This window comes from Lissotriton helveticus, chromosome 3_1, assembly GCF_964261635.1.
Source record: "Lissotriton helveticus chromosome 3_1, aLisHel1.1, whole genome shotgun sequence".
Lineage (NCBI taxonomy): Eukaryota > Metazoa > Chordata > Amphibia > Caudata > Salamandridae > Lissotriton > Lissotriton helveticus.
Window position 1 is genome coordinate 1,443,896,779 of NC_136061.1, and position 72,089 is coordinate 1,443,968,867.

Consider the following 72,089-nt stretch of genomic DNA (forward strand, 5'->3'; position numbering starts at 1 on the left):
TGGTTTGCGTTATGCATCCAGGTACTTTTGTGAGAACTGGGAATCATTTGTGCTCACCAGGGCAGCCGGGATTGCCGTTCCTTGGCCGGGGATTCCTCCTGTGGGGACTGTCACCTCCTGCCTGCAGCAGCGGCGCCCTCCATTGCCGAGTGCCGATGCAGAGCAGAGTGCGGGAGCCAGCGGGAACCAGGGGTCACCAAACTACAGCCCCCAGCATTCCCTGCGGCCGGAAGCCGCGCACCGCGATTTGGCGCCAGGCGGCGCTTGAAAACCAGCACAACCCCCGGCAGAGCGGGGGAATCATTTGTGCTCACCAGGGCAGCCAGGATTGCCGTTCCTTGGCCGGGGATTCCTCCTGTGGGGACTGTCACCGCCTGCCTGCAGCAGCGGCGCCCTCCATTGCCGAGTGCCGACGCAGAGCAGAGTGCGGGAGCCAGCGGGAACCAGGGGTCACCAAACTACAGCCCCCAGCATTCCCTGCGGCCGGAAGCTGCGCACCGCGATTTGGCGCCAGGCGGCGCTTGAAAACCAGCACAACCCCCCGCGACGCGGGAGCGCGCGGGGCAGCGCCGGGCTAAGCCCGGGCAAAGGGCGGGCCCTCTGTGGCCCTCAGAGGCCTGAGGAGGCCGGGACAGGCCACCCCACTGTGTTCCATCACATAGGGAGGTATCGTGCTTCAATATCATTTGACTTTTTTTGGCATTTCTTTAAACTATTATAAACACGATGTCTATATGGGAAGAACTCAACGCCCTGTGTGGTACAAAGTACGTCCCTGATCCTATAACCTCCCCAACTGTGGATTCTTTTTGTCTCAAAGCAAATAGCCCTGCTGATATAGCGTACAACCAAGTGAATGCTGCGCCCCTGGGTTCCTACAATAGATGGAAGCATGACATCGAAACTAACTTTGGGAACAATACAAGTAAACAAATACTGTGCACCAATGTTATACCATCACCTGCTAATCCAATAGCATTTATCGAGGACCCGGCCGCGGACAAACTAGAGGATCCTCTTTTGTCTCTAAATACGACTTTATTGGCCAAAATTGAGCAACTGCTGGTTGCTACCATCTCTCCCTTGGTCACAAAAATGAATGATTTAGGGGAAAGGCTGACCAATATTGAGTCAGTAATAAGAAAGCACCCGCTTCCAGCTACTATTATGGCCACATGCGTCTGCCCTAAACCTACCATCGCCCCCGAAATGTATAAATCTGGCAATGGTGCCACCCAAATACAGCCATCATGCACACCTATTCTAATAGGCCCCAAAGTATTTGTCAAACCTGCTCCAAAAACCCATACAGTGGCTAGATCCGCCTTGGCAAGAATGCCACATATCAACCTGCCCCGAGGCCGCCCCGTATGTGTCTGTCCTCTCTGGGGTCCCTGCCCTCACCCAGGGAACACGCGAATCCCAGCAGGATCTGCTAAATAAAACAATCTATTGGCTAAAAAAGAATAGACCCTTGCCGCCGGGGTTCGACGGGGGTATTTTGAGTGTCAGGAGGGTGGGATGGTTAGGGACGCTGCCCAAATGCACTGCTGGGGATCTGGTACTAATTAAATTTAAAAACACCAATGTTGCCCCCTTTTTACGAGTTTGTACCCCCAAAGAAAGACAAGGCACAATTCGCATTTGGGATCTGTATGATTTTTACCCGAGCTCCCCTCACATTACATAGGACTAACTTCTAAGCTTTTAATGGTAACTGAATCTTGCACAATAATTGTTGAATGATGGTTTTTTACTGTGTCTATGAAATGAAATGTCTAAGTTTTTTTTATTTTTTTTTATTCCTGTATTGTTTATGCTTTTATGATTTTTAATCTAAAAATCGAATAAAGCTTATTTGAAATTGAAAAAGTGAGAACTGTGTCGCATTGACCATCAACTTGAACTAAGTGATTCTACCATCTTTAGGTCTATTTTAAGTAAAGTATTGTGAATTTTTGTTGTTTGTGGTCTTGTGTTAAGTAAATATAAATAATACTTATATTTTATAAAACCTGTGTTGTGTCCATCTGTAGTGTTTTCACTGTATTACTGTATGTGTTCACAAAGGCTTAACACACTGCCTCTGAGAAAAGCCTGTCTGCTTGTGCCAAGCTACCAAGGGGGTGAGCAGGGGGTTATCTAGTAGTGTAATCCCCTTTCCCTGACTTAGAAGCAAGGGTCCCTATTTGGTCAAAGGTGTATACCATTGCCAACTAGAGACCCACAGTTCTAACATTGGTGGCAGCAGTGGGATTTGGACTTGCATTTGTGACTCATATACAGTAACTGGTGTACAGTACTAGTGAGTACAGACCAAACGCGACCACACACTTTTTTTTGGTAGAACTTTTTCCTTGGACTGTTATTTTTCCTGAGAACGGTCAATTCTTACTGCCATGAGCAGACCAGCATCTGTTGCATCTATGTATCTAAATTTTGAGGAAGAGAGGTTGGAAACCTACAATTTGAAACAGCTCAAGCACCTCTGCAGAAAATTGAAAGTTGCTACACAGGCATTTCCAAAAAGGATGACTAGCAAAAAGGGCTGAGGGCCTGGGTAGTAGCAGGGAAATGCCCCTGAGCTGGTGGTGGAGCCAGCTAGGGATGCAGATGGGCAGCTGGATAGGCCAGTGTTTCAAGCTAGGGAAGGGGTACCATCCCCACCTGGCAGTAGCGTCTCTTCCAAAGACCTGTCCCCAGAGAGCTGAAAGACAGGGAGAGGAATAGGATGCAGAAGCCGGAGATGGCTAATCTTAAGATGGAGGGGTCAAAGGGAACTAGAGAATAACAGGTTGTCCTTGGAGAGAGAGAGAGAGAGAATGAGATTGGAGCATGAGTTGAGAATGAGAGAGCTTGATTTGGAGCTCGAGAGGCTTGAGGCTATGAGTGTCTCAGCCCAGCAACAAGAATTTTGTATAGCCCAGGAGACGAGCTTTGCTAAGTTGGAGGTGGAATCCAGGTCAGATGGTGGCAGCAAAATTTAATTTTCTAGTGCTGAGAGAGTAGTACACACGCCCAGAGATGTGGCGCCTGACTTGAAGGAAGGGGTTAACATACACCAGGAGGTTCAAGGACATGAGGTAGCTCCAGTGGTACACAGTATCTCTGAGGTAAATAGGGAAACTGACTCAGGGGTTCATGGTCCTAGTGGTGGGAGGGACACTCTACTGACTCTAGATGAGAGGTACAGGGAGAGGGGTTCCACCAAGGTTGAAGTCCTGGTATGTGAGTGTAAAGACCACCCAGAAGAGTGTGGGTTGAGTGACAGAGACAGTCAGATACTGTCTTGCCAATCTCAGGAAAGTGGGGTGGAGTATGTGTGCGAGGCACTGAATGTTGAGGTAAAGGAGAGTTTGGTTAACCCTCGTTGGGGGCTGTGTGATCGAATTGTGGGAGAGCATATTGTAAGTACCTGTTTTCCAGAGCTATGTCAACACATGTTGGAGAGTGAGTTCTCTAACCCCAGGGAACTCACATTGGAGGCAGTCCTTTTGGTGGAATCCAGAGGGTCTGGAGAGGCATTGGAGAGTGATCCTAAGAGGCGTGGTTCAGGTATCTTCCAACCCAGAGTGGTGGGAGAGGTTCAGAGTAGCCCAGCTAGGTCCTCTGGTAGTGGGAGCGGTGTAGGGCCTCACGTCCTATCTTTAAGGGGAAGGAGTGAGACTGGGATATGTCCCAATAGTGCCCAACCTCAGTCTAAGAGCCTGGAAGATTCCTTAAGGGAACACCAGGTAAGGAACCTAGTATGTCCTGATGGACTGCCCATTGAGGGGATCCCCTAGTGTCTGGTAAACTGGGAGTGTCTGTAATCAGACCTCCATCAGTTCTGGTGTGTGGCAGTGCCACTCATAAATGGAGGGTGCAGAAGTCCAGATTTAGGAGTGAGAGGGGGAAATAGTCCGCAGTGGAAGATCCAGTGGGTCAGGGGCCAGCAGAAGGGCTGAGTCACCAAGGAGTGACCATGGTGACACCACTTCTGTCCTGGGGGATCTTCTCTCACTGTCAGATGGACAGGCGTCGGGAGATCTGCACCAGGCAGTCTGTCACACAACACATGAGTTATGTGTCACCTTCGGGGAGGGTATATGTATTCCCCAGGAAGTCCTGGTTTGCCAGGCAAGTGTTCAGACACAGGCGTTGGTCCCTGGGTGGGGAAGCCAGGTTCAGGTGTTGTCTGACCTGGAGGGAAGGATAACTGTAATCAGTATCCCAACCGGCTTGCCTTCTTGGAGCACCACTCCCGGTGGGAGGGTGCAGGGCCCCAGAAAGGAGGGCAGGGAGAGGACAGCCTCACCACTGACCTCTGCCCAGTCTAAGGGTACAGATGCAAGGCTGGGTTCCCAGGTGCAGGATATAACCCCTGAACTGGTGAGCAAATCGTGCAGGACACCTGCAACAGGTGCCCTGACAATTCTGGAAGGGGGTACCACTCCAGGGGGGAGGGTCCAGAGACCCGAGGAGGAGGAGGACCGGGTATGGGAAAGACCACCCCAGTCCCCTGTACAACCACCGGGTACAGGCCCAGAGTTGGTGGGTCAGTGTCAGGATGTCATACCTGACCTGACAGGACGGAGAGTGGACAAAGGGTTCCAAGCACCTGGGTCTACTGCCCCCCACTCTCTGGCACCAAAGAGGGTTGAGAGCCCTGAGAGGCATAAGGCCTGGGTCTCATCAGTGACCACTGTCAGGGGCCACTGTGGCTTGCTGTATGTCTGTTGGGACCACCATTGACAAACAGTAACATTGAGCCACCAGCCACATGAGGGACTGACTGTTACAGCCAAACAGAATTACTGAACCGGCAGCCGTATGTGAAAGTTGGCACATGCCTAGCCATCGGGTCACATAAATCGGCCGAAGTCTGCGTGCAGGTGCAGCAGAATCCACCATTGGATAGCCCCCTATCAACGCATTTTAGGGTCATGCTGCTTTTATTCGTCAATTGTGACTCGTGCCCTTCAAGAAGATTCATATTTGTTCTTTAATTACTTGCACTGCGTCAATTGGTCAATCGCATCAGTCAGTTCTCGATCCAAGGATTCGAATCAGACATGGCTTCCTGATGAAGGCTTAAAGCCGAAACGCGCATAGGACACTACCTACTTTAGCCATGATGATATTGAATAAAACAGACACCATATGTCCACTGGTGAAAACCTATCCTTAGCACTTTATTAAAAAAGTCCGACATTAAGCGATGATGCAAATCATGTACAAATCTAGTCATCATTGACATCTATGTACTAAATGGATAACTAGACCTTTATTCTAAATTGAGCATGTTATTCAAAATTAGGTATATGTAGACATTTATTGATCTATAGTGCTTGAATGTGGAGGAAAGTGTGAATAGGATTAGGTCATTAAAGAATGGTACCTATGGAATGAAATGTGATTTACTGTATTTTAAGTTGTATATAAATAATGAAATAAAAATGTTTATTTTCCAGCACTAAATAATGGCAGAAAATTGAGAAAAAATATTTACATTGCTAAATAAATAATAAAAATATTTGTACACGGTAATTGCATCTGTTATATATATTGATGCAGATATTTTAATGGTCCACTTAATATTCTGTTTCCTAAATATTTTTCCCTCAAATGTCTGTTGGGACACACCTGTTAGGTGCTGCACAGATGGTGTCCACAGGTGAGGAGAAGGGTTCCCCATGGGTTAGCTTGGTCGGCCCTGAGAGTATGAACAGCTGGATCCAAATGGGTTCAGATTGGCGTAGAACTGGAATATGCCCCTGCTGTTGCGTGCCAGGGTCCCTGTTCTATTGCCCAAAGCAGGGAATCCCATCAAGGTAGTGATTGGTCTACCCTGCATTTTGGCTAGAAGGGGGTTGTGTTGGACTTGGGCCTTTTTGCAGGATCATCCCTAAACTTATTGCCTTCCTCCTGTATTTCTTCTGACCTGTTTTTGTTGGTTTTGTGACTCTGGGTACTTTACCGCTGCGGATCAGTGCTAAAGGGCATATGCTCTCTATTGTAAATTGTTGTATTGATTAGTGACTACATGATTGACTTATTTGATTTACTTGTCAGACCCTAGTACAGTGCACCATGTGTGCCCAGGGCCTAAAAATCAAATACTGCTGGTGGGCTTACAGCACTGGTTGTGCCACCAAAAGAAGCAGCTTGTACAATGTGACTCAGACCTGCCATTGCAGAGCCTGTGTGCAGCCTGGGGCTGCCATGTCGACTTGTTAAGAGCACCCACTTGCCAGTCTCTAATCCTTCCATTATTTTCATATCAGACACCCCTAAGGTAGGCCCAAGGGCAGGGTGCATTGTAAGTATAAGGTAGGACATGCCCTGGTGTGTGTGGCATGTCCTAATAGTGAATTACAACCATTTTCGTTTTTTACTATTGCAAAGCTACCAGTCCCCATAGGCCAGAATGGGCAATTTGATTAAACACCTTATAATCCTAACTGACCCAAGGAACATGGTAGAAATTCGAGTTTAGTATGCCTGAACTCAGAATGATAAAATACATTTTTTAGGGAAGTTGGTTTTAATATTCTGTGTTTGAAAAAAACACTTCTAGAAAGTAGGTATTTCCTTACCTAACCATCCAGTCTGCCTCTGCTAGCTTGTGTTTTGTATGTCTGGTTTGTGAGTGACAGGGGCTGAATTGGATCCGGGAGAACGGGTGAGTCAGCACAAGGCTGAATAGACCAATCTGCATGTAGATGGGTGGGAGGAGCAGCACATGAGTCTGAATAGGGTTGTGCCTGTCTTCCACAATGCTGGAATCACCTCCTGTGGTGTGTCTGATGACCCTGGCCCACCCTGCCAAAGGAAAGAAGGAGTCCTGTAAACAAAGCATACTAGGACTGCACAGAGCTGGTTTGGACTAGGTACAGGCCCCTCTGCCTTCAGAGGACAAAGGATTTTGCAGTATAAATATGGGGACCCAGACCCCAAGACTTTAGATCACTTCTGGAACAACAAGACAAACCTCTGCAACGGAGAAGAATCAAGGAAGCTGTAGGAGTTGCACTGCCCCCTACCAGTGTGCTGTGTTGTTGGGTTGGCATACAGCGGTGTCTTCAGTGCCAAGTAGAGGAGAAGGAACTTTTGAAGAACTTTCATCATCTTGCAGAATATTACTCCAAGGGCTTGAACTGATGCTTGCCTCCTGCTGAGGTCTCAGGGACAAAAGACTTCACCACCAGCTCCCCTTTGAATTTCCTTTCTGGGAATTCTGTCTGTGAAGCCTGCGTATCGCTGGGAGCTGGAAGCGTGGCGCATCAAGAAGAAGCATGTCGTAGTCGCAGCAGTTGCCCTCGCATCACCGGAGAAGCGTGTTGCCGTCACAGAGGTCACCTCCGTATCACCAGAGAAGCGTACCTTCGTCAAAGCTGTTACCCAACGCATCACGGGAGAAGCTTGTCGCTGCCGCAGAGGATGCGGTTGCATCACCGTGGAAGTGTGTCGCAGGGCCAGTTGCGGCTCCAAAGTTACAGAGCTCTCCGCACGGCCGCCGGGCGTGCATGCATCGTCTTCACGTCATCTCATCGAGGGCGCCATTTTATCGCTTTGCAACGGATTGTCGCATTGAGGCGCCATCTTGCCGCATCGTAACCGGGCCGCAGTACGAGGATCTACGCATCACCTCCTCTCCGGTAAGGACCAAGACGCATCCCCTACCCTGCGCAACTGTGCCGCATTTACCATCAACTTGAATTAAGTGACTTCTACCATCTTTAAGTCTATTTTAAGTACAGTATTGTGGATTTTTGTTGTTTGTGGTCTTGTGTTAAGTCTATATAAAGAATACTTATTTTTTATAAAACCTGTGTTGTGTCCATCTGTAGTGTTTTTACTGTATTACTGTATGTGTTCACAAATGCTTAACACACTGCCTCTGAGATATACCTGTCTGCTCATGCCAAGGTGCCAAGGGGGTGAGCAGGGGTTATCCAGTAGTGTAATCCCCTTTCCCTGACTTAGAAGCAAGGGTCCCTATTTGGTCAAAGGTGTATACCATTGCCAACTAGAGACCTCCAGTTCTAACACAGACCCCAAGGGGCCAGGCATATTACAATTACAAACATGCATTGTTAGAAAAGAGGGTCTCTAGATGGCATTAGTATGCACCCTGTCAAAGTAGGGACTCTTCCTTCAAGTTAGGGTAAGGGAGTTACACATCTAAGTTAACCCCTGCTCACCCCCTTGGTAGCTTGGCATGAGCAGCCAAGCCTATCTCAGAGGCAATGTGTACATAGCACACACAGTAACACAGTAACACAGTGAAAATACTACAAATGGACACCGTACTAGTTTTGAAAAATAAAAACACTTTATCTAAATGAAACAAGACCAAAACAACAAAAATCCAACACACATATATCAAAATATCCCTTTTAAAAGGTTTAAGCAATTCTGTCTATAGAACTCTATGGATGTGTTGATTTTAGCACAAAGTACCTTTGATGCACCAGAATCCAAAATGAAAAAAAGCAGCAAGGAGGTAAGCATCAGAAAACACAGCGATGCATCCGTTCCTGAGTCCCAGGGAAAGAGAGGCGTCAGCTGTGCTGCACACAGGAGGAGTGTTGGGTCAATTCCTTATTGAGAAGAGAAGCGAAACATCAATTTCTGGAGGTGGCTTCTTTCAGTGGGGTGATGCGATGGAAGATTTGGCGCACAGGTGAGATGTGTAGGAAAATCAAGGTGCTGCGGATCAATGTGACATCAAAACAGGCACTGCCTTAATTTCCACAGCTGCAGACAGAAGCTTCTTTGATTCCTTCAGCTGCACAGTAGAGCCTGCGTCAAAATCTCAAAGGGTGTCTCGGGCATCGGAGACTCGTTGCTCTGGACTAGGGCTGTGGAGGATCATCAGGCCACAAACTGGCTCTTTGTCAATTTTTGAGCCGCACCTCAATCAATCAATCAATCAGAAAATTTATAGAGTGCACTACATACCTGCGAGGGTCACAAGGTGCTAGGGGAGGGGGTCGCAGCAGCTAGTGGTCGAAAAGCCAGGTCTTGAGTAGTCTCCTGAAGGACAGGGGGTCTTCAGTCTGTCGTAGTAGGAGAGGGAGGAAGTTCCAGGTCTTAGCAGCGAGGTGGGAGAAGGACCTACCCCCGTAGGTGGTTCTGCGGATGCGTGGGACGGCGGCCAGTTACAGGTCGGCGGAACGGAGTTTTCTGTTGGGTGTGTAACGTGAGAGTCTGTCAATGAGGTAGGCCGGGCTGGTGTTGTGGAGTTCCTTGTGTGCGTGGGTCAGGAGTTTGAATCTGATTCTCCTGTCGATGGGGAGCCAGTGCAGGTTTCTGAGGTGGGGGTGATGTGGTCTCGGCGTAGTACGTCGAGGATCAGGCGTGCGGAGGCGTTCTGGATTCTTTGAAGTCTGTTGATCAGTTTGGATGGGGTTCCGGCGTAGAGGACGTTGCCGTAGTCGAGTCTGCTGCTGACGAGGGCGTGGGTGACGGTTTTTCGCGCGTCTGTTGGGATCCATCTGTATATCTTGCGGAGCATGCGGAGGGTGTGGAAGCAGGTGGAGGATACTGCGTTGATTTGGTTGGTCATGCTGAGTTTTGATTCGAGGATGTCTCCAAGGTTGCATGCGTGGTTTGTAGGTGCAGGGGGGGAGCACAGTGATGCGGGCCACCAGGAGTCGTCCCAGGCTGAGGGGTTGGGCCCAAGGATGAGGATCTCCCTCTTGTCCATTTTCAGTTTGAGACGGCTTTCTTTCATCCAGTCGGCGACGGCCTTCATGCCCCGGTGGAGGTTTGCTTTGGCGGTGAGGGGATCCTTGGTGAGGGAGAGGATCAGCTGGTTGTCGTCGGTGTAGGAGAATATGTTGAGGTCGTGTAGTCTGCTGATGCGTGCAAGAGGTGCCATGTAGACGTTGAATAGCGTCGGGCTGAGGGAAGAGTCTTGCGGGACGCCGCTGATGGTCTTGGTGATTGCAGAGTAGAACGGGGGGAGGAGGACTCTTTGCGTTCAGTCGGAGAAGAAGGACGTAACCCAGTCCAGAGCCTTGTTGCGTATTCCTGTGTCGTGGAGGAGTGTGTGTAGTGTGTGATGGCAGACGGTGTCGAAGGCGGCGGAGAGGTCCAGGAGGATGAGGGCTGCAGTCTCGCCGTTGTCGAGCAGGATTAAGATGTCGTCTGTGGCGGCGATGAGGGCGGTCTTGGTGCTGTGGTTCTTGCGGAAGCCTGACTGGGAGGGGTCGAGGATGCGGTTGCCTTCTAGGTAGCAGGTGAGTTGGGTGTTGACGATCTTCTCGATGACCTTAGCTGGGAACGGAAGCAGGGAGATGGGTCGGAAGTTCTTGAGGTCGCTTGGGTCCGCCTTGGGTTTTTTCAGTAGGGCGTTGATCTCGGCGTGCTTCCAGCTCTCAGGGAAGGTCGCCGTCTTGAAGGAATGGTTGATAATGTTACACAGGTGGGGTGCGATGGAGCTGTCAGCTTTGTTGACGATGTGGTGGGGGAGAGGGTCGGATGGGGCGCCTGAGTGGATGGTGCTCATGGTCTTGATAGTGTCCTCTGTGTTTACGTTGGTCCAAGTAGTGAGGAGGTCGTGGTTGGTGGGGTTCGGTGGGTCTGGTGTGGTGGGGTTAGCCGGGTTTGTTCAAGGTTTGAAGCTGTCGTGGATGTCGGTGATCTTGCGGAGGAAGAAGGCAGCAAGGGTGTCGCACAGGGCTTGTGACGGAGGGATGTCGTTGGTGCAGGAGCTGGGGTTTGAGAGTTCCTTAACGATGTTGAAGAGCTCCTTGCTGTTGTGTGCGTTGTTTCCAAGGCGGTCTTTAAAGGAGGCCTTTTTGGTGGTCCTGATGAGGTGGTGGTGGTTGCGGATGGCGTCTTTGTGGGCTGCGCGGCTGTCGGGCGTCTTCTCTTTGTGGCAGATGTTTTCTAGTTTCCGACAGGTACGTTTGGAGGCTAGTTGTTCCGGGAGGAACCAGCTGGCTCTCTGGCTGGTGTCGCCGTTGGCGTGCTGTCTCAGTGGGGCTAGCGTGTTGGCAAAGTCTTCCAACCAGAGTCTGAGGGTGCAGGCCCCCTCCTCTGGGTTGGTGGGGTTGGTCGGTGGGTTGAGTGTGAGGTGTGTTTGTAGGGGTTTCTTGGTGACCTTGCCCCAGCGACGTCCGGGGATCTGCTAGTCGCGGTGACGTATGACGAGTTTCCGGAAGGTGAAGTGTACGCAGTGGTGATCGCTCCAGGTGAGTTCGGCGGCGTGGCTGAAGGCAAGATGGGGGCTGGAGGAGAAGATGGCGTCGAGCTTGTGACAGGCGATGTGGGTCGGTGTCGTGACGATCTGTTTCAATCAGAGGGTAGCGAGGTTGTCAATCAGGGTGGAGGAGTTGCTGTTGTTGTTGTTTTCCAGGTAGTAGTTCAGGTCGCCGAGGAGGATGTAGTCGGTGGAGGTTAGTGCGTGTGTACTGATGAAGTCGGCGATGGAGTTGCAGAATTGGGGGCGGGGTCCGGGTGGTCTGTAGACGAGGGTGCCTCTTAGGGTGGTCTTGGGGTCCGTGTGTATCTGGAAGTGCATGTGTTTGGCGGTGTTGAGGGTGTCGGCGGTGTGGAGATCCTGATGGTGTTCTTGTGGATGATGGCGATTCCTCCGCCGACTCCGTTGGTCCAGTCTCTGCGGGTGATCTTGTAACCGTCAGGGATGGCCACTGCGATGTCTGGGGCTGAGGCTCCATTCATCCAGGTCTCGGTCAGGAAGGCGATGTCTGGTGATGTGGAGTCGAGTAGGTCCCAGAGCTCGACGGCGTGTTTGTGTGCGGAGCTGGTGTTGAACAGGATGCATCAGAGCTGGTTCGGCTCTGTTGTTGTGGGAGCCTCGGCGTCTTTGATGCAGGAGAAGCTGCAGTTCCGGCAGGTGAAGGGGCAGTGGGTGCGCTTAGGGGCGGCCTTGTGGCAGCTGAATAGTCGTCCGTGGTTGAGTACGAGGAGGGTGTTGGCATCGTACCGGATGCGGCCTTCGTGGATGGTGCGTGGTCCAGGGGTTCTGGCGCTGGGCACAGTTCAGGCGCGGACGGGCGCAGACGGGCTTGCCTTAGGCGTGCCTTTGGCACGCCAGTGGAGCGCCCGCTGCGCGGCCTCGCAGCAGCTGGCATTTAAGGGAAGGAATCGAGGGAGGCTCAGCTGGGAGGCGGGAGGAGGGGTGGAACGGCCAATGGGTGCTAGGGGGCAGGGTCGCAGGGGGGGCAGCGGCAGGAAAGCAGGAGAAGCGTGGGGCTCCCGGGCAAGGGGGAGAGGGGCTAAGGGATGAGCGTCAAGCAGCGGGGACAGGGGGGAACACGGCAGAGGGGCTACACAGGAAGGGCAGTGGAACGACGGGCCCAGGGCAGCAGGAGTGGGAGACAGTGACCAGGTGCAGTCGCGGCGGTACAGAGCAGGAGGCGCGGGCACGGGAGCGGAAGAAGTAGGCAGTCTTCAGGAGCTGCAAGGCAGCAGAACCAGCACAGGAGCTGCGGCGGAAGGGGGAGCGACCTACCAGGAGGTCAAGGGTCGCTCTCCTCTCCTCGCGGCGGCTGGCTTTTAGGGAAGGAGGGGAGGGAGGCTCAGCTGGGAAGCGGGAGGAGGGGCAGCACGGCCAATGAGTGCTGGGGGGGCGGGGCCTCAAGGGGGCAGGGCCTCAGGGGGGCAGTGGCGGGAAAGCAGGGGAAGCGCGGGGCTCGGGGGTTGGGAGGGCAGGGCTAAGGGATGAGCATCGAGGCAGCGGGGACAGGGTGGAACAGGACAGAGGGGCTACACAGGAAGGGCAGCGGAACGACAGGCCCAGGAAACGGCAGCAGGAGCGGGAGACAGCGACCAGGGGCAATCGTGGCAGTAAAGGGCAGGATGCACGGGCACTGGAACGGAAGAAGCAGGCAGTCTTCAGGAGCGGCAAGGCAGCAGCACCGCCACAGGAGCTGCGGCGGGAGGGGGAGCGACCTACCAGGAGGTCAAGTGTCGCCGATGTGTTGGTTTTTCAACCACATGGCATGCTTGCAGATGGAAAAATGGCACTGGAAGGGTAACGCATGGATGTTTGAGTCTTGAAACAGCACCTCAAAGGGACCAGACCTGGAGTTGACATCCCTTGGTAGGTCGGAAATCCCAGCAGAAGAGTTCAGAGATGCTGCAGATGCCGTTTTTGAAGACCCTGAGACTTCTAACACGTGGCAAGCACACACAAGACATTGGAGAACTTTGGAAAAGCAGAATACAAGAAAGCAAATTCCAGTTCTTTCACTGCCCACAGACAGAAGCATCAACTGCAGGCCAACCCAGCAAAGCAACACATAGCAATGGGGCAGTACTCATCCTGCCTGCTCTTTAGCCGTTCATCTTGGCAGAGTCCTCAGTCCAGAAGAGTTCTCAAAATATGGGGTTACAGGTCCAATACTTTTACCCCTGTTTGCCTTTGAAGTAGGCATATTTCAAGGGAAAGTCTTTGTAGTTCACAAGATCTTTCCTTGCACTGTCTTGGCTCCAGACACACTACAGGGGGTTGTAGACAGCACTGCGAGAGGACAGGCATTGCCCTATTCAGGTGTCAGTGACAACTCATCTCACCTCACTACCTCAAGAAGACCCATTATCCAGGTGATAGGCCATCAGGATATGCATGGCACACCTCAGCTCCCTTTATGTGACTGTCTAGAATGAATGCATAAACTGCCCAACTATTAGTCTAAACATAAGGTTGATTCCACAGGCAGGAAGACACAGAATGGCCAAGCAAGAAAATGCCTAATTTCTACAGGGGGCATTTTCAAACAAACAATTTATACACCAACTTCACTAAATTATATGTTTTAAATCCTGAGTTTATGGACCTCAAACTCCAAATGCCTAGCTCTTCCCAATTGAAATTTACACTTGTAAGATGTTACAAGGCAGATCCAATGATAGCCCATGGATGAGATAGAACTTACAATAGTGAAAAACTAAATTGGCATTATTTCACATTCAGGACATGCAAAACACACCTGCACATGTCCTACCTTTCAAATACATAGCACCCTGCCCATGGAGCTACATGGGACCTACCTTATGGGTACATTACATGTAGAAAAATATACGGTTTGGCTCTGGCAAGTGGGTATACTTGCCTGGTCAACATGGCAGTTTAAAACTACCCTCACAGACGCTGCATTGGCAGGCCTGAGACATGTTTACAGGGCTACTCATGTGGGTGGCACAATCAGTGCTGCATGGCCAGTAGTAGCATTTGATTTACAGGCCCTGGGCACACACAGTGCACTTTACTAGGGACTTTCCAGTAAATCTAATATTCCACTCATGGATAATCAATCATAATCACAATTTACACAGGTTGTGTTTGCACTTTAGCACTGATCAGCAGTAGGAAAGTGCCCCGAGTACACAAACCAGAAAAAACTAAAGTCTATACAGTCAAAAATACAGGATGTAGAGGCAAAAAGACAGGGGAAACAACGCCAAGGATGCCAGGTCTAAAATGTATATTAGATCAGTCCCCTATAACATCAAATCTCCCACTGTGTATTATCTCATAGATTGGTTGTGAAGCTTTTCGAAGAGTGCCCTAAAATCATTGCTGCGATTGTTACACAAGACTCACTACTGAGCAGAAGAAGCTGGGATAGTTTCCCTATTTTCTTGAATCACCAACTAGATCTGGAGTTCCTGAGCAGGTTGTAACAAAACCAACTGCTGTGGCAGTAGAGCTGGAGGACATGGTTCTGGAGTATAGCTTAAGAATAGTTAATGGTAATACCAGGTCTGACTCCCCTCTTGTCCAACCCTTCAAAGAGGGCTCTACACTAGTACCATTGATTATATACTCCTGGATCAGGCATTATGCCCATTCTTAGTTGATAAGAAAATTGTATCAGGACCTGCTAGTGATCGCAAAAGCCTGAAAGTAAAATTTGTGATTGATGTTTTGCATTCTCAAGTTTTCCAAGGTTCATTATGGAAGGTACCATTGAGACAGTGAATAAGTTGAGAAATGTCAAACGGATAGAAATATTGACTAACCCTGCAAACCAGATGTAAATATATGAGATTTTTCCAGAAAAACTGTCTTCGATAGACATAACACACATGCCAATGGTGGATTTTGTCATTTTACACTGCCAGTTAATGAAGCAATTGAGGCTGTTTTTTATGAAAGGAGTAAAAAGGAGGGGGAAACATTAAAAAACACACCTGGGTGACTTACTAAAGAGTACAGGCTTGGGGAAAAACATTTGATAGAAGCCATAAACAAGAGGGATTTGATATATAATAGTATCAGCTAGGAAGAATTATAACAACACACTAACTAATGCAAAAAGGGAACTGGAACAGTGGCAAGAGTTAGCCAACACACTGGAGAATGGGAATACAAAGGCTTTCTGGGAATTAGATGCAGATGGCTCTTAAATTATTGATAACCACATAGAGGCAGTAGTGCAGTCAGACAAAGGAGCTAACCATTTTGGAGCCCTCAATTGTGAGTGGGACCCAGATGAGTCCCAAGCTGAGAATATGAGGATGGACTCCGCTAGGGGGACTGCCAAATCCAATTACTAATGCCAGGGAGAGGCTAAGGAGGACAGGGGGTCTGCAACTTTTTCCCTTATGAAAACGGCACAGGCCTTTAAGTTAATGGAGAAATAAAAGGGTCCTGGATTGGATGGCATCCCTCGCGATCTATTTTCATCACACCCCAAGGTGTGGGTACCTTATCTAAATTCCCTGAGGAGTCTCAATGGAAAGGTCAAAGATTTTGATTACCTTGGATTACCCTGGAGTAAAAATGTACAGAAACTCAGACCTGGGGTGGGGGATGGGTGGGGGGGGGGTGCAATTGGAAAAGAGTAAAACTCTTCTTAATCAGAGAATGTTGCTAATCATGAGAAATTATAAGGCCCTCAACATATATAGAGATATAGAGCTATGGTGGTGGACGCAGCCACAGAGTACGGTGATGTACCTGCTCTTAGCCTAAATGAGAAAAAATGTAATACAGGACATTTTAATCTACCTGTGAATACTCCCCTTATGCCCCTGAGGTTGGAGTTTGCACCAAACTGTAAACACGTTTGCAGGCATAAAACCATTGACGTACTGGGTGCGACTTTGGTCAACACCGGAGTTGACCGTCTAAATGGTAGCTGAATTGATTTCATGTGACCAGCAAGTTGGCACCCCATAGGTAAAATATGTTAAAAAAAAGTCATGCAGAATGACTGAATGTACAGTTCAGATGTGGTGCCCTACTTTTAAGCTCATTCTCTTCCAGATGCTCATCTGACTCAATGTTCATAGTGCCCACAGCTAAAAGAAACAGAAGTTTATTTTATCTTCTTTTGCCCTATATAGTTGACTCCACTTAAGAACTGGATCATTGCCCTGTGGAAGCTGCTGGGCGTAAGCCACTACTGGGAGGCTTTGAAACTTTTGAAAAGGTATACAAGGGGTACGATAGTCTTTGCAGGGGCCAGATTCTTACAGCGGGCATGGCTAATCAGATCAACAGGGCTCCCTGTTGGTAATCCCTAATCCCAAATGGTATTGGGAGATATAACTGCCATGACTTTGTAGCATTGAATGATTGTTAATAGAATGAAAATGCTACCAGGCATACCGTTCTGTAATGTTTTTAAACTTTGGTGCTAGGGGTATATATCAATTGTGATGTTATCTAAACTTATTTTATTACTCATGTATAATAGCTGAGTATTTGATATGTTTTAGGTCATATTGATACACTCATGTATGGCTGGTTTGATTGCTTGATGTATTTATGTGAAGGTTGCATTTGGTTTTAAGGCTCCTAAGCCAAAATAAAGTAAAGCAAACTTAGATCACACATAATTCCGGGTGTTAGAATCACAGAGGGACATTATGTTACCACTGCTGAGGATATGGCAGAAGCGTTTGCTGCCTATTACCAAGCTCTGTATGCCCACCACTCTCTACCCGAGCGGGAGTGTGTCTCGCCACTTTTCAAGGTCATAACCTTGATTAAATTTACAGTGTCCCAAAGAGCAGACCTCGAGGCTGCCATTACCACAGAAGAAATAGAGACGGCAATGCAAGACTTGAACACTGGTAAGACCCCAGGGACTGACGGATTCTCAATGAAGCATTATCCGTGTTTTTTTCTGTGTTTACACCTCACCTGACAAACCTATACTGGAACGACAGTGCTCCTTTCCCTCAGAGCGGGAGGTTGCCACCCTAGTGGTCTTACCCAAAAAGGGACAAATGGTCGACACCTGCACCTTATACCGGCCCATCTTGCTGATCAATGCATAACTCAAGATTGTTGACAAAGCTCTGGCAAACAGGTCTATGCGGGTGCTATCCTATGTCATTCTGACCTATCCATTTGGCTTAATGCCCAATCGAGGAATTCGTCACTATTTTACACGAGTCAACATTGTGCTCACTTATCTGTACAAGATAACTGATCACAGCGCACTCCTATCAGTCAATTTCAAGAAGGCATTGGACACCATTGGACTGGTCCTATTTAGACCAGGTCCTACACTACATGGGCTTTGGTCCAAGGAACCATAGGCACGTCAAACATCATTTTAGGAAGCCCTCCACTCAGATCCTTATCAAAGGACCATTCTCTACCTCAAATCATATGGGCAGAGTCCCAAGGCAGGGATATTCACCCTCACCCCTCCTCTTTGACCTAGCAATAGAACCCCTGTCTACAGCTATCCTGTGCAATGCTTAGGTGTGAGGGTGGAGATTGAAGGAGGGTACAGACGATAAAATTGCCCTATATGCTGATGATGTGCTCCTTTCCCGACCCAACCACAGCTCTCAGGCCTTCGGGTCCTCAACACTATGGAGGTCTTTGAAGAGGACCCTGGCCTCCATAAAAACTGTCAGAAGTCTGTTCTGGTTTCACTAAAGGGTGACATTGCAATAGTGAGCTGACCGACCACAATCCCTGTTCAGTGCTTGCATTTTAAATACTTGGGGTCCACATTTTGCTCTTACTGGACTTGGCACATAAACTTAACTTACTGATTCTGCGTGGGGTTTTGAGTAAGGCAGAAAGAATGGCGCTCAAGCTAATTCACGATAAGTATGGGAAACAAGAAAATTACTACGGTGCGGCCAGGTCAGATGAAAACCAAAATAACCCCTGTCAATATGTTGATATGGATCCACATTGAAACATGAAACAAAGTCCCGGGCACACATTTAAAGTATAAATGCACAATTAGCTTTTTCTTATTTGTTTTACAGTAAGCTGTGGTCGACACCAGTAGGTTCTTTATGTTGAATTTTATAATCCTTGGAAAAATAAAGGAAAACACAACCAGCCAACACGTGTTTCGTCACCTGGGAATTATCCCATGACTCTTCACTGCTGTACGGGAAGATTCCGAAAGTACGATATCGCTGGACCAGTGATAATTCCACCCGGTCAGAATCGGTGTAAAGAGCACAGAATCGATAATAGTAACGGTGATAATGCAAAAGTAACAGAAACGGGGAGGACGGGTAGGTCACAAGTCCCTTTTGGCGGCTCAAAAAAGAGTGAATGGGCAGGTACCTCCGTCTAGTGAGTAGTCCTATGTCCGTGGTGGTTCGTGTTAAAACAGATCCATCAGGAGTAAGCAGACGGGTGCATCCGTCTTATGGGTGATCCTAAGTACGTGGTGGCAGGGAAGTACGTGAAGGATCTGTCTCGCTTTCCGTTTGCAGCTTTAAAACACTTGGAAAAATAAAGGAAAACACAACCACCCAACACGTGTTTTGTCACCTGGGAATTATCCCATGACTCTTCAGGGCTGGGAAAAACATAAGAGGTGTGGTATAATAAAGGGAAAATGCACATAGTCTGTAGGTCATTTGAGCTAGGCATGTGTGCAAAACAAATAGAAGGCACCCATATAGTGTGGAAACCCAACAGGAATTGTGGCAAGGCAAAATTAGTGACTTCACAGTAACAGGGAGAAAAGGTATGTCGGGAAATGAAGTGATCATTATGAATGAGAAACAAAGGATGCTCATAAGCGTATTTACAGCATACCTAAACTAAAAGGGGCATTTGAAGAGTGACATGTGGGTGAGTCCGACAAACAGTGAATAGGAAAGCTAATCGCTCGATTGTATTTAGGTACAGTACACAAAGTACAAAATGAATGAGTAAGTAACCTGTAAAATCGTAATCGCCCTATTTCATAAAAGAGAGTAGGACAGAGGAGTCTATAGTTACAGGAGATTAAAGGGAGCACAATCACAAGAGGAAATGGATACATCTAAAGGAATTCGCCAAAGTTGAGGCTAAGTTGTCATCCTCTAAGCAATTGCCCTAACGGGAGAAAAGAGTGACGCACAAACGCAATGCGAGGGTGCGAAGGTAATAGTATGGTAAGCTACCTGTACTGGAAGATACCAAAAGTACGATATATGGGGAGAGAAAGGAGAGAGTGTCGGGGTAAGGAAAATGCAAGGTAATGGACATTAACAAGGGGCAAACGACAGATGTTGAAAAAAATATAATACCAAACACCAGGATAAAAATCTTCCGAAGCAAACACACCGCTAGACTGGTGATAATACCAACCCGGTCAGAAAGGGTGTAAAGAGCACAGTATCGACTATAGAAACGGTGAGAGTGCAAAAGTAACAGAAACAGGGAGGACGGGTAGGTCACAAGCCCCGTTTGTCAGATCCAAAAAGAGTGAACGGGCGGGTACGTCTGTCAAGTGGGTAGTCCTGAATGAAAGAAAGAGTGTCCAAGTCATAAAATATTGCTGCACTCCTAAGTCGATGGATGGAGTGAAAGAAGGAACGCTGGGTCAGCGCTTACCTATGTCCGTGGAGGTTCGTGTTAAAACAGATCCATAAGGAGTAAGCGGGCAGGTGCGTCCGTCTTAGGTGTGATACTGGATGGAAAAGGATATTCAGGTCATACAACAAGGCTCACTCCCAAGTTGATGGATGGAGTGAAAAAGGAACACCGTGGCAGAGCTTACCTAAGTCCGTGGTGGCAGCGGAGTACGTAAAGGATCCGTCTCGCTTTCCTGTTGCGGAATGAGTAGACACAAACAGGAAGTGCTAAATGTAGCAACAGTGGAAAGAAAGGCTAGAACGCTCACCAACACGTGACCGTTGGTCACAAGATGCAGTGATTACTCAGGCGGAAGTGAGCTTAAGAAAGCGCCAACCTCGTATCGAAAAAAGCTAGAGGGCAAACCGACAAGTGACTGTAGGTCACAGGATGCCGGGATTACTGGGCTGGATGCAAGCGTAAAAATAGTCAGCCTAGTAACAATGTATTTAATTACAAGGCTGAAGACAAAACAAGAGAGAAGCGAGTGAAGGGGAGGAAAAGATGGAAAGGAACAAAAGGGGGCCAGTATGAAAATAGACTGACACAATCATCTGCTGTGTGTGTAGCAAAGGAATGTGAAGAAATGTTTTTGCAAACAGATAAACAACAGTTTGTGGAATGATGAAAGGTTCAGTAAATTGCATCAAAGGTTCAGTAAATTGCATCATGGTACAGACAAAAGACAGTTACTAGAATGATGAAGGGTGCAGAACATGGCACCTGGAAATTGAAACATATTAAACTGTACGATCATTGTTGTAAGAGATTCACAGTTTCTAGAGCATTGGACTGCACAGTGTGTGGCATCAGTTGTCCAAAAGTTATTGTAGTTCCTGGCATCAGGTGCCCAAGAAATATTGTTGTTCGTGTTCAATGTTTAGCCCGTGCCTCATGGTGTAGAGACGCATGATCCAAGTTGCATCCAGCCTTCTGAGTCTCAGTTCACTGTTTCCTCCTCTGATGTTTGACTGAGTCACATCAATACCAAAGAATGTGAATCATTTGTGATGACCCTGTTATGGACATGAAACTGCATGTAGAGCCATAGAGTATGTAGCATCTTGATGGTGGATTGCTCTAGCATGTTCACTGATTCGTTCCTTCAGGGGCCTGATTGTGTTTCCAACATATTGTCTCTTGCAAGTGCATTCAAGAATGTACACAACATACTTGGTATTGCAATTGATGCTGCAATTGATTTGGTAGTTCTTTTTGTTAAAGCCAGTGAAATTCTTGACTCCATTCAGAGCCCATCTACAGACTCCGCAGCAAACACATTTAAACAAACCTTTCATGTGGGGTGTGAGCTAAGAGTTAGAGGTTGTGGCGGGGGCTGAGTCTGTTTCTCAGTTTTCGGCCACGTCTGTTAGTGATTTTGGGTCTAGTGGTGATGACCTCCCTTAGTGATCTGTCAGCAAGTAGAATCCCCCACTGGCTATTGAGAGTTTTTCTAATCACTAAGCTCATGTCATTGTAGTCTGTGATGATTCTGACTGGTTGTATTTTTTGACTGTATGTTTTTTTTTCACGAAGTGTAGTGTCCCTCCTGATCTTACCAATTTTCAGTGCAGCTTTGTTTATGGTGTGTGGTCTGTAACTTCTTTTTGTGAACCTGTTACTCATGTCTGCAATGCAATTCTGGAATTCAGTTTCCTCGCTGCAGTTTCTTCTGGCTCTGACAAATTCGCCGTATGGAATGGCCTGTATTTGATGGACTGGATGAGAACTTTCTGCATGTAGATAGCATTACATGATGTTTCTTTGCGATATAGTCAACTGTGTAGTATGTTCTCTTTTACATATAATTCCACATCCAAAAATGTAACCTTGAATGTCAAGCTTAACTTGACTCCTCTAATCAGAAACTCCAAAAGAGCTCTACAGTGATTGTCTGGTCTCCCGTTGGGGTAGAGTGGCCCTATGCAAAATGTTGTTACTTCCCAAATATCACAACACCCTGCAAATCTTCCTGCTTCCAATCAACACATTTTGGTTTACACAGCTTAATGAAATTGTTCGATCTTTTTTATGGGGAGAGAGACTCCCCTCGCATCGCACTCACTCAGTGTTCAATGGGGGAATTGGGCTGTCTGATGTCAAGCTTTACTACTGAAGGTTAAGGTGAGAGATAATCTCAGCTAGTTGCGCACAGTACACTTGGTGTGATCCTACACCTTATATATTTAAACAACCTCAAACAAAATATAACAGTCAATCAGTTATTTTATTTTCATATACTGATTTATTTTTTGTTTTTTAGTTAATCATTCCATAAACCATTCCATAAACTATTTTGTAGTTGTAATACAATCATATGTACACAATTTTTCGCATTATATGTCACAATACAATGTGTCCTATACGAGTTTAACACCACTCATCATACATGACTTATCACTCATATTTTTTGTACATGCCCTCACATCCCCAGGGCCATTAATGACTGGATGATTGGGGGTTGGAGCTATCCAGCCTATAGTGTGGAAATGAGCCAGTTGGGTGTGGACAGGGTCCTGAGATACCTGTACGAATATCTCATTCCTGTCCACACGTTGGAACCCACACAGGTGGTGCTAATGTTCTGGCAAGTGGCACTTTGCTTCATGAATTGGGATCACAAACTCATGCAACAGACCCCTCTGTGAGTGGACATTGGCTCTGCCACACTGCCCAGCTGGAGGGTTTTGGTCAATGGGCCTAGCTCGGTATCACGTTTTTTGGTGATGTTTGAAGCAGAGCTCATATTGTAGGTACATTTTGAGCTTTGACACACACATTTTCACAAATACCTTCAGGTCCAACTCATTATGGCCGCTCACTGCTCAGAACTTACAGATTACCCTGAATTAAACCTGCTAGAGGCAGTCTCACTGATGGCCATGTACCAATCCCTCATACACAGTGCCCCAGATTTACTTGAGCCCCTGAAGCAAAAATGGTAAAGCTGGGTCAGAGAACTGACCATGTGGTCTGGCAATGCCCTGATCTTGTGCCATTTTGGGAGGTCATAGCTAGAACACTTACAACAGTGCTAGGAAGGCACTTTGGCCTCACACCCAGAAAGGGTCTCCTGGAGATCGTGGCAGATATAGGAGTGAACAGGGGTGAACTGACATTGGTGGATGTTGCATCAGCCCTGGTCAAGTGCGACAAGCTGCAGAAATGGAGGTCCCCAACTCCACCTAGGAACTGCTGTGCTACTGAGAGATGAAGAGCGGTGAAAGGGGAGAGGGAGTAGGGTGTGCACTGCTGTCTTGTTTAAAAATGCATAAATAAATAAAAGTCCAACACCACACATGACCAGACACTGGTACTGCAAAACAAACCTATTGAAAACAAGAGTTAGGAATATTATAATTATTAAAAACTATTTTTATCTTAAATATGAAAGTAAAATATTTGTATATCTTTATTTTAAAAGTTGATTTGAACAGAAAATGCTACAGCCATATTACCTTTATGTTCAATTATTTATTTAATTGATTTACATATATGAAATTAAATTATAATAATTTTTCCGGTTTAAATTAAGTCATAAATTCCCCATAAAGAAAAAGATATAATATGCGTTGATAACTATAACGTGATGTATGGAATAATCATAACAAATTTTTTATATTACAAAAATGATTGTTTACTTTCGAAAATGTTTGTTCAAATATTTAAAAAATAAATATTAGATAGATGAAAATGTTATATATTTTTAAACTTATATTACATTTATCACAATTTTAACTATTTAAAATAATTTACTATAACTTGGCATTATTTTTATGGGGTTTTTATCGTAATTCCTTACCTTCATTATTTTCTATGGGAGGTTGTTGTACTACCAATGGTTAGCAATGTGTGGTCCTGAACTTGCTATGTTTATGCTTGTTTGCAGTAAGAAGTGCAGTTTGTGAATAACAAAGGACCAGGGGTCATATTTATTATACATTCATGCAATGAAATGCAGCAAGCCACCTTTTTGTGCTTTGTGAAAGGGAAAGGGCAGGAATGCACCATATTTATCATTATATCCTTCATTCCTGTCCTTTCCTAGCGCTGGAGCACTTTTTTCTGCCAAGCACCAACGCAGGCAGATACTCGTATGTCATGTTACAAGGGTGGCTACATTGCAGGCAGAATTGGTTTAATGCAGACAGGAACCCCTTCCTTGCACCAAAGCAATCCTTAGAGGAAGTTTCCTCTTTGTAATTGTGCTGCATAATGCAGCACAGTTAGAAAGAGGAAACAATGAAGGGAAATAAAGATATTTTTCCTTGTTGCACCTCTGATTGGGAGACGTACAATTCTGAGGTATTCCTAAGCCTGCCAAAGATTAAAAATCTGGGAGTATGTCAAAATCCATGGGTTGATTAAATCAAAAAGAGACTAGCTCAAGTTACTTTAGGGGAGGGGGAAGACTCTGGTATGTTTTGTCACGGAGTGTGAACACCCAACAGGTGTGTTCAAAAAGCCCTCACCCACCAACCTAGTTGGTGGCATGCTTCATCATCGGGCCCACCCAGTGGCACCTAGCGTGCCCCGGGTGTGCTTCAACGCCTGACTACAGCGGAGCTGGTATTTTACTGAGTGTGCGGTGAAGATAGTTAAGGAAGTGATGTTAAAACGGCTGAACGGTGGTCCCAGTACCCGAAGGTAAAATTAGACTTTAATACCTGGGCCTCCGTCAGCGGTTAAAAATAAGGCAAGGGGATGTAAGGGGCGAGTTACGACCTCTCACATCCAATGGGTCAACATGTTTCAGCCAGTGCCTTATGACTAGACTGGCTTTCTTCAGGACCTAAAATAAGTGAGTGCAAATTACCTAGTGGGGGTGTAGGGGAGACTATGTGTCTACACACCCTAAAGTGTATCTACGTGTGAGAGGGGGATTCCCTTCTCAAGACCACCTGTACACATAACATGGAAGGACAAAACAAAACACACAGGGAGAAGGTAGAGTCATTAGGATGTACAGTTTTACGCACATCTGATGCCGTCACTATAGCGAGTGCTGGTGGGCTATAGGCGGCTATGGTGTGATGGTATTGGTGGTACCATCACAGTGGGAATCGCACTGATAACTCGAGAGTGAGGTGATTTAAGAGACGGAGTAAAACAGGGTGCATTAGTGAAAATGCGGCGCAAGGAGGGATTCTTACGCAAGTTATTTGCTCAGTCTGACCTCAAGGTTGGGAGGTGGCAAAGGCTTGACCCTGGGGGGACAAACATTTACCATGCTGATTAGGGAGACCTGTTAGGAAAGAAAATAGCGCTTACCAGGAGTCGTGATGGTAGTTTCTCATACTCACAGTACTTCTGGGTTGAGCCTGCTCTGGACCTGTAGTGCCTCCTTCGCATACCGGTGGGGAATGAGAGTTTTCCCAGGTCTTAAGTAGTCTTGTTAATTGGTCTAATTAAGTGCACCTGTGGTGTGGAGGGCAATGGTGAAAAGACTCACAAGCCTGAGTCATGCTGCCTGGAGTAAGTATGGGCGCCTTAGGTGCGCGCGCGCTCTAGCGCTCTGTCGCGCTGGGAGGCATCGTTATGGGCCACTGGGGAACCACCCAGGCGCTCGTGTCTATAGTTAGCGCATGCGCGATAGGTCCAAGTGCATGCTTCTCAGGGGAACAGCCTGGAGGGTAGTGTTAGTTGTTCGCGCATGCGCATTGTGACCGGGCTGGTCTGCGCATGTGCGGCGTATGACGGGTGATCGCCCGCGCATGCGCGGTGTGTTGTTCACCGGGCACATTTGATTTCGTCCATTGAGTGGACCTGAGGCATGTAGATAATTTCGTTTCGTCCATTTAGTGGACGTCGGGCATATAAAAAACATTTAGACAAGTGCATTGTGAATAAATGGGGGACAATCTTTAGCAATTACAGGAGAAAGACTGCTTAGAGGACGTAGTCGTTCCAGTGAAACTGCGCCCAAACATATGTAGTTTGATGATGGGGGTAGTGTAATCACTGGCGGGTCAGGGAATTCCACGGGATGGCATCATTCAATCCCTGGGTGGATGTGGAAAGGCGGTAGATCCACCGTTGTTCTGCCTGCAGTAGTTTTTGGTCATTGTCCATAGCGCCTGAGGTGATCTGCTCTATCACCGTCCATGATAGGTCATTTGGTGTGTGGCCTTCGGTGATGAAATGGTTGGTCATCTTGCTTATGTTCTTTTTGCATCTGATGGTACTGCGGTGTTCGGTTATGCGGGTTTTTATTTTCCGTGTGGTCATCCCAATGTACCGGAGTCCACATCTACATGTAATTAAGTAGATGACATTGCGGGAGTTGCAGTTAGTGTGGCTACGCTGGGTCCACATCTTGTTTGGTTCCAAATCCAAGGTTTTGGTGTGAGAGGTGAGGTGGCACACGCTGCAGTCATTGCACGGATAGTGCCCGCTGACATTGGGGAGGCCCCATATGTTGCGGAGGGTGTTGGTGGCAGGTGGGGGTGGTGGTCTGGGACGGGTATTGACAAGGCGGTCTTTTAGATTGGAGTTTCGCTTGTATGCGAATCTTGGAAGGTCCCATTTCCTCTGTCCTGAAGTGATGATTTTCCAATGTTTTTTTATAATTTTCGACACCTCATTCGATGCTGTGTTATAGGTCGTAACGCAGGTGATGGGTGGGTTATCTTGGACTTTGGTGACAGTCTCGAGGAGGGCCTCCCGATTTTGGTTTCTTGCTCTTTTCTGTGTTTTGTTGATGATTGGTCTTGGATAGCCCCGTTGTGACAGCTTGTTGGTCAAGTCCATAGCCTGTTTTTTATAGTCAGAGATGTTCGTGCAGTTCCTGCGTATACGCAAGAACTGTCCATAGGGCAGGTTCTCTCTGAGGGGGCGTGGGTGGAAACTGGTAAAGTCAAGCAATGAGTTCCTTGCTGTCGGTTTGTAGTACGTGGTAGTGGTCAGAGTGCCATCTTTGGCTCTGATATCCAGGTCTAGGAAGGGGAGATGGCTGTTGCTGGCCGTGCTGGTGAACTTGAGGTAGGGGTCCCTGTTGTTAAGCCATGTCATGAATTCGTCCAGGTCGGAGTGGGAACCTTGCCAGACCACCAGGATATCATCTATATACCTGCGCCAACTCAGGATGTGGTTGATGTAGGGGTTGGTGTCTGTAGTTATATGGCACTCTTCAAAGTGGTGGACGTATAGTCCCGCCACGCTTGGAGCGAAGACACTGCCCATCGATGTCCCGTTGGTCTGTAAGTAGAGAGTGCCGTCGTACTCAAAGAAGTTTTCTTTGAGTGCCAAGGTTGCGCATGACAGTATAAAGGCTCTTGGCGTGTGGTGTTCCCAGTTAGTAGCCATCAGGATGTCATGGAGTACTTGGAGAGTGGCATCTTGTGGGAGGCTGGTGTAGAGGCTCTCCACGTCTAGACCCACCAGCAGTTGTGTGGTAGGGTTGAATTCCTTGTTGTTGAGGACTTGTAAGAGATGCTTGGTGTCCTTGATGTATGTCGGGGTCGACTGTACCAGGGGGTTTAAGAAAAAGTCGCAGTAGCGTGACAGTGGTTCCAATAGGGAGTTGATCCCTGATACTATGGGTCTTCCAGGAGGGGGAGTGACCCCCTTGTGAACTTTAGGCACAGTATAGAAATATGGGGTACTGTGCCTAAAGTTCACAAGGGGGTCACTCCCCCTCCTGGAAGACCCATAGTATCAGGGATCAACTCCCTATTGGAACCACTGTCACGCTACTGCGACTTTTTCTTAAACCCCCTGGTACAGTCGACCCCGACATACATCAAGGACACCAAGCATCTCTTACAAGTCCTCAACAACAAGGAATTCAACCCTACCACACAACTGCTGGTGGGTCTAGACGTGGAGAGCCTCTACACCAGCCTCCCACAAGATGCCACTCTCCAAGTACTCCATGACATCCTGATGGCTACTAACTGGGAACACCACACGCCAAGAGCCTTTATACTGTCATGCGCAACCTTGGCACTCAAAGAAAACTTCTTTGAGTACGACGGCACTCTCTACTTACAGACCAACGGGACATCGATGGGCAGTGTCTTCGCTCCAAGCGTGGCGGGACTATACGTCCACCACTTTGAAGAGTGCCATATAACTACAGACACCAACCCCTACATCAACCACATCCTGAGTTGGCGCAGGTATATAGATGATATCCTGGTGGTCTGGCAAGGTTCCCACTCCGACCTGGACGAATTCATGACATGGCTTAACAACAGGGACCCCTACCTCAAGTTCACCAGCACGGCCAGCAACAGCCATCTCCCCTTCCTAGACCTGGATATCAGAGCCAAAGATGGCACTCTGACCACTACCACGTACTACAAACCGACAGCAAGGAACTCATTGCTTGACTTTACCAGTTTCCACCCACGCCCCCTCAGAGAGAACCTGCCCTATGGACAGTTCTTGCGTATACGCAGGAACTGCACGAACATCTCTGACTATAAAAAACAGGCTATGGACTTGACCAACAAGCTGTCACAACGGGGCTATCCAAGACCAATCATCAACAAAACACAGAAAAGAGCAAGAAACCAAAATCGGGAGGCCCTCCTCGAGACTGTCACCAAAGTCCAAGATAACCCACCCATCACCTGCGTTACGACCTATAACACAGCATCGAATGAGGTGTCGAAAATTATAAAAAAACATTGGAAAATCATCACTTCAGGACAGAGGAAATGGGACCTTCCAAGATTCGCATACAAGCGAAACTCCAATCTAAAAGACCGCCTTGTCAATACCCGTCCCAGACCACCACCCCCACCTGCCACCAACACCCTCCGCAACATATGGGGCCTCCCCAATGTCAGCGGGCACTATCCGTGCAATGACTGCAGCGTGTGCCACCTCACCTCTCACACCAAAACCTTGGATTTGGAACCAAACAAGATGTGGACCCAGCGTAGCCACACTAACTGCAACTCCCGCAATGTCATCTACTTAATTACATGTAGATGTGGACTCCGGTACATTGGGATGACCACACGGAAAATAAAAACCCGCATAACCGAACACCGCAGTACCATCAGATGCAAAAAGAACATAAGCAAGATGACCAACCATTTCATCACCGAAGGCCACACACCAAATGACCTATCATGGACGGTGATAGAGCAGATCACCTCAGGCGCTATGGACAATGACCAAAAACTACTGCAGGCAGAACAACGGTGGATCTACCGCCTTTCCACATCCACCCAGGGATTGAATGATGCCATCCCGTGGAATTCCCTGACCCGCCAGTGATTACACTACCCCCATCATCAAACTACATATGTTTGGGCGCAGTTTCACTGGAACGACTACGTCCTCTAAGCAGTCTTTCTCCTGTAATTGCTAAAGATTGTCCCCCATTTATTCACAATGCACTTGTCTAAATGTTTTTTATATGCCCGACGTCCACTAAATGGACGAAACGAAATTATCTACATGCCTCAGGTCCACTCAATGGACGAAATCAAATGTGCCCGGTGAACAACACACCGCGCATGCGCGGGCGATCACCCGTCATACGCCGCACATGCGCAGACCAGCCCGGTCACAATGCGCATGCGCGAACAACTAACACTACCCTCCAGGCTGTTCCCCTGAGAAGCATGCACTTGGACCTATCGCGCATGCGCTAACTATAGACGCGAGCGCCTGGGTGGTTCCCCAGTGGCCCATAACGATGCCTCCCAGCGCGACAGGGCGCTAGAGCGCGCGCGCACCTAAGGCGCCCATACTTACTCCAGGCAGCATGACTCAGGCTTGTGAGTCTTTTCACCATTGCCCTCCACACCACAGGTGCACTTAATTAGACCAATTAACAAGACTACTTAAGACCTGGGAAAACTCTCATTCCCCACCGGTATGCGAAGGAGGCACTACAGGTCCAGAGCAGGCTCAACCCAGAAGTACTGTGAGTATGAGAAACTACCATCACGACTCCTGGTAAGCGCTATTTTCTTTCCTAACAGGTCTCCCTAATCAGCATGGTAAATGTTTGTCCCCCCAGGGTCAAGCCTTTGCCACCTCCCAACCTTGAGGTCAGACTGAGCAAATAACTTGCGTAAGAATCCCTCCTTGCGCCGCATTTTCACTAATGCACCCTGTTTTACTCCGTCTCTTAAATCACCTCACTCTCGAGTTATCAGTGCGATTCCCACTGTGATGGTACCACCAATACCATCACACCATAGCCGCCTATAGCCCACCAGCACTCGCTATAGTGACGGCATCAGATGTGCGTAAAACTGTACATCCTAATGACTCTACCTTCTCCCTGTGTGTTTTGTTTTGTCCTTCCATGTTATGTGTACAGGTGGTCTTGAGAAGGGAATCCCCCTCTCACACGTAGATACACTTTAGGGTGTGTAGACACATAGTCTCCCCTACACCCCCACTAGGTAATTTGCACTCACTTATTTTAGGTCCTGAAGAAAGCCAGTCTAGTCATAAGGCACTGGCTGAAACATGTTGACCCATTGGATGTGAGAGGTCGTAACTCGCCCCTTACATCCCCTTGCCTTATTTTTAACCGCTGACGGAGGCCCAGGTATTAAAGTCTAATTTTACCTTCGGGTACTGGGACCACCGTTCAGCCGTTTTAACATCACTTCCTTAACTATCTTCACCGCACACTCAGTAAAATACCAGCTCCGCTGTAGTCAGGCGTTGAAGCACACCCGGGGCACGCTAGGTGCCACTGGGTGGGCCCGATGATGAAGCATGCCACCAACTAGGTTGGTGGGTGAGGGCTTTTTGAACACACCTGTTGGGTGTTCACACTCCGTGACAAAACATACCAGAGTCTTCCCCCTCCCCTAAAGTAACTTGAGCTAGTCTCTTTTTGATTTAATCATATATTAACCGGGGACATGGACTAGCTTTCTGGTCCTACCTCTCTCTCTTGATTACGCAGCAAAATCCATGGGTTAACACGTGGGAAAACCCATGTTCCACCAATGGCACACTTCCTTGCTGCAGAGTAACGCAAGACAGCAATTTGCACGCCTTGCGTTACTCGAGATTTATCAAGCCACTCAGGGCCATGTATGCTGGCCTTGCATGGCTTGATCAATCTGATTTCGGGTTTTGCGTTGGCCTTGTGCCCCCTTGCGTGGCACAAGGGCGATGCAACATCTTCCTAAATAAACCCCTCTCTTTTGTGTTATTGGGTGACATCCGGCCATAAACCCCTCCTTAAGCCTTTCCCCATGAAACCCTCCAGTTAACAATTTTCCTTCTACCAATGGGAGACTCAAGAGTCGGGCTAGAGATCTCCACAGGTAAAAAGATGTATTTACCTCAAAAGTAAATATTACAGATTAAAAAATCATTTGACTCAAAAAAATATTACAACTATTTATATAATTCACTGAAAAAACCATAGGTTATAGACCATATATAGTTAGGAATTAGCATTTACAAAACCTTGAAAATTCACTGAAAAAACCATAGGTTATAGACCATATATAGTTAGGAATTAGCATTTAAAAAACCTTATTTTACTCACACAAAACCATTGAAATTCCATATATAGTTAGTTGTACTAACTATATATCGCGCACCCGCAATCCACTGCTGATCATGTCACATATTACATCATTCATGACATGGTCAGTGATATCACTGATGACATCACTGATGACATCTCAAATGACATCACTGATGACATCACATCACAACTAAATGAGTGGATGTATAAGTGTCTGAATGAAGGTTTTAGTAGGTGCGTGACTGACTGTATGAGTGAGTGATTAAATGTGTCTCACTGAATGCATAGGTTAGTGACTAAACTGTCTTAATTTGTGCATTATTATGTCTGGTATTCTGTAAACTGCTGCATGTGTTGATCAGTAGCTATATGAGTAACTATATGGGTTATTGATTGATTGTCCAAGTATTTGTAATGGGAGACTGAGTGTGTGTGTGGCTGGCTGGGAGATGTGTGACTCTGTGCAGATCAATGTATTCTTGTATCAATGATTTATAAGAGAGTAAGTATGTGTTAGAATATGTTTGAAAATGTAAGGTACTCTATATTTAACTGTATAGATTAGAAAATGGAAGTGTGATTGATTCTTTATAGGACTGACTAGGTGTGTGAGTAACTCCAAGGATGAGTGGCAGAGTGTGAGTGTCTGTATAGGGTGTATGAGTGCATATGATAGTGTTGTAAAGATGAGTGATTGTATGTATGAATGATTGTATGGGTGAATGAGTGAATGTGTGTGTAGACGTAGGAATCAGTGAGTGCGTATGTAGTAACTAGTATTGGTGTGTCAATTGTTTAAAAAAATATGTTCTGTATTTAACACTGGGTGTAACAGAGGTTATATTAAAGTGTGAGGAGATGCATTGTATTGTCACATGAATGATATCATCAGTGATGTGACCATTGATTTCAAATGAGATGTCATCAGTGATGTCATTTGAGATGTTATCAGTGATGTCATTTGAGATGTTATCAGTGATGTCATCAGTGATGTCATTTGAGATGTCATCAGTGATGTCATCAGTGATGTCATTTGAGATGTCATCAGTGATGTCATCAGTGATGTCATTTGAGATGTCATCAGTGATGTCATCAGTGATGTCACTGACCATGTCATGAATGATGTAATATGTGACATGATCAGCAGTGGATTGCGGGTGCGCGATATATAGTTAGTACAACTAACTATATATGGAATTTCAATGGTTTTGTGTGAGTAAAATAAGGTTTTTTAAATGCTAATTCCTAACTATATATGGTCTATAACCTATGGTTTTTTCAGTGAATTTTCAAGGTTTTGTAAATGCTAATTCCTAACTATATATGGTCTATAACCTATGGTTTTTCAGTGAATTTCATTGGTTTTTTAAAAGCTAATATCTATAGCTGTAAAATGTATTCTTCTTTAAATCCCAAAATATATTTTATATGTTTATTAATAATTTTTTTTAAATATTTTTTTTGTTTCGCTCCCGGTCCGCGAACTGGGAAGCTTCCCGTTAGCTCACTTTGATTCCGCGACCCGGTCCGTGAACCGGTAAGAAATCAACATAGTGCCGGTATCGCGTTGCCACGTAATGCGTCTTATGACGTACTGCGTTAGCGCACCCGGAAGTGCCCCGGGGCGCGGACCGAGGCACGAAACGCAGCTCCCCGGAAGCGATCCGCGGCGCGAAAGCGCGACGTATCGCATTGCCGCGAAATGCGTCTTGTGACGTATCGCGTTAGCGCACCCGGAAGTGTCCCGGGGCGCGTACCGAGGCGCGAAGCGGAGCGAACCGGAAGCTAACCGGGGAGCGTTCCGCAGCGCGTAACATGAGCGTGAGAGGTCATGTGACTTGTTAATAAAACTTTTCATTGGTTCATTTCACTTTTGGTTTCATAATGATGGAAGGCTAGGTCAGGTGACTTAAAAATAACACTTTTCATTGGTTGAGAAGTATTGTTTTTTCCCAAATGATGAAAACCCTTCCTTCTTTCCTCACTCTGACTTTCATCATTGTGAGAGGAAGACCTATTTTGCTTCTTGGAAAATGGCTTCATTGGTAGCTTCAGCTGGTGGACCCCCACCACCACCACCACCTCCTCATGGGAAGAAAGGACCACCTCCCCAGGTCCTTACCAACACTGAGGAGGAAGAGGAAGAAATGGATGAGGAGGGAGAAGAACCACAATTTTTAGAAGAGTTGCCCCGGGTTTCCAGAAAGAAAGCCAGTTTCATCTGGCAGTTTTTTTCAATACCTCGTGGGCAAAAAAAAGTCAACGCGAGGTATGTCACCTGCCTGATATGCAAGGAACAATTGTCCAGAGGGACGGACAAAAAATATAGCTTTGGCAATCACACTATGCACAGGCACATGACGAGGAAACATCCCCTAAATTACAGCCGGGCGGAATTAAGGGATATGCACGACAATCCCAGACCAACTCCTGTGGCCAGACCAACAATACCGGTTTCTCTATCACCAGAAGAGGCACGGGAAACTGTGCCAAATATTCAACAACATTTTGGGCACATGATCCACTTATGTATGCACTGTCGTGCATTATTAGCTTGTGGCAACATGAGCATCAATGCACTGAACCTGGCGTATGAACACCATGATTGCCCTAACCGCCCCCAGTAATTTTTTTTTGCTCCTGTTGAGCCCTTTTCAACGTCTGTTTTTTGTTGTTTCCCCCCCCCAAAAAACCCCCAAAAAAATATAAAATCGTTCAAAAAATACAAAAAAAACAAAAAATGTTCAAAAAATAAAAAAAAAATATAAAACAACAAAAATATTAAAAAAAAAGTTCTTTTCAGAACTACCTTCCCTTTCCAAAAAAATTGCTAGAATGTTTAGCACTCTGGCAAGCTCTATTTCTTTTGGTTCGCTTTCGGGTTAGCTTCCCGGTACGCGGACCGGGAGCTAACCAAAAAAAAAAAAAAAAAAAAAAAAGTGTAAGTATAAGGAAAGGAAACAGAGAGTGACGTTAAAAGAAAGACAGCTATAGGGAGTAAAGAAGAGATACTGTTTAATAGATCTATTTACCGAAGAAAAGACAGAAGAGGGTATAATTGTGAAAAACAAAATAGATAACGAAGTGAAAGAAAAAAAAAAAGAGAGTATAACATTAACAAAGAAGAGTTTCTTGGAGAATGTGAGTGAATGTTCAAAATAAGATTAAAAAATGAGGAATAACAGGGAGAAAAAATAGAAAACAGAAAACAAAAAATAATAGAAAAAGATTAATTGAAACAGCAAAGAAATTTAATTAACATAGAGCCATATCATCAACATAGGCAATAAAAGTTTTGCAGCTTTTATTGACAGAAATGTGTCGCTAAAGCTGCTTTTGTGGCAGAAAACTGCCACTAAAACCACTTTTGCACCAGTTTTCTGCCAATAAAAAGAGCAATAATTTTATTGGCTGTGTTCATAATATTACCCTTAGTGTGCTTCAACTACACAGAGAAAGCATTATGAACAAGTAGTGATAGAGTGATCAGTCAAAGACACTAAGAGTAATAGAGACGCAGTGAGTGAACAAGAGTGAGGAACTATGAGAAGAGAGGGACTGAGAAAAAGAGTGGAAGGAGTTGAGTAAGTAGGTAATAGAGAAAGGAATGAGGGAAGTAGCAAAGGCAGGAAACTGAGGGTTAAAGAAATGAAGCAGTGGAACTAATAGTAGTTAAATGTGATAGAAATGTAACGAAAACAGTACAAAATATTTACCTTATAATTGTCGTTAAATTACTCACTTTTTGTTTTTATACTTTCAATCTGTGAAAGAGAGAACAAACATTTGAAAAATATTAAAAAATGTATTTAAAAATTAGAAAAGACAAGGGAAAAGATTGAAGGTCAAACAGTTTTTCAACAACTTTGACACTTACAGAAGCTTCTGCTTCTCCAGGCCCCCTACACAGTCCTAAAGATATACATTTTAAACTAACAGTATCTTGATGCAGATGAAGTGAGGCCTATCTTAAAACATGGTGCATCTTTTGCATTGCTGTTGTTTCAGAAAAGTGTCGCAAGACACTAAAATTTTAAATAATTGCTTCAGGATGCCAATAAGATGTCTACTATCCAGAGGTTTGTTTCAGGTGAGGCCTACTCAGGGTTGCAGATGAGATTTACACTTGTTGAAGAGTACAGAGGAGATAATACATGTGAAGGTCTACCAATGAAGTGAGTCATGTCCACTGCACTCTTCAACAAAGTCCAAATCTCCTATGTTTCCCTGGACAGACCTAAACTTGATCTGCACAATGTGATTCATAATGATAGGAAACACAGGTGATGTAATTGAAATACGTGCAATTTATTTTGCTCATTTCACAATCACATCACTTGTGTTTCCTTTGCTTAGGTATCTCATTGTGCAGATGTAGTCTAGCATATGAAAGAATACGCAGAAGTGCAGCACTGCATGCAACAACTTTGACACTTACAGAAGCCTCACCTTCTCCATGCCTCCTACACAGTTCTACATATACATCATAAATGCAAACAGTACAGAATTAATTATACATGTTAAATGGTTTATTTTTGCTGTTCTCAGAATGTATCAAATTTCACTAAAAACAGTGACTTGAAGGTATTCATCATGTAACAGCGGGGAAAAAAAAACACAATCAAAATGATTGTGTTTAAAAAACCCATACAACATCAGAAATCAAAATTCAGAACTCGTTAAAGTTAACTTACTTTTCATGACGTCCAAGGATGTCCTATGAACAGCTTACATTCTTTTGTGCTGTTATTACTTTCAGCCCGCCACTTTCTGAAAGAAAATCTCCATCGTTTTTAAAAACACATTACATGCAATAAATGACTTCTTGCTCTCTACCACAATTTTCCACAAGGCCAAATCTGGTCAGAGCCATTTATAACTCTTGGATTTCTTGTAAGCCAATCCCGTCATTTGGCATTTCCGCAACTTTCAGAATTAAAATGTTGAAGATCATTTTCACAATCCTGGAATAGTAATATCTTCCCCTTCTTGCTCAGTCATGTTCTACATTTCCTATGACACTGATACTGCTTACTATGAAGCAGACTTACACTACCTCTATGACTACTACAATTATTTAATTCTCTACATCACTTTTAATCACAAAGCAATGTAAAACAGTAGACAGCATTGCAGACTTACATTCCCTCTACTCCATGTTTTGATTGGCTGCTTCAATTAGCTTATAAAAAGAAACAGTTTTTCTGAACTCATTGAAAGTGCATGTATTTCTCCATGACGTCCAGTCCTATGGTTAGAAGTTATGTCTCTGAACTACACTTATCCTCAAGGCCAAATTGTGTAGGAGCCATTAGAACTTCTTGAAATTCCACAGAGCACATCCCAAGCTTATTTCCCTAAAATTTTGGTTTTAAAAACACCAGGTAAGAGTTTTTAAGGTCATACGGCAATTTTTTTTTGAAAATTAAAACAGAATCATTGCAGAATGACCAGCCATTTCTAGACTTTAAATAAGCTGTGTAATGTCCTGATGTTATTGAAGGGCCGTCATGATATATAATTGCTGCAGTTACAAAAGTCCTTCCTGATATTGACAACTGCGAAGCTACAAAATTTTTAATTAAAGTTGTCAATTTTGTTCCATCAGGCCTACATCGTTGGAACATTAAAATGACATACTGGCCATATGTTCGTATAAATAATGTGGACATCATTTCAGATTTACATTGGCTACACTCCATGTTGTGATCAGCTGCTTTTACTAGCTTATTAAAGGAGACTGATTTACTGTCTGGCAAAGTTAAATATATAAATCTTTCTGAGTCTACACTAGTAGTACTTGATACCATACAGTTCTCGCAGTCATGCTGCCATTGATAAGAAAGCCCAAACAGCTGATCTACATCTACACCTTCAGCATGCAATACATCAAGCATATACATTAAAAACTCCTGACAATCTTGCTGAATATTTTGAGAGAATTGTGTTTGGCCTGAACATCTGTCTAACAGATTTCGAATTTCAGACACACTTTCTATGTTTCTTCTATCAGTGGTACATTTCTCTAACACAGAATTTAACAAACTGCAAAATCTTTGATCAGAATTGACCACAATCTCTTCTTTTACATTTTTTAGAGAAAACAAAACATTAACCACTACATTAGCATAGCAGTTGACACCAGAACTGTTTTCAAACTGAAAACCAACAACATCTTCAAGAGAATCCTTTTTGTTTCTGCTTGTAATTTTAGGTTCATTGACTTTTTGTCTTTTTGCTACAACCTCCCCAGTATTGTTTTCATTTCTTCGTTTCCGGCCTACCACACGTTTCTCAAACAAAGGATACTGAGGCAAATGTGGCGCATACTCTCTTCTTAACCTATTGTATTCCTTAACACAATCTAGATCCGCACAAATGTTTGTGACATCACACTCAATCAAGTACAATCCCGATAAAGTTCTAACTCGTGACAATGCCACATATGCCATACCCTCCTTGAACACAGAACTGCCAATATTCACCAATGCACTGTCTACACTTAAACCTTGCGATTTATGAATTGTCACCGCATATGCCAAGCAAACAGGAAACTGCTTACGGCGAACATATAAGTCTTTTACAAGCAAAAATCTAGCAGAACAACGAGCAATTAGCTGTACTTCCTCAATGCCATCAAATTTAATTTTTAAAAATTCAATTCCATCTCTATTTCTGTATTTCACAAAATCAACAACATTACCCATTGATCCATTTACCAGACCTCTTTCAACATGTAAATTCCTTCTTAAAATTATACGGCAGTTCAAGCACACATTCAGAGTCTTTTCAAAACCTGCAGTTTTAGATATACTCTTCTCTAATGAATCCAATTTTGTTTTCAGATTCTCAGACAAAATAATTGTTGATCCCATATGCTCTACTCTATCAATAGCTTCCAGTTTCACAATCTCTTGCTTTTCTAAATGCAACATTTTGTTGTTAAATTTGGCACATTCTGCAAGAGTTGGCATCAAACATATTCCAGATTTCTTCTCAGTAATTTTCTGAAAAATATTCTCAGGCACAACATCTTGTTCTGGATATAAATTTGACAGTAATCGTGCATGTAAAGCTTCTTTCCCATGCTCGGTCACTTTTCCAATTCTAACATCTTGTAGAATAGTCTTGTAAACTTCATCCTTCGCCTGACGCATATTTTCATGCAGTTCAGCATAATTGAAGTTTAACCATATATTGACGTTGCCAATGCTGCCTAGGCACTTCCTGGTATCTTCATGCGTGAGCCTTTTGAACACAGGTTGCCCTTTCACTGGTGTCAGCTGCAGAAGATCTCCGAAAACAATGATGTGTTTGCCACCAAATAACACATCATACTCTGTTTTGAGAACTTCTTGCATTCTCAAATGCACAAAGGCAAGCATGACATTGGAAACCATGCTTACTTCGTCAATGATAAGAAGTTTCATTTTCCTCAAGATTCTTGAAACTTCAAAACAAGCATCTCCAGATAGCTTGTGATATTGTAATTTGTTGTCATGCTCCACTGGCAGCATCAGTAAACGATGTAAAGTAATCCCTTTAATATTATGTGCTGCCAGTCCAGTTGGAGCAGTGACAACACAAGACAGCGATGACTCTGTCCTTTCCTGCAAATAGCATGAAATTGCTTTAATGAGGAAACTTTTTCCAGTTCCCGCTTCTCCACTCACGTACAGTCGGACAGGCTTCAACGACGTACATGAGCACTCTTTCTTATCATGACTTAATCCATGATCAATTTGCATGGTAACTTCGTCATATATTTTCCTCTGCTCAACGTTGAGTTGTCTTTCCAACTCTTCTAAGTTAACCGCATCCTCTTGAGCATGTGCCATGGCTCTTTCCACTTCATTCATAGCAGTGGCAGCTTCATTTTCGATAACAGGTCCTCCTAGTGGATCCTGACTCAATGAAGCAGAACTCTGACTGTCCTGAGAACTGTCTCTGGCAATCTCGGCTGCAATCGTTGCTTCCTGCTCAATTTCCGCATTCAACATTTCTACATATTTGGGAAAAGCAGGACATTCTATGGTCTCCTTGGCGGCATTGAAAGAGTCTTCGTAACAGAGGAAATCTCCAAGCAGTTCCTCTTCTGCACGCCAAGGCTTGAAAAGTTGCAAAAGTGCTAAATAGAAAAACTCCTTTTTTTCAGGAGATTCGCCACTCAATTTTCGATGGTTTACCAAGTGGCATTTTCTTTGCTTGACCAGACATCCCTCACTTCCTATTACAGCATACACTCCTTTCTCAGTATCTTCTTTGATGTTCCTCTTGAATATGTAATTTTGCAGAACCTCATACAGACAAACATTCTCGAGGTGACTGCTTCGATTTGGATAATATGTATCCAACATGTTTGTCTTCAAAATGTCGGTACTGTTTGGCTCCTTTTCCGCCAAATACTCAATTTCCCGCACAGGTTTGAGAACTCGATTACGCGTTGCTGCAAGACCAAGACTCGCCCAAACGATACTCCTGGACTTGGCATAGAGACTTGCTGAAGACAACCGGTCAGAACATTCGTACGCTCCGATTTCTCGATGCGACAACATCTTCAGACTGAAACTGTACAACTTCTTGCTGAGGCTCTTTTCATGGGAAATGTCCTCCCACATATCCTTCAATTCTGTCTTCTCTTTTTTGGTGATGTAAGACGTCACATACCGAGCCACAGCCATACAGTTATCAGCCACAAACTGTATATCCATGTTAGCATTCCACATGGACAAAATCACCGGGTTGTAGTCGTTGATGTACTTGGACTCTTGGTTCCTCTTCAAATTGTAAGTGTTTTTAGGTGATTTCTTCATGACATTGTGTCGCAGCGAAGACATCAAACTGTTTACTCTTCCTTTAGAAATCACCGGTCGTGGAAAGCCGAAACGACATTTAGTGTAGAACTTGTCCTTATTTCGGAATTTACGACGGCAGTACTTTCCACATCGATGGCTTTGGAAACGCAGAACTTTTTCTCTTAGGCTTTTCTTCTCCTTTGCGTTTGGAACAGCACACGTAGAATACTGTTGGATGAAACTCATCACTGAGTCTTCTGGATCCGTTCCAAATTTAGGTGCATCCTTGATCCACAGCAACATATGTATATGAGGAGCACCTCTTGCTTGGTACTCCTTTCTCCAGAAGAAATCCAACAGCTCTCCAAGAGGTGGATTCTTCTTATTCATGATGAAAGACATCATAGCTTCAAATCTATGATTGAAGTACCTACATACATTGACTGGATCCAAAGAGCACAGTTCTCCAGGTGTCTTGAATTCGATGTTATCTACGTTAGCATTTGCCTCTCGTAGAAATTCAAGTAAGTCTTCCCAGCCATACTCGGCACAGCTCAGAGTGAGGAACTATGTGGGAGTACCTAAGTTCCTCAGCATACATTTTAAATCACCATGATGACGGTACCAGTACTCATTAGTACCACGCTGACACGCCATGAGATTAATCAGGTGAGAATCCAAAATACTGTCTTGGACATTGACTTTATCCATAAAGTCACTTGCCGAGATGTTTTGCATGTGTATACCACTTTTCAAGATGTGGTTCACTGCATATGACAGTCCAGACAGATCGCTTTCAAACAGGAGATGAAACAAATAGGGAATGCATTGTCGAAACCTAGCATCTCCTGCATACAATCGCAAAGTCCGGTATTCAGAAGCAGGAATTTGATGAGGTCGCTCATCATATCTTCCTCCCTGACCTGTTGGAAAAAGCTGTGGGAAACACCGAGCTTCCAAACTTTCCTCCCAAACACTAATGGGACTCCCTTTGGCTTGTTTCATTTGAAACAACTCAATAGCATTCCCCATGACTTCCTTGGAATGCAAAGGATGAACACTATAATGTTCATATATTTCTTCACTAGTAGAGGGTTCTACTTTCTCAATTTGACCAGCACACAAATCGCTATCCTCTTCCTCACTTACTTCCTCTTCTGCAACATATACATTCTTATAGTATTTATTATTTTTTTTCAAATACAATGTTGCCTTTTTAACTTTCCTAACATCTACTAAATCTTGCCATATTTTCTTATTCTTTGTCGGAACCCCATTAACTAAGATAACCAGAGGTTCCTCTTCCACTTTTTCTACTCCAATTGTGTTAATGTTTTTCTTCAAATCTAGAGGCAAATAAACAACTCTTCCCTTTAATCCTCTCTGTAAATCTGATGGAGGCATTTTCCCTGTCTTTGGCTCCATTCTTACAATAGCCTGAAAGGGATGGATACTTTGAATCAAAATAGATTCATAAGTATTTAAATCCTTCAATTCAGAAGGAATCTCAACCAATTCCAGATTATTATGAACTGCTCTAGCAGGCATCTGGTTTTGATTTAATTTGCAACAACAATAAGTACGCACACGTTGATCCAATCCCAAATCAAAACAATTTTCTACCATCAAGTATGTTGCGAAATCCTTCCATTCACTATTATTTTCCCTTTCACTTTTTGCATATAAATCCACTAACTTAGTCTGATTCTTATAATAAGTGCGTCGACAACACACACAAGTGAAATTAGGCCTCTCACTTGATTTCACCTCAAATGTCGCAATTTCCCTCTGGAAATTATCTGTACTGGAAACCTGTACACTATCTTCCACATGACCCTCTTCTTCTTGCTCAATTTCAACATTCTCCTCTTTACTTCCAAAGTAACAAAACTCAATTTCTTCACATATATTCTTCACATCTATTTCAGAACCATGCAAAAGAGCAGCGCATAATTTTTTAAGCATAATTGCTGGACTCTTAGCATAATACAACATTCTAACTAATTTCCTCACTTTATTATGATGCACTGCTAGCATCCTGAAATGATGAAAAACACTCTGGCATACTCTCCTGGAAAGACAAGCCAGTGAATGACCATGCAAACCTGTCACTTCTCTCACTCTGCAAGGATCTAATTCTTGCAACAACCTTATTTTCTGCTTCAAACTTTTCTTATTAAATGACCGTACAAAATCACAAAGCAAATTGATGGAATCCTGTCGCACACTGCAAATACTACTACACTTCCAGGTGTACACAGGACCCTTAGCACGTCTTCCTAAAACCTCATTACCTAACACCTCTTCTGCCTCTGTTGTCACAAGTTTTTCTTTTTCAACTGGACAACCATCTTTCACTTCATAAGCACGACCACTGGTGTCAACTGCATGCACCAAATCATTATCCTGGAAATAACTCTCCTCATTAAAAAATGCCTCACAGCTTGAACTATGCATCCATTCTCCAGAAAAAACTTCACAAAAATTACTACGATTAACTATTCTCTTCCATCTACTATTTCTTTTGAAATCATAAATTGCCTTGTTTAGCTTCCTAATTCTATTGATTATCAAAATAAATAACTTACGTTTAATTTCAAATGCCTGATCAATAACTTTCTCAACTTTTTTTTTCTCTTATAAAAAACCAGTTTCTGTTGACGTTTCTTAATATTTTTTAACAAATTGCCAATTATCCTGTTGCGGAACATTCGTTTACGAATCTCCCTAAACTGTTGTTTCCTTCTACTATCATGCACAGAGTTATCTCTTGCTCTAGCAGTAACATTTTTCATTGGCCTTTCCTTTCCATTTGATTTCCTTCTCGTTTTATGGACTGAAACATTTTCTGTAGTAATATTTTTTTTACTACACATATTTCTTATGAATTGTTTTGTGCTCTTACCCGGTGCTTTCTTCGTGACTTGACAAATCTTTTTGTTAGAGGACTGCTGCTTATTTTTTTTCACCTGCTGTCTTTGACGTTTTGCAGCCTTTCTCTGTCTTTCTATTGTAGGCATGGTGAAATCTTGAAATAATCTGCAGTTGAATCTGTGGTAAAATATATTAAAAAATGTTATTAACCATTATTACCAAACAGTAAAACAATAACAGTGATCTTCAAAATATTTTGCATTTCCTAAATAGCGAATTTTAAGGAATAAATAGCGATTCTTTACCATTCCTAATTTGCAATGAGCAAATTGCTAATTGCAAGTTACCCATTCATTTCCATGGGCTAGTAGGCTCATAGGAATGAAGGTTTAATTTGCGATTAGCAATTTGCTCATCACAAATTAGGAATTTTTCCAAGGGTGCAGGGGTGTCTCAAGAACACCCTGCTGCACCCCTGAAAAAGAAATTTGGGGGCATATGGCACACATACATGCCCTAAGGGCATGTGTTGGCGTCATATGGGACCTTTTGTTTTTTTAAAAAAAAGCTTTTTGAAAAGAATTCACAAATTACCACCAATTTACCACAATAGTTTCCAAATCCTTAATGTCATTTTTACATATTTTTTGTTTGATACATTGCATTTAAGTAGTCACAAAATTTGCAAATCCTTCAGTGCAATTGCAAAATAAGGAATAGCAAATTTTGCTACTCCTTATTTTGCATCAAACTTGTTTGATACATACCATTTATCTAATTTACATTTGCAAAGGCCGAAATTGGTAGAATTTTGATCTTTGCGAATGCTAATTAGCTTGATACATATGGCCCCAAGTGAGGCCTGTCTTGCGACATGGTGCATCTTTTGCATCACTGCTGCATCGGTTTCATGTGGTACGTTTTTTTTACACCATGACATATCTGCCTAAATGCATCAATTTGTAATGTTGTCGCCTCATAGCAAATCTTTTCCACCGCCGCTGCATCATAAAAGTGACGCACAGTGGCAGAAAAGAGGCATACACCTATCATAAATCTGTCCCTAGCATTTTAAATGATTAATCCAGGATGACAATAAGGTGTGGCCTATCCAAAGGTTTGTTTAAGTTGAGGCCTACTCAGGATTGCAGATTAAAGTTACGCTTGATGAAAAATACAGAGGAGATAATACATGTAAAGGCCTACCAATGAAGTAAGTAATGTCCACTTTATTGCACCAGTCATCATAAATGTATCCCTAAGCTTCTTATCTTGTTACAGATGAACCACCATATGTACCATCAAACTATTTTGCATTTCCTAAATAGCAAATTTTAAGGAATAAATAGCAATTCTTTACCATTCCTAATTTGCAATGAGCAAATTGCTAATTGCAAATTACCCATTCATTTCCATGGGCTAGGAGGCTCATAGGAATGAAGGTTGCAATTTGCGATTAGCAATTAGCTCATCACAAAAAATGGAATTTTTTCAAGCGTGCAGGGGTATCTCAAGAACACCCTGCTGCACCCCTGAAAAAGAAATTTGGGGGCATATGGCACACATACATGCCCTAAGGACATGTATGGGCGTCATATGGGACCTTTTGTTTTTTAGAAAAAAATGCTTTTTGAAAAGAATTCGCAAATTACCACAAACTAGAAGTTGGTGGTAGTTTCCAAATCCTTAATATCATTTTTTACATATTTTTTGTTTGATACATTGCATTTAAGGAATCGTAAAATTTGCAAATCCTTCAGTGCAATCGCAAAATAAGGAATAGCAAATTTTGAATTAAGGACATTTTAAGTCATTTCCATATGTGCAGTGTTTTGAAATTATGATTTGAAAATCGTTTTTGGGGAAAAGTAATGGTTTGCAAATTTATGACAAGGACATAATGGTGTATGCTTCTCTATAAGGCATTTCAGTGTCTCTGATGTCATTTTTCCCATATTACATTATAAGACCTTTCCCCATGGAGCACATTCCTTGTAAATATGCTCCCACCTGAGCATGGCGAATTTAGATTTTGACTGTTTGAGTCACATAACCATGTTAAAAGTGACCCAAAAAAATTGCAAACGTTTTAAAAAAACACATTCATGTGTCTTAAGGACATTTTAAGTCATTTCCCCATGGACAGTGTTTTCTAAGTGGCGCAAAAGAGGCATACACCTATCATAAATCTGTCCCTAGCATTTTAAATGATTAATTCAGGATGACAATAAGATGTGGCCTATCCAGAGGTTTGTTTAAGGTGAGGCCTACTCAGGATTGCAGATTAAAGTTACGCTTGATGAAGAATACAGAGGACATAATACATGTAAAGCTCTACCAATGAAGTAAGTGATGTCAACTTCATTGCGCCAGTCATCATAAATGTATCCCTAAGCTTCTTATCTTCTTAGACATCAACCGCCATATGTATCATATAACTATTTTGCATTTCCAAAATAGCGAATTTTAAGGAATAAATAGCGATTCTTTACCATTCCAAATTTGCGATGAGCAAATTGCTAATTGCAAATTACCCATTCATTTCCATGGGCTAGGAGGCTCATATAAATGAAGGTGCAATTTGCGATTAACAATTTGCTCATCGCAAATTAGGAATTTTTCCAAAGCTGCAGGGGTGTCTCAATAACACCCTGCTGCACCCCTGAAAAAGAAATTTGGGGGCATATGGCGCACATAAATTTTAACAACATTCCTTTACCTCAAAAACGATTTTCAAATCATAATTTCAAAACACTGCACATGGGAAAATTACTTAAAATGTCCTTAAGACACATAAAAGCGTTTTTTGATTGCCTTTGCAGCATGTTTGTATCACTTTTAACATGGCTATGTAACACAAACATTCAAAATCTAAATTTGCCATGCACAGGTGGGAGCATATTTACAAGCAATTTGCGCCACAGACAAAGGTCTTACACTAAAATGGGAAAAATAACATCAGGGACAGTCAATTGCCTTATAAAGAAGCATACACCATTATGTCCTTGTCATAAATTTAAAAACAATTCCTTTTCCCCAAAAACGATTTTCAAATCATAATTTCAAAACACTGCACATGGGAAAATGACTTAAAATGTCCTTAAGACACATGAAAGCGTTTTTTGATTGCCTTTCCAGCATGGTTGGGTCACTTTTAACATGGCTATGTAACACAAACATTTAAAATCTAAATTTACCATGCACAGGTGGGAGCATATTTACAAGCAATTTGCGCCACAGAGAAAAGTCTTACATTAAAATGGGAAAAATAACATCAGGGACAGTCAATTGCCTTATAAAGAAGCATACACCATTATGTCCTTGTCATAAATTTAAAAACAATTCCTTTACCTCAAAAACGATTTTCAAATCATAATTTCAAAACACTGCACATGGGAAAATTACTTAAAATGTCCTTAAGACACATAAAAGCGTTTTTTGATTGCCTTTCCTGCATGGTTGGGTCACTTTTAACATGGCTATGTAACACAAACATTCAAAATCTAAATTTTCCATGCACAGGTGGGAGCATATTTACAAGCAATTTGCGCCACATAATTCATAATTTTCTCCTTAAAGCACACTATTCTCTATCTAAATTAAAGAAATATTTTCTCACCTTAGCAAATACCTTGAGTTTGAAAACAGTCTCAGAAACACACCAATTTGTCTTCAGCAGAGCAAAAGGTATGCACTCCAGAGTCTGCAGCTATCAAAAGCACAGAAATGCTGTAATTCTTCACACATATTTCTCATGTCACCCAATCAAAACTCTTCCCTCACTTTTTTTCAAATGAAAACCCTTCCCCCCTCTGCCCTTTCTGTCTTTTCTGCATGGCAACCACCTCTTGGAAGACTTCTGGTGTTTGCAAGTTCACACAACTTTGTTGCAATTGAACTCTGAACTCTCAGTGCACCTGCATATCCAGTGCATTCTTTCATTTAATGATTTTTTATTGACCATTCAAAATACATCTTTCAAAGAACACATCCGTGCACCCTAACTTTCTGTTTTCAGCAATCAAAATCCACCAATCACTGTTACTGCTTCATGAACACAGAAACTCCACAGTTTTTTTCATTTTAAACTCTCATTTTTTCAACTGCCATTTCATTGCCACACTTCATCTGACTGCAGGAGAACCTTCTCTCACCATGTTTTCTGTCTGGATTGTTGGACATAGTTATATTCACTGGGCTCAAAGGTACGTTGAAAACAGGAAATTACCTAACCTCAATTTACAAGATGTGGAAATTAAGTGGTTTGGCCACAGAGGATTAAAATGTCACCAATTGATACCATTGGTGAAAACCTTTATGCATTTGCCCAAACCTGACCTGTTAATTGTGCACTGTGGAGGTAATGACTTGGGCACTTTGACTGGTGTAGGTCTGGAAATGCTTTTAAAGGACACCTTTGAGCAATTAATGGCACTTTTTCCTCAGACTGCCTTGGTATATTCAAATATATACCAAAGACAGAAATGGAGGTGGTCAAACCAATTTTGTCCACAAATTGAGAAGTCGAGGAAGCATGTAAACAAATCTGTTTCAGCTTACATGAGAGACCATGGAATGGGCTCCCTGTACAACAATAACTTGCGTTACTACATGCAAGATATCTACAGAGGGGATGGAGTTCACTTCTCAGATGAGGGCAACAGAGTTTTCACTCTGAATTTAAGAATGTGCATTGGTACCTACTTATAAGTACCTAAATGTACCATAAACCCAAAAGCTCTTCTCAGAGCTACCCTACATCTGATCACTCACAATTATTATTTTACTCTAACATTTTTCACTAATTTCCAACAAAGTACGCTCCCTGGGGCGCTACCCGGTACGCGAACCGGGAGCTAACCTCGCGATTTTTTTTTTAAAAATGTTTTTTTTTCGCACATATAAGCCTCCTCAGCCACCCTCAGAAAACCTAGGGGGTCAAGATAACTCTACCGTGCCCCCTTCTACCCATTCTGAACATTATTTGCCCTCCATCTTGTATCTTAATTCGACCGAAACACAAAATGGTGGACTCCCGGAACGCTTAAGGTTCGCGAACCGGGGCGCTCAACGGTTCGCGTACCGGGTCGCTCTCTGGGAAGCGCACCATCAAAAAAGGTGGGAAAGTAGTTCACAGAAAAGCCACTGGAGACAATTTCACCAAATATAGATTAGCTCATACTACATACCAATCCCTACCATTTTCACAAATTTGATTGGAATTCCATTTAGTCATTTAGCCTGTAGACCTCTCTAAATACCCTGAGGTAAATTACTTCACAAAACACATCTGAAGTGTTGGAATTGACAACCAATGAAAATGTTACTTTAATTTTCTATTTTTTTTACCTGACATTTCATTGGTTATATACCTGAATATATATAAAGGAAGAGAAGAAAACACAGCCATTTTGACTACTACTTCTTGCTGTACATTTCAATAGTATTTTCACTAATTCCTTCAACTTCTTTCTAAAGGTAAGTTTTTATTTTTAAAACTGAAGTATATTGTGCACTATAAGTTAATATGGTAAACTTTTTCTGATAGATATATACTATCCCTCTGTAGTAGTTATAGATTTAGAGAGACTTCTCTGTTATAGTTATGGATGGAGTTAGGCTTCTCTTGTATAATTATGAATTTACTTACGTTAAATCACATACACTTTTTTATATTCCTACTTCCACTCTGATACTATACACTGCCCAAAGATAAATTCACTGATAAAAAATGCCTATCTAAAATTATTCCCAACATTGCCCTATCTCTACTAATATATATTTTTTTAATCCAAATTTCAGGCAAAATGGAAGGCGAAAACCAAGTTTCTTTTGAAATGGACCTGCAAGAGAGCAGCCAAGAATTGATTGATACAATTGATCAAATTGACATTGAATTTTTCGATGAAACTTGGGACAATGAACTAATGCAATGTGTACAAGCAGTAGATAACCTCCTTGCAAATGAGGACATTTTACACCCTCAGAGACTACAATGTATATTCCATGATAATTATGAAATTTCTGACAATGAAATGTTAGAAAGTTTAATAAATTATGAAACACAATCACATTAAAAAAAATGCTTAAAAAATAAAGAAAATAAAAAATAATCAACAAAAACAACAATCAATTAACATACAGCATTTGAAAAGTCTATCATTCATTTTTCATTGCAGTACGCTGCCCAGAACGCTTCCCGGTTCGCGGACCGGGCGCTCCCCACGCAAAAAAATTTTTTTTTGTTTTTTTTGCCCCGCGGGGCCCTTTTAAAACCTCCACATTAAACCTAGGGGGTCAGGGAGGATCTAGTATGCCCCCTTATGGTCATTTTCGCCTTTGTTTTGGCCTCCTCTTGTCTCTCAATCCTACCGAGAGACAAGATGGCGGCCGCTCCGGACTGTTTAGAATGTTGACAGACACCGGAGAGCCAATCAGCTTAGCTACGCGAAGTTCCGGTACGCTTAAGGTCCGCGGACCGGAGCGCTGCCCGGAGCGCGCTTACAGATATATATCTTTTTTTAAACGTTAATTTCTCAAAATCCACTGGAGCACATATATTGAGACCTAGAAAAGGCACATCGGGCTACCAGTCCCTACAATTTTGCCAAGTTTCATGGAAATCCATTCAGCCGTTCGGGCTAAAAGTGAGGCCAACCGCCCTATGGAAAACTCAATGTTAAAAACACGTTTTGGGACCCCCCTTTTTTCTCGGCCCCCCCTGGACGAACACCCCCCAAATTTTCAGGGGCTGCTCAGAAACAAAATGTTCCATTTTCCAGAAAATTTCATCCAATTCCGTCCACAAACGCCAAAGTTATTAGACATAGAATTTTCAAAAATCCCATAGGGAAAAAATCCTAACTATATATACCTACTGGCGACCGCCAGTAGGTAATAAATAATAATATAAACGTATTTAAAATGTAGAACAAAATAAAAAATGCAACAGCAGTGTTAACTTAAATAATATTAACAACTTTGAAATAAATTTAGATTTACGTCTATTAAATTAAATACAATGTATTTTTCTGAGGTTTACCGATAGCAAAAATCTATTTTTATTAACCATTACGAGTTATTAAAAGTGATGTATAAAATGAATATAATTCTCTTTTAATGCAAAATATTGCTATATTAACTCTTAAATTCAAAACAGGATGCTAAAATATTTCATAAATAAATAATACATATTACATTTGAATCTATTTGCTCAACATTAAATTGTGATTATTTATATTTTAAGCTTTAAAATGTTTTTTTTTAATGTAACTTTATTTCCTATATAATTTTATTTTATTGCCCTTTCTCCATAATTTGCTATTGGAGGGTATTTAACAGTACAAGCTGTTGGTTATGTGTGTTGCTGCAATTACAACATTTGTGTTTTTAGTAACTTACACTCATATTTTGTGAGAAGCCACAAGTAGTGTACATACGCAAAAGTCTAAATTACTGAAAAGTGTAAAATTACATTTTTGATTCAGATAGTCTGAGAGTAAAGTTACACCTAGTTGTAGACTTACATGTCTTCATCCCCTCAGTTCAAGAAGTGGACATATCTAAGACTGCATTTATACGTGTGAAATTACTACTAGTAACTTTTCACATGTAGGTCGAATTCACTGACCCACACATTAGATCACTCATGACATCTTCTATGATATCAATGATATTATCACTGCAACATTTGCAGTAAAAATATGTGCTTGGCATGTTATAATTACCTTAGGGCATGAATTATAGTTACTTGACCATAACTGAGAAATTTCTGTGATTTTTATAGTTTCAAACGTTACGTTGTAACTGAACATTTAACCTAACTATAACAATACTTTAACTTTTTTGTTTATTGAATATGTGTGTGTGTGTATATATATATATATATATATATATATATATATCTATATCTATATATATATATATATAGATATAGATATATATATATATATATATATATACGCAGCCCCCCTCCTGGGAAAAATATTTTATAAGACAATGACAGGCCCCAGGGGATTGGGTCCCCGGGGCCAACAGGAAGGCTGTTGGCCCCTTCCGATTACTTTTTAAATAAAAAAGGCTTAGGCCCTGGGAGATGGGGTCCTCAGGGCTCAATAAATAGTAAAAGAAGGAGGGCCACAAAGCCCCCTTCTAAATTTTTTTTTTTAAAGAATAGTCGGCATCTTACCTGATGCCCCGTACCCCTCCCTGCAATACTCCGCAAATGCACCCCCTGGCACGTTCTAAGTTGGGGGATTTTGTCCCCTTCATTCCTGAGGGTCCCTGGGGGCCAACTAGCCCACCAGGGAACTTCAGAAATCCCCACACAGTGGGAATGCTGAGAGGTGGCCTGAGGCCACGCCCCTTTTTACACCACTCTGCAAATGCACCTCTTGGTGCTCTGCTGGTGGGGTGATGAGGTCCTCTTGTATCTTGAGGACCTCAGAACTAAAATGGACTTCATCCCCCAAGCAGCAGTGCACCAGGAGGCGCGTTTGTAGAGTGGAGGACAAAGGGGACGTGGCATGTGTCCACCTCTCAGCAATCCCATTGTGTGGGCCTTACTGGAGGTAACAGATAGGCTAGTTGGCCCCCATCCAATAGAGCACCATGGAGTGCGTTTGAAGAGTGGTGGGAAAAAGGGGAATAGCCTGCTATGAGAACTTAGCAATCCTGCTTTGTGGGACCTAATAGAGGTAATAGGAGTTGTATTTGGCACCCAAGGATGTACTTGTGGGCCACCTACCCCTCTTGTTACCTCCAGTAAGTCCCATACAGTAGGATTACTAAGACATCTTCAGAGGCCACACCCCCTTTCTCCACCACTCTTCAAAGGTGCCTCCTGGCAGATTACGGGATGGGGAATGAAGTCTACTTTACTCCTGAGGGGCTTTTGGGGCTACAAAGCTGTCCTGGTACCTCCTGTAAGTCCTACGCAGCGGAATTCCAGAGAGCTGGTCGGAGGCCCAGCACCTTTTCTCTACCACTCTGCAAATGTGACTACTAGTTAAAGAAGCATTTGCAATGTAATAGGTTTAGCATTTATGAGAGTTAGAGCTAGTGGCGTTGTAAATGTAAAAGTGTTTCATAATGTTTCTTGGAGTGGATGTGGGTTGTATGTAGTGGAATTATGTGGTATGTTGTGCAGTGAAATTATGTGGATAGAAAGTCTGTAGTATTTAGTTTGTAGAAATTATGTAGAGTGGGAATATGTGTTCTGGAGAGTAATTGCGTGGTATGATAGTCTGTGTTGTGGAGTTGTGACCTCAGGTTTAGTCTTCCCTGTTTCCATAGAAGCTAAACTATGAACTCAATGAGACCAAAAAAAAGAAGGAACAACTGAGGAGCACTTCTGGACCTAGTCAGAGGCATGGGGAGGGCCACTGGAATTATGTGACTGCTTGGCTGCACCGACTTTTGCACACGTATACATTTACCTTATTTGCCACATAATCCACCATCTGCTGCATAATCTGCAGAGTTGAACAAAAAACATTGTTTCTAGCTCAAACAGCTCAACCATTTCCCAAAATGCAGTGACAAGTGTGGTGGAAGGCCCTGTGTAAACCTAGAATGGTCACCTGTAACTTATTTCTAAATGTGGGGATTACATTGGTACTAATGGTGTGTAAACCACTCTTGCTTCTTTCTGCACTTCTCTTGCCTCTTTCTACATTTCTGTTGCTTCTTTCTGCACCCTCTTCCCTCTTTCTGCCTCTCCCTTGTTTCTTTCTGTATCCCTCTTGCCTCCTTCTCCACCCTACTTCTCCCTTACTATATCTGTGTTGCTTCTTTATGCACTTCTCCTACTTGTTTCTTCACCTCCCTTGCGTCTTTCTGCACCTCTGTTGTGTCTTTCTGTACCTATGTTGGTTCTTTCTGCAGCTCCTTTGCTCTTTCTGCACCCTTCCTGCTTATTTCAGCACCTATGTTGCTTCTTTCTGCACTTCCCTTCCTTCTTTTTGCACCCTTCCTGCTTCTTTCTGAACCTCTCATGCCTCTTTCTGCACTTCTCTTGATTCTTTATACATCTCTGTTGCTTCTTTCAGCAATTCATATGCCTCTTTCTGCACTTCTCTTGCTTCTTTCTGCACCCCTCCTGCCTTTTTCTCCACTTCTCTTGCTTCTTTCTACACCTCTCTCGCCTCTTTCTACTCCTCTCTTGCCTTTTTGTACATTTCTCTTGACTTTTTCTGCACTTCCCTTGCCTCTTTCTGTACCTCTCCTGCCTCTTTCTGCACTTCTCTTGCTTCTTTCTGTACCTCTCTTGCTTTTTTTGCACCCTTCTCCCCATCCCTCTTGCCTCTTGCTGCTGTTCTCTTGCCATTTTCTGCACATCTCTTGCCCCTTTCTGCACCTCACTTGCCTCTTTCTGTACTTCTCTTACTTCTTTCCACACCTCTGATGCTTCTTTCAGCAGTTCTCTTGCGTCTTGCTATACTTCTTATGCTTGTTTCTGTACCTCTCTTGCGTCTTTATGCACCTCTGTTGCCTCTTTCTACACCTCACTTGCTTCTTTCTGCATACCTCTTGCCTCTTTCTGCATCCTTCATTTCTCTTTCTGCACCTCTCTTGCCTGTTGCTGCACCTTTCCTGCCTATTTCTGCAACTATCTTGCCGCTTTCTCTACCTCTGTTGCTTCTTTCTGCACTTTTCTTCTCTCTTTCTGCACCCCTCCTGCCTTTTTCTGTACCTCTCTTGCCTGTTTGTGCACCTCTTCTACCTTTTTCTGTACCGCTCCTGCTTCTTTTTGCACCTCTGCTGGTTCTTTCTGCACTTCTCTTGCTTCTTTCTACACCTCTGTTGCCTCTTTCAGCAATTATTTTGCCTCTTTCTGCAATCCTCTTCCTTTTCTCTGTATACCTCCTGCCTCTTTCTGTACCTCTCTTGCCTGTCTGTGTACCTCTCCTACCTCTTTCTTCAATCCTCTTGCCTCTTCCAGCATCTCTGTTGCTTCTTTCTGCACTTCTGTTCCTTCTTTTTTTCACCCCTCTTGCCTCTTTCGGTACCACTCGTCCCTCTTTGTGTACCTCTCCTACCTTTTTCTGTACTCCTCTTGCCTCTTTTTGCACCTCTGTTGGTTCATTCTGCTCTGCTCGTGTTTCTTTCTGCATCCCTCTTACCTCTTTCTGTACCCCTCTTTTCTCTTTCTGTACCTCGTTTGCTTCTTTCTGCACCTGTGCTCCCTCTTTCTGCACCTTTCCTGTCTATTTCTGCTCATCTCTTGCCTATTTCTGCACTTCTCTTGCCTGTTTCTGCACCTCTCTTCCGTCTTTCTGCACCTCACTTGCTTTGTTCTGCACCCCTCTTTTTTTTTGTACTTATTCATCTCAGAAGGTTCCAATGTCCAAATTTTTCAGCCCTTTAACTGAGAAAGATACTGACCACTGTTGGGCTTACTACAATGGGCATATTCCTTCTAACGGCTATATCTCTCACACAGCGTAAGGGCATACACCGGAGCTGCTTTAGGATTTGGAATGTAGGGGAAAAAATACTCTTTAGCAGTCCAGAGTAGAAATGCTGGTGTAATCATTGGACATAGCTATGTTCTAGGATCTACAATACCCTTCAAATTCTACACCGTCCTATCTGGGATCTCCATCCATGGCAACAACAAATTCCATAAATTTTTCTTCTTAGATTTTTTCCCTAATAAATCCATCCTGGACATATACACAAGGGAATCCAACCATTCAGAATGCTGCGGAGGTATGTTGCTCACCCATTTACGACAGATCTCTCTTCTTTCAAGTAGCATTGCATAAAACAGCAAATTTCTTGTGAGGCCCGTAAAAACATCCCCACTCCAAAGATGACCAAAGACAGGCGCTCCTTTATTTGCTGGTTCAAAATACCTGACATTGATGACTCCACTTTATCCCAAAATCCTCTGATCTCAGGACATTGATAGAACATGTGCACTTCCAACGCCTTTTCTAAACCACATTTACCACAACTTGTTCGACTCCCGTTCCCCATCTTTGATAGCTTTTCGGGTGATATATAAGCCCTGTGGAGCGAAAAAAGGTGGTTCCTTCTTATAAACAGCAGGGTTGACAGTGAGGTAAAGTGTGCTCATAGATACTTGCCAAATATTCTGCAGTTGCTCCCTCAGCAAGTATGTTCCTCAGCCAGCGTGAACGCTTCGTCCATGGTATCCATAAGGTGCCAGTACCAGATTGCTACTTCCTTGATTCCAAAGGGTTTTGTTACCAGTTGCTCCTCTAATATGTTGCCGATACCAAGTGCCTATTTTCTACTTTGCTGCCAGCTTTTTAGTTGAATATATTTAAACATTGACAGTGTATTTTTCGTCATCCCAATAAGATCTTGCCAGGATAGCAAGTTCCCATCCCTGGTTAGGTCCCCCCAAACATTTAGGTTAGAGTTTTTAATGGGCGCCACCAGTTTATTGTCTAGGCACTCAGGAGTCCCAGGTGATTCCCAAACCGGAGCAAAGTAAGAGTAGTAATTCAGTTTTGATACGCGTATAATGTGATACCACATTTTCACCATCGATTGGAGCACCAAATTTGAAAAAGAATCCGTCTGTATTTACTCTGGATGATTTTAACATTGCTAAAAACATTGAACCTATTATAGAGCCGTCTGGTGACTTTGCGAGCATTCTAGAGTTTTTTAATTGGAAGGCCCATGCATAGTATTGTATGTCAGGTAAAGTTAAGCCACCCTTCTCCCTCCTCCTCCGCAACTTTTTCCAGGAAATCCTTATCCCTTTGTTGGCTCAAATAAATGAATTTATCGCCTGCTGTATTTTGTGAATAGTATTTCTGTCGAAGTGCAATGGTATGGAATTAAACAAAAAAGTTATCTTAGGCAATATGGTCATCTTAACCAAACTAACTCTTCCTAAGATCGTTAACGAAGGTGCACCCAGCTCTTCATTAATTGAATGATCTCTTTAAAGACCCTTCTCAGATTAGTTTCTGCAATTTCATTGATATCTTGAAATACCCTTAACCCAAGATATCGCATTTCCCTTGCTGCTGCTTATTTGATTCCATACCATGATTTCTGTTTTATGCTCATTGACTGAGTACCCCGACACTTCTCCAAATTCTAGCGCTATTCTTAGAATGGTGGGTAAGGCAATGCTCAGATCAGATGAGTACACAATTAAATCGTCGGCGTAATGCGCAACCTTTCTAACCCAGTCTCCCTGTTAAAATGGAGGGATATCTGTTGCACATCTAAGTCTGGATGCAAAAGGCTCCATATAATAATTAAAAAGTAGCGGGGAGAGGGGGCAGCCCTGTCTTGTGCCCCTGAGTATATCAAAAGGTGAGGATAACATCCCATTTACTAAAACCCTTGCTACAGGTTCCTGATATATTAACTGTATAGCTCCACAGAATTTATCACCAAGGGTATATCTTTTTAATACAGCTAATAGGTAAGACCATCTCACCTTGTCGACAGCTTTTGAGGCATCCAATGTTGTTATTGCTAAGGGAATATTAAAGGATGTTGCTATATCAATAGCTCCGATTGACTCATAAGTGAGTTCGTGCAAGTACCTCCCCTTCACAAACCCTTTCTGATCTTCATGTATTGAACAGACTGCAATTTTGGCTGGTCTTCAAGCCAATATTTTTTAGAAGATTTTGTAGTCTGAATTAAGAAGTGATATCAGTCTGTATGATTCACAAACCGTCGGATCTTTATCTGGTTTCAGGATCAGAATAACTGTAGCCTCATTCCAGGACTTCGATAACTGCATGCCCTGTTCTAGAACTTCACCCATAACTGTTGTCAATATAGGCGACAGTACTTCTACTAGTGTTTTATAAAGCTCCATGGGAATGCCATTGGGTCCAGCTGCTTTACCCCCTTTACTTGATTGAATCGCCCTGATTACTTCCTCCTGAGTAATCCCTTGATTTAAGAGATCTTGTTGGTTAAGATCTATGGGTTGCATTGAATCCGCTAGCCAGCCCTCTATCTCAGCATCCAATAATCCTTCTTTCTCTTGTGTGTATAGGATACAATACAACTCTTTAAAGGCTTCTCTAATGTCCGTATCTCTGTTTAAAACAATATTAGAGTGATTCTTTTTGATCTCCTTAATCCTGTTATTATTCAGATCTGTCTTAACCTTCCAGGCTAGGGGTTTACTTGCTCTCTCTCCATATTCAAAGTGAGCTAGTTTACTAGCTTCCCACCTATTTTTAACCTTTGTCTGGAGAATCTCTGATAGTTGGTTTTTCTGCGCTAGTTGCTTCTTCTCTAGTTCTACCTTTTGCTCCTCTGAAACTATACCTTTCAACTCTATATTCAATCGCTCCATTTTTTCCTCCAGCCCTGTGGTTTCCCTTTTGTATTGTTTGTTTCTATAGCAGGTTGCACTGGTCATTTTTCCTCTGATGAATGCTTTTAGGGAATCCCAAACTATTGCATTTGCAGCTGAGCCACTATTAATTGTGATGAACTCCCGAACCTCCTCTTTCAATTTACCCATTATCTCACTATCAGTCAGTATTGTGCGATCTAGGGTCCACCTCTTTTCCTGACAGCTCGTGTTATTTATTAATGTTAATAAAACAACCGAGTGATCTGAAAGGTGGGCTGGCTTATAATCGATATATATAAAATATCTTCCCTAAGGCTCCAGTCTACTAAGAAGTAGTCTATTCTAGACATACTTCGATATTTTTTATTATAAAAAGATATACCCTGTTGATTACCTAAAATTCTCTCCAAAGATCACAGAGGGTGTGCTGCGCCATCATAGTTTTTAAAAATGCTCGTGAATTTGGTGTTGGTATTGTTCTTGTCCTACTTGACTTATCTAATGTTAAGTCTAAAACCACATTAAAATCTCCCCCCAGTATAATTGGGGCAGGGAATTCTAAGGGATACGTAAAGAGATTTTTTAAAGGTTCACAGTTGTCCTGGTTTGGACCATAGTAGCCTACTAGCGTTAATGGGTTATTCTCGATTTTTACTTCTGCTATGATCCACCTTCCTACTTTATCCACCCTTGATTTTGTCCCCCATAATTTTGCTTGTTTTTTCACAATTATGGGACCTCCTCTAATGTTCCCACTCTGATCAGTGCATGTCACCTGCTGTACCCATCTTTGTTTTTTAAAAAGATCAACACATTCCTTTTTTATTAAATGTGCCTCCTGTAAGATGAGGATTTGAGCAGAGGAGTCTCTAAGATATTGTAGTATCCTATCCCTACGACCCTTTACTCACAACCCATTGATAATCCAGGTCAACATTTAAATGGGCATATCCTTACTATTTAAGTGCCATTTTCTCATTCCATGGTGTTTGAGGATATTTTTTTCCCATATGTTCCCCACCCGGTGCTGATCTACTTCCCAACCCTCCCACCCATTGCCCTTGAGAACCCACCACTGCTTCTTCTTCTTAGACCTGATCTTAGTCCAAATTCTTTCTTTGCTCTGCTGTTCCCAATGCACTAAAAGACGTATTGTGTGTCTATCTATAAGTTTATACAAATATGATTCTTGGGATGGTAACTTCCTCCTTAACCACTCCCATCAGCACCCTTAATATTTTCTAACAACTCATCTGCCTCCCTTATGCTCCTTATTATGTGCATTTTATTGTTATACATTATTCGGAGCGAGGCTGGGAATTTAAGTTGTACTGTTGCCCCTAGCTTCCTAAAGTCATCCATACATTTATCCAGCTCCCACTGTCTGTTTAAGGTAGCATGTGATAGGTCTGATCTTATTTCAAATGTATAATCAGGGTCTTACAATGATTTTAACTTTAATGCAGATGTAAGAATTTTCTCTTTCAGGGCATACGTCAGAAAATTGATAAGGATCTTTCTTGGCTACACTCTACCCGGCGCTTTTCGAAATGGGTCTCTGTGTATTCTTTGTATGTCTTTTAGAATGTCGGCTTCACTTTCATCTAACTGAACTGCAGCTTTAATGAAAGTCACTACATGTGATTTTAAATCATCCCTCTCATTTCCTTAAAAATATTTAGAATCCCCAAATTGTTCCTTTTCAAATTATTCTCTAACTGTTCCAATTTTTCCTGCAGACTCTGCTCCTCTCTACGCCTTTTTTAGTTCCTCCACTGTGTTTTCAAGTACTTTGGTTCTCTCAGTTAAAGAATCTAACTTTTTATCCAATGTCTCACAAAACCCCTGTATTTCATGCTGGTTAGCTTCTGACACAGAAAATCCTTTTTTGATATCTAGCGTTAGTGATCCTAACAGTGCTTCCAATGCGCTGTGCTGTGATTCACTTGGGGTTCTACTGTCCAAATTTGTATTTTGAACAGATGTAAGCCCACCACAAACTGTGGAGTCATTAGTAAGGGAGTATTCCTGAGACTCAACAGCGTTATTATTCAAAATTCTATCTATATTTGTAGCCATACTGCTCTCTTGGATACTACCCTGGCCAGGCTGTTCTGTACTCTCCATTTCTGTATCAAACCTTCTCTAGTAGCTCCAGGATCTGTGGATTCCATATTCTCTTGTTCAAGTCTAGGGCTAAGGAGCTCTATACGCGGTGGTCTCTTTAATGATAATACTGCTGGTTGCACTTTAAATAAGGTGCGCAGAGATTGAGAAATCTTTAGTTTGTGACTCGGTAATGGTTCTCTTTGTTTCTTTTTTTTGCCCCTTTTCTTTACTTCCTTCTTAGGTTTTACTGAGGGGAGACTTTTTTTTTAATACTTGTTGTAGGAGTGGGAATGGGAGAAGCAGGAGCCGATGAAAGCGCTGGGGCCGATGAAAGTGCTGGGTCCAGATCCAGAGCCTGACTCTGTGACAGGCTATAACTAACTGAAGTCCCTCTGACCCTCTCCAAGGCTGCCGCCATGACTCTCTGCCCTCCTAATGCACTGCAAATGCCCCCCGCGCTAGCCCCCTACCTCTTGTGTTCTGGGCTTCACTGGTATCAATGGCATTGGCAGGCAGTTCCTCTCCGCTGGTACTCCGTGTCACGGAGTACGGGTGGCTGCAGTGCATGTGCTGATGCTGCCTCCTGCCGGTCTGAAGAATCTTCGTGCGGCGGCCCTGCGACACTTCCTAAGCTCCAGGGCGGCCGAGAAGCAGCGCGGACCGGCCCCCAAAATCGGGGGCAAAAGCAGTGGACCTAGAGCAGTCGCGGCAGTACGGCACATTAGTTACCTTTTTTTTAATTTCATTAATAAATATATTTAATGTATTAAATACAAAAGCCGGAGCCGGAACATATTCCATGATTTACAGGACACACAGCATCACGTATCCTAAAACTAATGGCCGGGAACAGCAGAGCTTGTGACCTGCGCACTACGCTGCCGCCATGTTCTCTTTGTGCACCTCGCCTACCTCTTTCTGAATACTTCGTGCCTATTTCAGAACCTCTGTTGCTTCTTTCTACACTTCTCTTCCTTCATTCAGCACCCTTCCTGCCTCCTTATGTACCTCTCCTGCCCCTTTGTGCACCTCTCCTACCCTTTTCTACACCCCTCTTGCCCCATTCTGCACTGCTCTTGCTTCTATCTGCATCCCACTTGCCTCTTTCTGCACCCCTCTTTTCTCTTTCTGCCCCTCTCTTGCCTCTTTTTGCACCTCTGTTGGTTCTTTCTGCAGTGCTCTTGCTTCTTTCTACACTTATCTTGCTTCTTTCTACACCTCTGTTGCTTCTTTCTGCACTTCTCTTGCTTCTTTTTGCACCTTTCCTCCTCGTTCTGCATTTCTCTTGCTTCTTTCTGCACCCCTTGTGCCTCTTTCTGCACCACTTTTCCCTCTTTTATCACTCCTCGTGCCTCTTTCTGCACTTGTGTTCTTTCTTTCTGTACTTTTGTTTCTTTTTGCACCTCTCTTGCTTCTTTCTGCATCGTTCTTCTCTTTTCCTGTACCCATCTTCCCTCTTTCTGCACCTCTGTTGCTGCTTTCTGCACTTCTCTTGCTTTCTTCTGCACCTCTCTTGTTTCTTTCTGCATCCCTTGTGCCTCTTTTTGCATCCCTCTCCCCTCTTTCTGCACTCTTCTTGCCTCTTTCTGCATCTCTATTCCTTCTTTCTGCACTTCTTTTGTTTTTTCTATACCTCTCTAACTTATTTCTTCACCACACTTGCCTCTTTCTCCACCCCTCTTACCCTTTTTGCATCTCTGTTGCTTCTTTCTGCATTTTGCTTGCCTCATTCTCGAGCCCCTCCTACCTATTTCTGCACCTCTGTTCCATCTTTCTGCACTTCTTTTGTTTCTTTCTATACCTCTCTTTCTTCTTTCTGCAACCTTCATGCCTCTTTCTCTACCCCTCTTCCCATTCGGCATCTCTGTTGCTTATTTCTTCACTCCTCATGCCTCTTTCTGTACCCCTCTTCCATCTTTCTGCACCCCTTTTGACTCTTTCTCTACCTCTGTTGCTTCTTTCTGCACTTCTCTTTTTTCTTTCTGGACCTTTCGTGCTTCTTTCTGCACCCCTCTTGCCTCTTTCTCAACCCCGTTTCCCTCTCTCTGCATCTCTGCTGCTCTTGCCTCTTTCCTCACCCATCTTACCTCCACCTGCTCCTCTGTTTGTTCTTTCTGTACTTCTCTAGCTTCTTTCTGCACCTCTCTTGCTTCTTTCTGCACCCCTCTTGCCTCTTTCTCAACCCCGTTTCCCTCTCTCTGCATCTCTCCTGCTCTTGCCTCTTTCCTCACCCATCTTACCTCTTCCTGCTCCTCTGTTTGTTCTTTCTGTACTTCTCTAGCTTCTTTCTGCACCTCTCTTGCTTCTTTCTGTACCACTCTTGCCTCTTTTTGCACCCCTCTTCCCCCTTTCCACACCTCTGTTGCTTCTTTCTGTACCACTCTTTCCTCTTTCTGCACCGCTATTGCTTCTTTCTGTACTTTTTGTGTCTTTCTGCACCTCACTTGCTACTTTCTGCACCCCTCTTGCTTCTTTCTTCACCCCTCTTCCCCTTTCCTGCATCTCTGTTGATTCTTTCTGCTCTTCTCTTGCCTCTTTGTGCACCCATCTTGCCATTTTGTCTACCTAAGTTACTTCTTTCTTCACTTCTTTTGTTACTTTCTGCCCCTCTCTTGCCTCTTTTTGCACCTCTGTTGGTTCTTTCTGCAGTGCTCTTGCTTCTTTCTACACTTATCTTGCTTCTTTCTACACCTCTGTTGCTTCTTTCTGCACTTCTCTTGCTTCTTTTTGCACCTTTCCTCCTCGTTCTGCATTTCTCTTGCTTCTTTCTGCACCCCTTGTGCCTCTTTCTGCACCACTTTTCCCTCTTTTATCACTCCTCGTGCCTCTTTCTGCACTTGTGTTCTTTCTTTCTGTACTTTTGTTTCTTTTTGCACCTCTCTTGCTTCTTTCTGCATCGTTCTTCTCTCTTCCTGTACCCCTCTTCCCTCTTTGTGCATCTCTGTTGCTTCTTTCTGCACCTCTGTTGCTGCTTTCTGCACTTCTCTTGCTTTCTTCTGCACCTCTCTTGTTTCTTTCTGCATCCCTTGTGCCTCTTTTTGCATCCCTCTCCCCTCTTTCTGCACTCTTCTTGCCTCTTTCTGCATATCTATTCCTTATTTCTGCACTTCTTTTGTTTTTTCTATACCTCTCTAACTTATTTCTTCACCACACTTGCCTCTTTCTCCACCCCTCTTACCCTTTTTGCATCTCTGTTGCTTCTTTCTGCATTTTGCTTGCCTCATTCTCGAGCCCCTCCTACCTATTTCTGCACCTCTGTTCCATCTTTCTGCACTTCTTTTGTTTCTTTCTATACCTCTCTTTCTTCTTTCTGCAACCTTCATGCCTCTTTCTCTACCCCTCTTCCCCTTCGGCATCTCTGTTGCTTATTTCTGCACTCCTCATGCCTCTTTCTGTACCCCTCTTCCATCTTTCTGCACCCCTTTTGACTCTTTCTCTACCTCTGTTGCTTCTTTCTGCACTTCTCTTTTTTCTTTCTGGACCTCTCGTGCTTCTTTCTGCACCCCTCTTGCCTCTTTCTCAATCCCGTTTCCCTCTCTCTGCATCTCTGCTGCTCTTGCCTCTTTCCTCACCCATCTTACCTCCACCTGCTCCTCTGTTTGTTCTTTCTGTACTTCTCTAGCTTCTTTCTGCACCTCTCTTGCTTCTTTCTGCACCCCTCTTGCCTCTTTCTCAACCCCGTTTCCCTCTCTCTGCATCTCTCCTGCTCTTGCCTCTTTCCTCACCCATCTTATCTCTTCCTGCTCCTCTGTTTGTTCTTTCTGTACCACTCTTGCCTATTTTTGCACCCCTCTTCCCCCTTTCCACACCTCTGTTGCTTCTTTCTGTACCACTCTTTCCTCTTTCTGCACCGCTATTGCTTCTTTCTGTACTTTTTGTGTCTTTCTGCACCTCACTTGCTACTTTCTGCACCCCTCTTGCTTCTTTCTTCACCCCTCTTCCCCTTTCCTGCATCTCTGTTGATTCTTTCTGCTCTTCTCTTGCCTCTTTGTGCACCCATCTTGCCTTTTTGTCTACCTCAGTTACTTCTTTCTTCACTTCTTTTGTTACTTTCTGCACCTCTCTTGCTTGTTTCTGTACCCCTCTTGCCTCTTTCTGCACCCCTACCCTTTTTTTGTACCTTTGATGCTTCTTTCTGCACATTTTGTTGCACCTTTCTGCATCTCTCTTGCTTCTTTCTGTACCACTTGTCCCTCTTTCCACACCTCTCTTGTCTCTCTCTGCACTTCTCCTGCCTCTTTCTGTAGTCAAATTGTCAAGTGCAAGCTGTCAAGTTTAAAGGTATGCATGCTCTTGTGACTGAGGTATGTCTACTTGTACATGTATTCTCACATTAGTTAATGATCTGAAGATGGTAGCTCAAAAAGTGGGTAGCTTCTCCTATAGGTGGTCAAATCTTCTCAGTTCTACTCTGTCAGTCGGTTGCACAGGCAGACATGACTTATGTATGTGGTTATTATAGAGCCCCTCAAATATACTTTTTAATACTCATGTACCCTGTATTATGAGCAGAAAGAAATACATGCACCTTCCTATATACACAATTACAGAGTATGCTGTTTCAAACACAGGTATTAAAGTATTTGCATGTTTATTTTTATGTAACTTGTCACTAGGTAAAAGTACATACACAGGTATGCACACCTTCACAAACTTGGTGAGACTTACAACATTGATATGGTTAGGATTGCTGTTTTTTATTTGGTACACGTAACATTCTGAGCAGTCGATAAAAAGTGAACCTTCAAGAGAAAAGTAAGGTTTAAGACATCTTGGGAGAAGGATTAGTGACTAGGTTACTTTGTATGAATCTGTGGAAAGGTACAGTTGAAGTAGGCCTCTTTCTTCTTTCTGCACTTCTCTTGCTTCTTTTTGCACCTTTCCTCCTCGTTCTACATTTCTCTTGCCTCTTTCTGCACTTCTCTTGCTTCTTTCTGCACCTTTCTGCCTCTTTCTGAACATCTTACCTATGGAGGGAATGTTAGAAAATAGCATTCAAAGAACCTTAGAAAGTCTCTGAAAAAAAACACAGGTTTCTGGGATGTTATAGTTAGTAATTAGCATTTAAAAAAACCTTAGATATTCATTGAAAAAACCCAGAGGTTTCAGGGACGTTATAGTTAGGCTGACTTTCAGTCATGCAAAACCAGAGAAATTCAGCTGTTATACTTAGCTTACCTAACTGTAACTCACGCTCCCACAATGCACTGCTGATGACGTTACACATTATATCACTCATGACATGGTCATGACATCACTCATTACATCACTCATGACATCTCAAATGACATCAGTGAAGTCATAAGTGATGTCACTGACCATGTCATGAGTGATGTAATATCTGACGTCATCAGCAGTGCATTGCAGGGTCGTGAGTTATAGTTAGCTCAGGTAACTATAGCGGCCGAATTTCTCTGGTTTTGTATTAGTACAATGTCGGCCTAACTATAACGACCCTGAAACCTTTGGGTATTTCAGTGAATTTCTAACTTTTTTTAAATGCTAATTTTTAACTATAAAGTCCCTGAAACCTATGTTTCTTTCAATGAATTTATAATTTTTTGTAGATCATTTAATTTATGTAAAGATGTTTGTAACAATCTTTTTAGTTTTTTGTCTGTCTTTTAAAGTATTTTTATTATGAACTAAAATAATTATAATCTGTTTATAAAAATATATATAACACAGCAGATGAAAGATGTATAGTGTTATCTACTTAAATTAACACAGTTTTATTGTTTGTAATTTTGATCAATGTGATATTGTATAATAGAATTTAAAATTGATAAAGAAAATGTAAAAAAAACAAATACTGCTTTTTTTCAAGTACTTTTTGCTAAGTTACATTTTGTAGGATTTATTTTAATATTATGAAAGTTGTTTTGTTGTTTTCTTATGATAACTATATTTTGTATCTATTTTTTTTAATTTACATAAAAGGTTGGCGCACTGTACGTGATGGGTGCACAGATCAGGTATCTCACTCTAAAAAAAACCTTTATAATGAATTAATATATGTTTGAGACGTAGAGATGTATTACTGTGTACATAAAAATTGTAATAAAAGTCTTTTAAATTTGCTTTCAAATGTTTTTAACAGATTTTTGTGGATGTATTTGTAGCGTGTATGGGCCATGGTTCTACGTGGTGGGTGCACGAATCCTGCTGTCACGTATTTCTGGGTTCACATAGGAGACACAACTCAGGCGTAATTTCAAATGTATGAAATATGACTGCTTATCATTTAAATATTGGTTTTGCATAAAGAGTTTTCATTGAAATACTTTGAAACACAATATCCTGATTTGAATTTACAGTTGTATATGACATTTAGTACATTTTACGGGCATGCACCTGATTTGGATAGGGTACGGGACCCCTACACAACTCCATGTGACAAAGAAAGAAATCTTCTTATTGGTTGAACAGCTTTTCATTCTTTTATTGGGTGGAACCAATACCTCTTACTGTCCTTTCTTTTTGGGTGTGTCTGATTGAACACTACCTATTTTATAGGCTCTGAGAATTTAGATTTGTTTGTGGTGTTTTTCATTTATTAACATCAAAAAATGGCATCAACATTCCCTGAGGACCAGGAGGAGGAGATGGACGATGTGCAGGAGCTGGTGAAGAAGATGAAAGAGAGTGTGGTATGGGCAAACGTCACTGTGCCGGAAGGCGAAAAGAAAGTAAATGCAAGAAAAGTGACATGTTCTATCTGTCACAGGGTATTATCAAGAGGGTCAGAGAAGAAGTACTCTTGTGGTACTTCTTCGATGAAAAAACATCTGGACCACAGGCATCCTATTCACCTGGCACGTGAGGTGAAGCGACGAAGAGAGAAGGAAGCAGCCAACAATGATGGACAAAAACCATCAACATCTGCAGGGGTTCCTGAGTTGACAGATGGTGCCATCCACTGCTGCCACTGTCTTACAACACTGTGTGTGGATGAACTGTCTATTGACGCTCTCAAGATGCTCCTCAGAGATCACAAATGCTTATTTTTTTTGTTTTTGTTTTATTGCTTTCATATCTATGTTCAACAGAAACAACAGAGTTGGACACTTTTACTTTTATTTATTGTTAAAAACATCCACAAAAAAAGTTCAGAAAATACAGAAAATATATAAAATAATTCCATTAAAAAAAGGTTCTAATGGTACTACCTAAACTGGTAAAAAATAGAAACATTTTACGTAATGAAAGTGATTGATTGTACGAATGTTCATATGATTCATGTTAGAATTGTTTTTAAGTAGTGTCTCAGTGAGTGAATGAGTGCCTTGGTAGTATTTGAGGGAATGGATGAGTTCTACAGTAATGCATGCGTGATTGCATGCGTGCATAGGATGTACCTGAGTGAAAGTATCAGTGCAAGGGTAATGCCTGGGTCATTTGATGAGTGCATGAGTAGTGCCTGATTGAATAGATGAGTGCATGGGTAGTGCTTGAGTGAATGGTTGAATAGAAGAGTAGTGCCTGAGTGCATGAGTGCATTGGAAGGGCCTGGGTGATTGCATGAGCGCAGTTGAAGTGCCTGAGTGATTGGATGAGTGTATGGGCAGTGCCTCAGTGCAAGGATAGATGCAATGCTAATGCCTGCATCATTGGATGAGTACATAGGTAGTGCCTGAGTGAATGGATGAGTGCTTGGGCACTGCCTAAGTGAATGGCTGAGTGCAAGAGTTGTGCCTGAGTGCTTGCATGAGAGCAGGGGTAGTGCCTGAGTGATTGGATGAGTGTATGAGTAGTGTTTGAGTAGAAGGATGGGTGCAAGAGTAATGCCTGGGTCATTGGATGAGTGTATAGGTAGTGCCTGAGTGAATGGATGAGTACATTGGTAATGCCTGAGTGAATGGTTGAGTGCAAGGGTAGTGCCTTGGTGATTGCATGACTGCAGGGGTAGTATCTGGATGATTTGTGTATCAAAAGTACCATGACTGAAAGTTTAAGTGCAAGGGTAATGCCTGGGTGCCTGTATGAGTGCATAGGAAGTACTTGAGTGAAAGTGTGAGTACAAGGGTAATGCCTAGGTCATTGGACGAGTGGATGAGTAGTGCCTGAGTGAATAGGTGAGTGCATGGGTAGTGCCTGAGTAAATGGTTGAGTGGAAGAGTAGTGCTTGAATGCTTGCATAAGTGCATTGGTAGGGCCTGGGTGATTGTATGAGTACAGTGGTAGTGCCTGGGTAATTGGATGAGTAAATGAGTAGTGCCTGAGTCACTTCATGAGTGCCATGGTAATCTCTGGGTGCTTAGATCAGTACATGGGTAGTGTCTGAGTAAAATGATGTCTGCAAGAGTAATGCCTGGGTCATTGGATGAGTGCATGGGTACTGTTTGAGGGAAAAGATAAGTGCATGGGTTGTGCCAGAGTGGATGGTTGAGTGCAAAAGTAGTGTCTGAGTGGTTGCATAAGTACATAGGTAGTGCCTGGGTGATTGCACAAGTTCAGAGATAGTACATGGATGATTGAATGAGTGCATACAAAGTACCTGAGTGAAAGTATGAGTGCTAGAATAATCCCTGAGTCATTGGATGACTGCACAAGTAGTGCTTGAGGGAATGGATGGATGCATGGGTAGTGCCTGAGTGAATGGTTGAGTATAAAAGTAGTGGCTGAGGGATTGCATAACTGCATGGGTAGTCCCTACGTGATTGCATGAATGCATGGTCAGTACCTGGGTGATTGCATAAGTGCAGGCAAACTGCTTGGGTCATTGGATGAGTGCATGGGTAGTGCCTGAGTGACTTCATGAGTGCAAGAGTAATATCTGGGTGCTTAGATCAGTGCATGGGTAGCGCCTGAATAAAACAATGACTGCAAGAGTAATGCTTGGGCCATTTAATGAGTGCATGGGTAGTACCTGAGAGAATAAATGAGTGCATGGGTAGTGCCTGAGTGAATGGTTGAGTGCCAGAGAACTGCCTGGGTGATTGCATAAGTACATAGGTCGTGACTGGGTGATTGAATGAGTGCAGGGATAGTACCTGGGTGATTGTATGAGTGCATACAAAGTACCTGAGTAAAAGTATGAGTGCAAGAGTAATCCCTGGGTCATTGGATGACTGTATGAGTAATGCTTGAGGGAATGGATGAGTGCATGGGTAGTACCTGAGTGAATGGTTGAGTGCAAGAGTAGTGCCAGAGTATTTGCATGAGTGTATGGATAGTGTCTGGGTGATTGCATGAGTGTAGGGGTAGTGCCTGGGTGATTGCATGAGTGCATGAGAAGAACCTGAGTGAAAGTTAGAGTGAAAGGCTAATGGCTGGATCATTGGATGAGTGCATGGGCATTGCTTGAGGGAATGGATAAGTGTATGGATAGTGCCAGAGTGAATGGTTCAGTCCATACAGAGTTGGTTCTTGGCTTCATCAGTGATCAATTACAGCTAGCACCTCTGATCTGTTAGGCCAAGACCTGGCTGAACGCAGAAATCAATCTAAATCACTCTATTCTAACAGACTGTTTAGCACTGGATAAAGCGAACAAAATTCCATGGTTGGTCTATATTAAAAATATGTTTTACAAATTGGGTAGGCCTGAACTATATTTCGCCCCGAATACCATCAAGAGAGGTGGTGTGCTATGGATTAAGAATAATTTTCTGGAACGTAGGGAGATGGAACGGGAGGAAGTAGAGCTCCAAAAATCGGGAATAAGAGCTAATTACATACTGCAGACTACCCCGAAATTGGAACCCTACTTGTCCATTGTGTCTCGACCCTTCCATCGTAATCTCCTTGTAAGATTTAGACTGAATATTATTCAATATTCCTTGGGGAATTACCCAGTATGGGGTAAATTAGATCCTTCTATCCCCTGTAGCTGCGATAATTTTTCTGAACAAACCCTGATGCACTTTATTATGTTTTGTAGCTACTACGAGGAATGTAGGAAACAGTTTTTACTACCTATTCTGAGAGAAGCAGGGTTTATACAAGTTCGTCCCACTCTCCGTTACCTACAGCTTCTAAGTAGCACTAAAGTAATATTCGGGGTAGCCAGCTTTTTGGTTGCAGCTACACGTATTAAATCTAAACAATTGAAGTTAATCGTTCCATGATATGCATTTTAATCAACTGACCATTAGCTGTTCTGATGAATTGCACTACTGTACTATCCCATGTAATTATATGAAATTGTTCTCTTATATGGTCCTCTTTTTTAACTAAATTATTTATATGAAATGTTTTTACCATATGAAATTGTTATTTGTATATTTTGTTGGAAATGCTTTTATGATTTTAATTAATCGAATAAAGCTTGTATTGACTTGACTTGAATGGTTGAGTGCAAGAGTAGTGCCTGAGTGCTTGCATAAGTACATAGGTAGTGTCTGGGTGATTGAACGAGAGCAGGGATAGTACCTGGGTGATTGTATGAGTGCATAAAAAGTACCTGAGTTAAAGTATGAGTGCAAGAGTAATCCCTGGGTCATTGGATGACTACATGAGTAGTGCTTGAGGGATTGTATGAGTGCATGGGTAGTGCCTGAGTGAATGGTTGAGTAAAAGAGTAGTGCTAGAGTGATTGCATGAGTGGATGGGTAGTGTATGGGTGATTGCATGAGCTCAGTGGTAGTGCCTGGGTGATTGGATGAGTATATGTGTAGTGCCTGTGTGGAAGGATGGATGGAAAGCTAATGCCTGGGTCATTGGATGAGTGCATAGGTCGTGCCTGAGTGAATCGATGAGTGCATACGTACTCCCTAAGTGAATGGTTGACTGAAAGAGTAGTGCCTGAGTGATTACATGAGTGCATGGGTAGTGCCTAGGTGATTGGATGAATATATGATAGTGCTTGAGTGGCAGGATGGGTGCAATATAATGCCTAGGTCATTGGATGAGGACACGGGTAGTGCATGAGAGAATAGATGAATGCATGGGTAGTGGCTGAGTGAATGGATGAGTGCAATAGTAGAGCCTGGGTGATTGCATAAGTACATGGGTAGTGCTTGGGTGATTGCATGAGTGCAGGGGTAGTGCCTGGGTGATTAGATGAGGGCATGAGAAGTAGCTGAGTGGAAATATGAGTGCAAGGCTAATGCCTGGGTCATTGAAAGACTGCATGGGTAGTGCCTATGTAAAAGAAAGAATGCAAGGGTAATGACTGTGTTTTGCTATTAGTACAAAACTTGTGCTTTAGATAATGCATAGGTGTATGGGTAGTGTCTACATCTAAGGATAACTTCCTTCTTGATTACATTAGCAACAGAATGCACATTTGGAAGTAGTCTAAAGGATCAACATTATTTATATTAGAAACAAATAACATATAATTAAACTTTAAACATGTTTACACGTTATCATGCATATTATATTATGCATTCCAACCTTTAAACCTTTAAATAATTTTGATACATTACTCAGTAGAAATATTTAAGAGTAGCATTAAAACTCTTCTCAAACTTCAACACTACCTACTGGTATTTAATGATAATATATTACTGAAATTGTAAGATTATATTTTTAGCAACTCAACATATATTTAGAACTAAATAACATTGTCAGATTCCCTTCGGTGCTGTTCTCAGATTCCAACAGACACAGTGATTTCAATGTGGTATCATCATTGAACAGTGGGGAAAAAAACGATTTAATTGATTGTAGAAAAAAATGAAAATCATCATAAAGCATCATTATCAATATGTGCAGCTATGCACTTTTCTATCTAAACTTTGTTAATTACTTTCTTCATCTACATAAACTAATTTATCTCAAATACATTTGTCAAAATATAGACTCTCATTTACATCTGGTACAATATAAACAACAAATAAATCAACTATTTCCTTTTCAACAGAATTTTCTAAATGCAATAGCAATTACCACAAATAAGAATCCAAACACTAATTATAAATGCTAACAGTTTGCATTCCTGTTTAGTTTCTGTTCACATCTTCCCAATTGGCGAAATGATGTACTCAAAAACTTGGCTTCAAAAATAACAAATATGAATTTGATCATACATAAGGCAATCTAGGTTTAAATTCCAAGTGGGCATCATTGCAATATGTCCATCCTTTATAACACGTCAAATACACTGTGTAGTGTCCTGATTTTGTAGTAGGTCCATCATGGAAAATAATAGCCACTGCTAAAAAAGTTCTAATAGATATTTGACTTGCATTAAAAAGTTTACTTTTCATTTCTAATTTTCCATTTGCTTTACAACATTGTAGCATTAAAATTAGATATTTTCCAAATCCTTCTATATGTAATGTAGGCAACTTCTCTGATCTACAATGGGAACATTTCATGTCCTGATTGGCTGTTTTAATCAGTTTTTAAAAGGTACTGATTTGCAGTCTGGTATCGTCAAGTATATGAATCGTTTTGGTTGTATTTCAGTGATGGTAGTAAATGAACACTCCACATTTATGATCCCATCTGTAAATTAGTCCAAATAAGTGTTCAATCTCTATTCCTTCATGTTCTAACACTCCAAGCATAAGCATTAGACATTCTTCGGCATATTGTTGTACATTAAGAGTAAATGTGAATGAACCAGTACATATATCCAAAAGATGCTGAAAGCCAGAGTCAGTATGGATTTTACTTCTGTCAGTTACCACCTGTTGAAATACATGATGTAATAAGGAACAGAGGGGCAGATTTACGAGGCCCTTGCTCCACTTTTGCATCATTTTTAACATGGAAAAAGTGACGCAAAAGTGGCACAAGGGCCTTGTAAATAAGCCCCAGAATCTTCTGTCAGTATTTCCTATG